At 36.7% G+C, this 72,089-nt stretch overlaps 2 pseudogenes; both read left to right on the top strand.

The window, feature by feature from the left end:
• Window positions 1-27,839: 27,839 nt before the first annotated feature.
• LOC149201146 (mitochondrial fission protein ELM1 pseudogene) lies at window positions 27,840-28,535 on the top strand (annotated as a pseudogene).
• Window positions 28,536-32,570: 4,035 nt separating this feature from the next.
• LOC149201145 (jasmonate-induced oxygenase 1 pseudogene) lies at window positions 32,571-33,966 on the top strand (annotated as a pseudogene).
• Window positions 33,967-72,089: the final 38,123 nt, after the last annotated feature.

Below are 72,089 nucleotides of genomic sequence, written 5' to 3'. Positions count from 1 at the left end.
CTAACTATAAACGAAAAATTTAAAGCATGAAGTAGTCAAGCTTAAACAATTTGACTATTATGGGTTGTCGCATGTATGACAAGTTGCACACAACCATTATTTCAAACAGTGAAGTAAAGAGTAGTGACACTTGGACTTGTACACTTTCATGATTTGTTTTTGTTTGGGGTTCATATTTTTTCATTTTTTTAATATTTTCTTATTCTTTTCTTCCTTTGATATTTCTTTCCAGACATACCCTATTCACATTTTTTTAATTTTAATATGGAAAATATTTGCAAAAAGAAAATGTATGTACAATATTACAAGACTTGACCATAGACTATTCAAATTATGAATCCTATTATTATAGGACTTTAACAACTGGAATTCTACAAAATCTTGCAATACAATTTCACGATTTTTTTTGTTGTTTAAAATATATTTTTGAAATATAAATGGATTCAGCAACTTTGAAAATCCGTAAAGCCCTAGAATTATGTAGATTAAATAATTTAAACTCAAATTTTTGAAAATCTATGTGGAATTTAATTTTAATATTTTTTGTTATTTAAAATACATTTTGAATGCATAAATAGATTTAACAACCTTGAAAATCCAAATACACTTTTGAATACATAAATAGATTTAGCAACCTTGAAAACTCCTAAAACACTAAAACACTAAAATTATACCGATTAAATAATTTAAAAATTTAAAAATTTTGGTATAATTTTCATTAAAATTAATCAAAACAAATAATACTAAAAAAAACTAATTTCTTCGTAAATTAAGCTATATCAAAATAATATTATTTCAAAATTCTAAAAACATTTCAAAAGGCAATTTCTTCTATAAATTCGATTACACCAAAATAATATTAGTTCAAAATTCCAAAACATTTGCAAAGATATGCACGAAAAACAATTACTAATCATAGAACGCCTTTTTGTCTGGCAGAGCCATATCTGTGGTTTCCCGGTCATTACGACACTGTAGCTCCCTTTGTGAGTGAAGCTGGAGACCTCGGTTGCAATCTTCATACAAAATAACTTATTAGTTTGGAAGATTTTAAGTTTGGTCAAAAGAAACTGTTTGATTATATACGCATTTCTAGTATAAATGGAGTTAAAACAGTCTTAAGTGAGGGCTAACAAAAGATTATATTTTCACTTCTTTGCAAGATAATCAAAGCAATTTGATGTTTGAATTTTAAATTTGGATGGATATAGACTATATTTTTAGGATCCTCGATGTGAGGCTTAGTTTTGATTTAGAATTTTCTTTGAATTAACTCTTGAAAGAATGCAAAATTTCCAATTCCTATGTATTATTCCCTTACATGGCATGTGATAAATCAAATAACATGTGATGATATATGGGAGATTCCGATGTGAACTGACTTTCAGGCAATGACCACTGAACGTCATCCAGGAATTATTTGTACCCGGAACGACCAAAAGCCCATGTTACGCACTTACAAATCAGACAATGACCACTCAACATCATCCAGGAAAAGTTATGCCCTCGGGACGACCAAGACCCCATGTTACGAACTTATAAATTTTATTAACTCGAGGAGACCTACCCATGTTATGCACTTACAAATCAGACAATGACCACTCAACATCATCCAGGAAAAATTATGTCCTGGGGACGACCACGAGGACACGTAGTTGTTACTCTTCATGAGGTAAGTCAGTTTTTGGGTGCTTGATTTATCACAGATGTAGTCACAAACAATGTCGATAGTGACTCCAAGACCAAGACCCCATCTTACGAACTTACAAATTTTATTAACTCGAGGACACGTAGTTGTTACTCTTCATGACGTAAGTCAGTTTTTGGGTGCTTGATTTATCACAGATGGAGTCACAAACAAAATTTGAGAACTTCATAACCAAATGTAGCAATTTATACGTGAAGGAGCCGCAGATAGTGACTCGGCCGATTACAATGTCGATTATAAATTTTGCATTATCTACCGTCGATCATGGAACAGTGTTTGGTGTGGTTGTGAATAATATTCTTACACTACCTTTTAATAAAGACTTACATATCAATTTGCGTGGCCGGCTAAGTTTCACTATGCTGACAACATAGTTTGGATTTTCTATAATTTATTTTTACAAATTTGAAATTTAGCCTTTTCAAGAGGCTGGGTGAATATGTCAACGGCATTTTCATTTTTATTACAATATGATAAGTCAATTTCTTTTGATTGGCTTTTATCTTGTACAAAATGTTGTGTCTCAATATGCTTTGTCAATGGTATTAATGGCTTTGGCCCAAAAAGCATTAGATTATTTTTGTATTGAAGCATAATAAGTGCACATTCTCCTAGTGGTTAAACTCCATTTTGCTAAAGTGTAAGTGGTACTGTAAATTGATGTAAAATCTCATTTTTGTTTACAATATTAATTGAATTCTCTTTATTTATATTCTCCCCTGATCAGATATGAGAATTTCTATGCACTTACTAGCTTTTTATCCACCATATTCTTGAACTCTTTAAATTAGTCAAAAAAATCACTCTTCTTTCTTATAAAATAGACCCATGCATACCTGGATTTATCATCAACAAAAATAAGAAAATACCATGCTCCACCAAGAGATCTAGTTTTCATAGGTTCACTTTCATCAGTGTGAATTAATTCAAGTATTTCCCTCTTTATTTTATATTTATGTATACGAAATTCCTTCCTATGTTGCTTTCCAGGTACACATGTTTCACATTCAATATGATCATTCATCATAAAATGAAGTCCTTCAACCATTGTCTTCTTTTGAAGTAACATTAAATCGTTCTGAGTTAGATGTCTATACCTATGATGTCATAATTCTACTGTTGACCTTGCTATAGATACCAACGCTTGATGACTTGTCCCTGTCACATCCGACTTATACAAGCCTCCAACTTTGGTACCCGTGGAAATAACCTTGTAGTGATCTTGAATATCTTTCACAACACAATGTGATTTAACAAATTCCAACTTCAAATCTTGGTCAGCAACAGCAGAAACATAAATTAAATTATTTTTGGTACCAGTAACGTACATCACATTATGGATATGTTTCTCTTGTCTATTAGCCAAATTCACACCTATTACTCCATAACCATGAACTTTAAGTGATTTGTTATCTCTTACATAAAAATATGTTCCATCAAAGTTCTCATAATATTCATCAAGCCAATCTTTATTACAAGCCATATGGAGTGATGCACCAAAATCAATGAACCAAGCATTCACATCGTCGGTTTCCATAGATAATGCAACATCAGAAACAATCAATTTAAGATTTTTAAATCCTTCGCTGATGGACATGTATTTGTTTACAAAATTTTCATTATTCCTTCGATTTTTGTGTGTGGACTCATTATATTCTCTTTTATAACAATCCTTAGATTGACGAAAAGGCTTTCCACAGTAATAAGAATCGTCATTTATGTTTGTTTGGTGTGTTTTATATTTTTTGGACCGTATAGGAGGTGGGCGGAACTACCTATTATTTTTTTTATGGGTTTCACACATAGTTTTGGGCATGATGGATTTTTTTCCATGGTATTTTGTAGATCCAGTCAAGGGAACCATGACTATCTTCTAATCCATGGTAAATAGATTGGGGTTTATGAATGTTTTGGAATGTATATATATGTGCTATAACATTCAAATTAACATAATGAAAAATCAATATGGTAGTCCCGATTTTGGGATTCAGGGGAAAATCTCTTTGTATATCTGTTTTATGTTTTATGCTTTGGCCATTGTTTATTTTATACTTTTAGAATTCATACGTAGGTGATTTCTGTACAAGGGTAAAACCTAAATTTGGTATACGAGTTGTTTCAACTTCAACGGGGCACCTTTGCTACTGAGGGGTTTTACTTGGGCCTATGGTAGACTGTTTTCAGTGGAGATCTATGGGATCAATTCTTGCGGTGAACTAATATAGCGAGAAGGGGAAAGATAGAGACAAAGAAATTTAATGTTTTGAGTTTTGAGTTTTGGAAACTCAAGATAAAGGATCTTCCATGGATAAAGATTAGTGGATCATGGTAGATCTATGTACTAAACCATCAGCAATGTTAAATGAAGACTAGGGAAAGTTGGATCAGAAGGAAAATAGCATAATATGGTTGTGTATCTCAGATTCAATATTATTGAATGTATCGTGGGAAGATACGATGAAGTATTTGTGGGACAAGCTAGGGACCTTGTACCAATCTAATTCTTTGGTGAACAAATTGTTCCTACGGAAAAAGTTGTATAACATGAGGATGAAGGATGAAGACTCAGTGACAAAGTGTTTGAACACCTTTAATACTGTGGTAAGTAAGTTGTTATCTATTCATGTTAAAATATTAGATGAAGATAAGTGTATTAGTTTGTTGTTTTCTCTATTAGATTCGTGGGATAGTTTGGTTGTGCAATAGGTAGGAATACAACTACTTTGAAGTGCGATGAAATAGTCTCATCCTTGCTGTCGAAGGAGATGAATTGGAAGCATATGGAGGGAAATAATGGAGATGCCTTGTTGGTACAAGGATGACCCCAAAACAGAAAAAAAAAAAGTCCTCGAGTTGGAGATCTAAATCTCTATAAAAGTTGTAAAGGTGTGCTGGAAATGCGGAAAGGAAGGGAACTTAAAAAATGATTGTAGATATAAAGCTCCTGAGAAAGAAAAGGCATCTGATGACACTCCTTCCACATAGGCGAAAACCACCTCATATGATGGTGGGGATGCATACTTGGCTTCTTCTTCATGTACACATGTACGTCATGAGGCATGCTTGATTGATTCAGTTGCATCCTTTCACTTCACTCCCCATAGTGGGTGGTTCTATGAGTATGAGATATATGATGGTGGTGATGTATTCTTATGGGATGAAAGGAAGGCTAGAATCATTAAACAAAGAAAATTCAAGCTGAAGCTACAAGGTGGAAAGATTAAAAAAATTCGAGGTGCTCTCCATATTCCTACGTTGACAAGAAACCTGATTTTTGTAATTAACATGGATGATGCAAGTGTAAAAATAAAGTGAGAAATGTACCTGCAAGATGGTTCGGGGAGAACTAGTATTGATGCAGGGATTTTGGATTGGAACTTTGTACAAGCTTCTAGGTAGCACTGCTATTGATGAGTGAAACAGTTTTGTGGTTCTTGAAAGTGGAGCAAAAAATCTAGTGGTCTATGGTGAAAATACCATGCTATGGCAACAAAGGCTTAGACACATTCTAGAGAAGGGCCTTTGAATACTACATGGTAATGGTATGATAGAACTTATGTATAATTTCTCTCTATATTTTGATTTCTGTGAACATTGTGTATATGGGAAGCAAAATTGGGTGAGTTTCCCCTCTAGTGCTAAAAGAGTCAAAGGGCTATTAAAGCTTGTGAATAATGATGTGTTTGGACCTCTGTTAGTTCTTTCACTAGGTAATTATGTGTACTATGTATGATTTATAGATGAATTCTCAAGGAATGCATGGATATATTTTCTTATGAAGAAATGTGAAGTTGTTGACAAGTTTAAAGAAGTTAAGGCTCTAGTGGAAAAATAGACAATTAAGAAGATAAAATTGCTGAGGATAGATAATGGTGGAGAGTTTTGCAAGAATGAATTTGAAGAGTTCTATAAGAATTGTTGTATAGCACGAAATAAGACTACTCTATACACACCTCAGCAAAACAAAGTTGTAGAAAAAATGAATAGGACATTGATGGAATAAGAAAGAAACATTCTTAGTGGTGTCAGTTTAGGACAGGAATTCGGAGCAGATGCAATGGAGACTGCATGTTACCTGGTCAAAAAATCACCTTCATCACCATTGGAGGATAAGAATCCACATGGGATATGGACTAGTAGGAAACCCTCTCTTTCACATCTGATGGTATTTGGCTGTGATGCATATGTACATGTTCCAAAGGAGAAAAGAACCATGTTGGATAGTAAATCTGAAAGGTGCATCTTTATTGAGTATACTGATGGTTTAAAAGGTTATAAGCTTAGGAACCCATAAAAAAGGAACATTGTGTACCACTAAGATGTGATGTTTCAAGAGGTGAAATATGCTATTAAACTCTAAATCCTACCAAAGAAACCTGAAAAGATAGAGTTTGAGCTAAAGGAGGAAGAATCAGACTCTATGGCAGAAGAGGAAGCAAAAGATGAAGAGCCGCAAACTTCATATGTGAGAAGACCAGTTCGAGAAAGAAGGCAACCAGAAAGGTATAGTCCATCTGCTTTCTCTTCAAATTTTTCTTTATCTATTACTGATGATGATCCTAAAACTATCAATGAGGTAATAGATTCAAAAAACTCTAGAAAGAGGCCATGGTTGATGAAATGACATATTTAGACAAAAATGAGGCTTGGGATCTGGTGGAGTTACCAGTTGGAAGGAAAGCCATTGGAAGAAAATGAGTGTTTAAGATGAAGATGAAAGAAGAATGTAAGGTGGAGCAATACAAAATTTAGTTGCTAGCAAAAGGTTTTTGCCAGGTGCCAGGAATTGATTTTGGTGATATTTTTTCCCTATTGCTAGGGTATCTTCTATTAGATTACTTTTATGAGTTGTTGTTGCTTTTGATTTTGAGGTAGAATAGAAGGATGTGAAAACAACATTTCTTCATGGGCATCTGGAAGGAGGGATCTACATGAAGTGATCTAAAGGCTTTTTAGTGAAGGGTAAAAAAGAACTAGTATGCAGGTTAAAAGAGTCCCTGTATGGGTTAAAGCAATCACCAAGGATGTGGTATTAGAATTTTGATACATTTATACGGGGACGTGGCTTCACAAGAAGCAAAGAATATCACTATGTATATTTTAAATTAATTGGTCATTGTGTGATTTATTTAGTCTCGTATGTGGATGATATGTTGCTAATTAAAAATGACAAAGAAATTATCCATGATTTGAAGACCCAATTATCCTCCAAATTCGGCATGAAGGATCTTAGTGTTGCAAATTATATTTTGGGCATGGAAATTAAACAAGATCAGGCAAAGAGGAAGCTCTAGTTAAACCAAAGGAATTATGTTGAGACAATACTACAAAGGTTTAACATGCAGGATAGTAAACTGGTGAAGGTTCCTATTCCCGTAGGTGCAAATTTGTCTACACAACATTATCCCAATACACAAGAAGAGGACGAGGACATGCCTCCTTTTCCATACGCAAGTGGAGTCGATAGCCTAATGTATGCAATGGTTTGTACTAAACCAGAAATTGCACATGCAATGGGAGTATTGATCATGTTTATTTCAAAACTAGGGAAGGAGAATTGGACAACAGTGAAGCAAGTTTTTCAAGTATTTGCATGGAACTAGTGATTATGGTTTGTGCTACCAAGGAAGACCAAGATTGTACAAAGTTTTGGACAACCATGGCTTTATTGATCCATACTAGGCTAGAGATATGGATGGAAGAAGATCTACTAGTGTGTATGTGTTTAACCTATTTGAAGGTGCATTCAGTTGGATGAGAAAGAGACATTTTGTAGTGGAACTTTCAACTACAGAGGAAGAATACATGGAATCCACTCATGCAAGTAGGGAAGCATTTTGGTTCGAGAGATTGTGTTCAAGTATGGGGTTAGTACAACAAGCTATAAGGATAGAATGTAATAGCAAATGTGAAAATTTCTTGGCAAATAACCCTGGTTATCATTGAAAGACAACGCACATTGATGTTCAGTATCACTTTGTGAGGGATATGATTGAGGACGAAAAGGTGTTGCTGGTAAAGGTGAACACTTTGAAGAATGTTGCAGATGCATTGATGATGTCTATGAACACTGAGAAATTTTCTTCATGTAGAGAAGCACTGGGCATTGCAAGACTAGACCAATGAGTAAGCTCTCTTGTGACCCCCTTTGTGAAATGAAAACAAGAAGTGGGAGAATGTTGGGTGTGTGTTATATTCTTTCCATGACTAGCCTCACGTGTGAAGTAGTGGGTTAGAGAGGGGGCAACAACACCCCCTTCGTTACGTAGGGTGTAGTTGGGGGGTCACAGAGGGGGCCGATAGCGCCCCAGGAATTTATGTTTTGGAGAGTATATTTGGTGGGCAGACCTACCTATGGTTTTTTTCATGGGTTTTGCACATGGTTTGGGCATGATGGTTTTCTATCCTTGGCATTTTGTAGATCCGGTCAAGGGAACCTCAACCAAGGCACATGACTTTATATATGGATAAGACTCCTCAGTCCATGGTCATCAACCACACTCGTTGCAATCTTGTATATCGCACCATCATGTGGAAGGTTGTCCTGCCAACTCAGCTACATGCTACAACCGCAACTCATATCATGCTAATCCACCATGTATCATCATCATTATTTGAAATGCTACTATGATACTCCAAATTAACTCAAGCAAATCTTAATACACGGTCGCACCCCATGTCTCGAACTGGTTGGGTGATCAGTCCAAATTTTGCACTCAACCCATGAGAATGAACCTCCTCATTCCTTCATTGGTCGTTTTTCCAACATTCTGTCACATCCTCAACTCGATCAATAACTCTCCAATCAATCCAATGCTCAATGTGTCATGCTCAATTCCTTGAAGAAACTCCATTTCATTTGCGATATTCTGCACATCAATGCTGTCAAAGTGGAAAGTTTACACCTACCACATCATCTCATCCATGTGTTCCCCATGATCATAGACAAATAGCCTCCATGCTCATAAAAAATGGCTAAGTCCAAACAACTCCACCCATCCCTAAGTGCTCCCACCAAGGCACCTTCATCATTTCCACTCCCTCCAACTCCAAGGTGTCTCATCTCTATCGTATCCATCAAGTCACTCATCACAAACACAACCCATACTATATCCCAAGGTATGCGTCCCATAACAGATCAAATTCAAGTACAACATCTAACCTCAACTCCTCACTGAACCAAATAATCCAAGACCACCATAATATGAAGTCTTGATCAACTCTAACTCTCTCAAGTCAGCATGTCCTCCCATGAACCATCTCCATCAAATAATTTGGTGAGCATACTTGCCTCGTTCCTAAGTGCAATCACAAGCTTCCTCTTCCCTCTTTTTCATATGAATACTCTCACAGGCTTCCCATGTCCTCAAAACACCCATGGCCTTCCTGTCCAAATGTGCACAACATCCCCATCATTCCATCTACAAAATGTCCTCATGTTGCACTTGGGAAGTCCATCTTGTCCAATATCCTTGCCTTGGTACTTCTCCTTTATGCCCATAAGTGACATCTCCATAAGTGAGCTCACTTAATGTCCCTGCACAATGTCTTCCATGCGCCCATCTTTCTAACTTGATGCCCATGACTTCAGCTGCCCAATCTATCTGCTCTAGTGGACCTAATACACCTCATGTCGTCACATCCTTGCTCTCATTCAAGGTAGTGCCCTCAATCAGTATACCCTCATATACATCATAAGTACCTTCCATCGTCACTGTCCCCCCACTGAAGGTCTGCCCAAGACTGCCTCTTGGTCTCAACCATGAAGAAGTCTACTGATGTATCATGTATATTGTATCCACTATACTCTAGTGTTCTTGGCCTTCAATCTGTCCATGAGTCATGCTGGACACTTAGCTAGTTCTCCATTTGGCTAAGCATGACTCATCCATCACAAATCTCATCATGTTCCAAAGGTCACGTCCATTGATTACCTCCATGTGGTGGTCTACCCATAGGCACACTCAACCGACTTGCCCACAGCTCTACCCCTTTATATTTCACTATGTCATGGGCCGAACCTTCATTTGGTGAGGTGGGCACCCTAGCTTGTCTGCACGCATCCCCTTATCACACCGCCTCGTTGCCCAACACCTGTTGTACTGCTCGGTCACCCAATTCCCGTCACACTCTCCATCGAGTCACCTTTAACCAACTTTCCCATCGTGCACCTTTAACTGAACAAGAGTCGGCTTTAACTAAACTCGTTGACGACACACACCTTTAATCAATGTCTTTGGTTTTTTGAGTGTCTCATCCACAAGTGGTCGTCACAGACGCCTGACCTACTCAAGGCCCCAACAATCTCTCTCCTTCTCTTCCCCTCCCCCTCTCTTCCCTTATCTTTTCTTGATGGCATTGCTTGGATCCTTACTTATGATGAATTTTTGTTGGTTCTCATTAATACTACTAATATTATATAAATTTCACATCTTTAAATATAAAAATACTCTCATTTAAAATTTTATTAAAACATTAATTTAATTTCTATGGGAATAGTTTTAGTACTCATGACTATAGAGGGTTTAGATATATTTCAAAACTAATTATAATATTTTTCCTATGAGCTTCAATTAAAAAATATTATAAAATTAAATTAAATAAAATATTTTTATTGTGAAACAAGTTATGGTTTTTGTGCATGTAGCATTGATAGCCATGCTATTCCCTCCTGGTATTATAACAAAAGCTATTTACAAGTTAATAATATCCATGGTAAAGTGGGGTGAATATTTGATGGTTAAGAATCTTGTCATATTGCTATAAAAAATTTTGATTGTGAAATAGGTTATGATTTTTTGGCATGTGGTATTGATAAGCCATGGTATTGGCCCATGCTATTGTAACAAAGCCTATTCACAAGTTAATAATATCAATTATAAATTGGGTGTGAATATCTATGATTAAGAATCTTCATATATTGTTATAAAATAGCTTGATTGTGAAATAAGTTATATTTTTTGGGCTTCTTGTGTTGATAAGCCATGGTATTAGCCCATGGTATTGTAAGAAAGTTTATTTGCAAATTAATACCATCCATGGAAAAGTGGGGATGAATATCCATGGTTAAGAATATTTTCATATTGTTATAAAATATTTTGATTGTGAAATAAGTAATGTTTTTTTAAGCATGTGGTATTAATAACCCATGGTATTGGCCCATGGTATTGTAACAAAGTCTAATTTTTAGAAGTTAATAATATGCACATTAAAGTGGGGGTGAATATTCGTGGTTAAGAATCTTGTCATATTGTTATATAATATTTTGGTTGTGAAACAAGTTATGGTTTTTGGGCATGCCATATTGATAAGCCATAGTTTTGGCCATGATATTGTAAGAAAGCTTATTCACAAAATAATAACAAAATCAAAATATAACAAATTGAATTCTATTATTTTTATTAATTTAACTATTTATTGTTAATTGAGCCAACGCTTAAATGTTTAAATTCATTCGGATCACCTTTAACTCTTTTTTGTTGAAGATTTATTATGCTTATTGTTCACAAAGGGAAGAATTAACCATCTTTTATACTTTAACATTTATTTTACTTTAATGTTGAGACGATTAATCTCACTATCCCTAGTTTACCAACTAGGTGTGAAGTTGATAGACAGTTAGTCTAGGTCAATTGAATTATAGTTTATAATTGAGTTTTGGTTGAATTGTTAATTATTATAATTCAATTGGGTTCATAGATAATTTTAGTTTAGTCCAGTTCCAGTTCAATTGAGTTATGGTTTATAATGGAATTTTGGTTGAATTATTAATTACTATCCCCCGTGTAAACTGTTTTCATCGCTTTGACTTAATTAAATATGTAATACCTCTATAGAATCATGAAAGAATGCAAAGTTTCCAATTTCCTCAAATAACATGTGATGATATATTCCCATGCCAACTGACTTTCAGGCATTGACCACTCAACGCTATCAATAAATTATGTCTCCAGAACGACCACGAGGCCATATTACGCACTTACAAATACCATTAACTCGAGGACACGTAGTTGTTAGTCTTCATGATGTAAGTCAGTTTTTGGGCGCTTAATTATGATGGCTAGTCGACATTCTCCCCTCTTGATTACAACGTCAACTTTGCCCCATCCTTGTGCTTGAGTTTAACATCTTGTGAACAAATTCCTCACTTGATTCGGAATCATGTACATCTAAGTGTACATATATGTGTATATATACGACCTCTGGGATGGCAAGGGAGAGAATGCGGTAGATATCTATTGTGAGATTACGGACTGCTAGTAATACCTTGGCTATTTATATAGTTCAGTGCTTTGATGAGTTGTGTTTAGGACATTTCCATCAAATGAAGTGGCATGAGACAATACCCAAAGTTCAATGTATTTTAGAGACTGTCATTGAAATCTTGTCATATGTTATAGCATTTCTTAGTTTTGATAAGTTAAAGTAAATTAAACAAAAAAATGAAAATTATTTGCAAAATGTTAAAATAGGATTATCGACAAAAAGAATACTGAATAAAATATGTTAGGAAAATATTTTGATAAATTTATTCATATCAAAGAAAATGTTAAGGTAGATGCCTTAAAAAATGAAGGCGAAATAAAATGTTAGGTTAGACAGAAAAGAAAAAGAAATCAACTCTAAAAGTGTTACAAATCTAAATGCCACTACTTTGTTCTAAATTCAGTTTGAAAAATAATAGTTGTCTACAGTTTCTTTAAATGCCACACTAGGTTATTTTATCCAATTATATAGTTGCATCATAATTGGATTTGTTTTAAATTAATTCTCATAGGTAGAAAATAAATTGGCTCAACATTTTAGTCTAAGCCAATGGAAGAAATAAAGTATAGAGATAAATTGTTTATAAAAAGAAAATATTGGGTTGCTAGTTCAAATGCACTCTGGAAGGATACGTAAAAATATTAGGAATAGAAGGGTAGGTAGAAATGTGAAAGTTTGAGATGCTGAAATGGTTATTTCCTAAGGATCGAAACATTGAAGGCAGCTACGTGTCGCGCAAGTTCCCTGTGTGATACCGTTGTCAGTTGTTGGATGACTGATAATTGTTGATCGTGGGATCAATATCGCATTGCATAATTCATGAGTGAATGAACCTTGGGTGGGAGAAAGTGCGATTTGCGATGTCATTGCTGACTGTTAAATCTAGATAGAGGAGATCAACGGCATAGAGTCAATTACTGTTCAGTTTCTATTCAATTGTTGTTCAGTTGCTATTCAATTGACCTCTTGCGTCATTTTTCGAATAACCAAAGTTTGGAATTTATGTTATTTCATTCATATGCTATCACTTCATTCATTAAAACATCCAGACCCACAGCCGCCATGTCCGCCTATCATATTGCGACCCCACCATTCATTCTCCACTCACATGTTAAACTCCCTCTACCTCACCTCTCATCCTGCACAATCCCTTGCAATCATACAGCCCACACTCCCTTTCAGCCCTCATTTTCCATCCGAAGTTTATAGGCGGGGGAAAGGGGGGAACCGAAATGGGTAGTCTTCAATACCACCTATATAAACCACAAAGGTACCTTTTAATCTTTCAAGACTAAAAATCCCAAAACCAAAAACCACTCTGTCTTACCCCCAAATGCGATATTCTTCATAGCTATCATCACCACCCCAGGTTACGTTCACTTCATATTTCCCATCCAATCATCTGTCGCCTATTTATTGCCCATTCATTTCCCCTCCAACGCATTTATAACCAAATCTCTATTAATTAACCCGTTGGATAATTAATGAACTTTCAAACATTCAACGCCACCTTCCCACTCCATTTTTCTTTTTATAAACACTGTGTCATGCATTTCAAAGGTTACATAATTAACTTCTGTGAATGAGATTATTTTTCAAGCCCACCTGCTCAACAGCTCAACCACTGTTAGGCATTCTAGTAGCCACTTATCCTCCTTGCAAGCACATCTTCCAGGTCCACTTGTCAGTTACTTGTCTCCACTCTAGTAACTCCTTTTACCTTTTTGTCATTTACAGTCCACAGTTTCGTTTGACAAAATTCCTCCCAAGAGAAAAGCAATTGCAGAAGTTTCAATTACTCTAATTCAACCACATGTTGATTTCCACCATACTCCATTAGTTGACAATGATTGCAAAATCATTGAGACTTCTTCTCAATTTGATTTATTTGAAATTTGTTGTTGGTGGGAAGAACAACTATTTGACCAGAGTAATGAAATTGGGCTCTAAGTACCCCAATTACTTCACTACATTTTTCCACAAATACACAGAGCTCTAGAGTTCGTGAGAAAATGCCATGAATACTATGATCCCAGCCAGAGAGCCATTATCTCATCTACTAGAGAAATCCTCTGTCTTATTAATGTTGATTCAATTGATAAAATGTTGCAGGCTGTTGCCAGTACACCGACTCATCTTCTTTCTCATGAAAACCTGATAGAAGCTTATAACAAATTGGAATTTACCAAGAGATCCCAGACCCTGGAACTATTTTTACCAATTGGTAGTTTTCTAGCAAAGAGAAATACCCCTTATGATTCATCTATGTTTCCTGATAGAACTAGGCATATTACTACTATCCTATCCTATTTGCTTGGTTATCACTCTATTCAGTCTGCCAATGAATCCATCCTTGGTTTCTTATCCATATTCTCTTCTTATTCTAACCCTACTGTTATTTATGATTTCAATCATTTCATAGCTGAAACCATACATGAGCAGTTTTTCATATTTAACATTGAAGAAGTATTCAAATATGCTTCAGTACTTGTGTATCCTTTTATATATTTTCAGAGAGACAATTTCCCATTTTCTTTGTAGAAACTTGATGATGAAGGATTGCCATAGTGAGTGATTTTTTGGACTTCAATCGGGATGAAGGAGAAATAAGAATTCACATATAAGTAGCTCATAGAATTGTTTATTCATCTATCCCTCAGCCTTATGAGTAGCACTCCATTACGAAGGATCAGTGAAGAGATTGTCAAAGAACTTTAGTTCATAGATCATGCTGCAATAGGAGATTGGTATTGCTATAAGAACTACGCATAAATTAGGGTTTTTGGCTGTGAGCTTCCATCCTACAAACTGCAAAAGTAACTCCCTTTTAGAATCATTTCGCTAGACTACTTGAGGCAAAAATTGAATGCAGATGAAGTACATTTGTAGTTTCCAAAAAGAAATCGCAATTTAAGCTCAAAGCTCAAGTTGGTCACTTCATTTGCAACACCAGGGCAGCAGGGGAGGAAGTTGATAAGCTACTAAAGGAAATGAAATTTTCTCTTAATTTATCTTGGTCATATGACCCATTGGGAGTCATCTCCAAACTCAGGGTGGAAAATAAGTTCACAACATATCTTCATAGAGTTAGGCCTAAGATAGAACAGTTCAAAAATTAGTTGAAATGGAGAGAGAATACCCTCCACGAGGCTGAGGAGAAGGTAGTCTCAACATCTAATGTGAAAACTCCAATTGCACAGGGAAAGACAGCCGAGAGAGGGAGGGAAGAACAATCTTCACCTGAAACAGAGACAACAAGCCAAGGCTTCAAGGTTTTTCACAGGAAAAAGAAATGAAGAGTCTCTATGAATTTTGATTCACAGTCTGGTGAACAGTCTATACAATCGCCAACTCAATCTACTACTTTTTATGAACAACAGATAGTTCAAACCGCTAGATTCATTCCAGAGAATACAGAAGAAGACATGTTACATGTCTTTAGTGAAATCAAAAGAAAGAATGAAGAATTGAAGTTGAATACTTACACCCAGTTCTCGAAGCATTCTTCCAGCTCTCAACCAAGGCCTCTTTCAGTCTTTGTCTCTGAGAAGGGGAAGATGAAAATGGTTTTCTTGCAGGACCAAGTTCCTCAGCCCAAGACTGTAGCACAATACCAGAAACACACTTCTTTTGAGTTTAATGTTAAGGATGTGCATCCAATTGATCAAATTGAGATGCACAAACAAACTAGATAGATGATTTCTTCAACCTTGACAAACACTTCTATGAGTTTGTCAAAGAAGCAAGTTACATTGGCCAACATTCAATCAAAATTAAAGCTGGAGAAGGTCTCCTCATTAGCAAAAGATTCCAAGATTCAGTCTTTGGAAAATCTAGTGCTCAGGATGGGATATGATCCCTCAAACATAAATGCTACAGAGGAGCTCATTAAGAAAAAGAACACTGAGGTTACAACACTAAAGAAGCAGTTGAAACTACCATCATTTGAGGATCCAATGGCTAGATAAATCGAGGAGACAGAGACCCAAAAGTCAGAGATGATGAAACTCATCATAAAACAAAATTTGCGAATAAAACAAATGGAGGAACAGATGGAGAAATTGGTTAAGGAGAAGGAGGAAGTTATCAATAGCATTCAAACTTCAGTGGATGTACTCTCTCTTGCAGCAGTTCCCATCACTACAGTTTCTACTAGAACCACTACAACGACAACAGGTACAACAGAAGGAGTTGAAAAACTTACTGAAGCTATTCAGAACCTGTCTATCCAGACAGGAGAAATCAATAAACTGAAGGATGAACTCAAAGATTATCATCTTATGAAGTCTATCTCAGACAACTCACACACAACTAAAACAAACAAACTCAAAGGCCAAGTGGAAATGTTGAAGAAAGAACTCATAGATTCTTTCATAGGAAACAAGTTGGGTTTAGCAAAAGAAATTCTATGGGAAGAAATCACAGAGGCAATCAAGGAGATTTGGCCCTCCATTAAGATAATATTCAATCAAAAATATCTCTTGGAGAAAGCTTAGGAAGCAGTGGAATCCATAACTAGGCAGCTGGAGGATATGCCAAAGAATGCCTCTGATATAACCGAATTTCTGAATTCCAAGGATGACTATGTGCTTGAGGAGTTAAGGATAAGTGACAAAACTACAACAATATTAGAAGTAAAGAAGATTATCACTAAGAAATCTCAACACTCAGCTACAAGAAAAGTGCAACAATGTTAACAACATGGTTCAAAGATTCTTTAACAAAATTGAACCTTTGATGAGCAAAGATTTACCTTCTATGATGGTTATTAATGACAAATTGATGCCAATTGAGGATTATGTCAAAAATATAACTGAGGTGGGCACCCATGCATCTTCAGTAGCTAATATCAAAGGATCAGCAACACCAGCTCTCATAGTAAAAACACTCAGGGATTTTTTCTTCATCCTGGATGAAATTAAGTAGATATTTTTGGTAAATCCACTTTTGCTAAATAAACTGAAATGGATGAAATCTACAAGAGGATAACAAAGATTTCTATTCCCAGATAAGAAACACAGGTAAGAATTAATAGATTTACTTGATTAAGGATTATTGAACAGCGTTTAGTTTTTAAGGGAATAGTCATCTAGCTTTGACCACTTTTTAACTTTTTTAGTAATAGTCATCAAACAACGCATCACCAAAGCAGTGCCAGATCATTAGACAATTTTATTTCTGATTGTGTAAATAATATATTTTTGTAAAAGTAGTTTAGGATATTTTTCATCCTACTGTTGTATAAATAACTCTCTTCATGAGTTATTAAGGGTTGCACCCTTGAAGAAGCATTTCTACACATCTGTGGCAATTAATCTTTCTAGATCATTAATATGAAGCAAAGGATTCTAAATTCTATTTTGCACAGTTTGTGTTTTCTGTAAGTGTTTCCAGTGTCATGGATTATGTTTTTCTTCATATACTTGTGTCTTGCAGAGATAGCTAGATAAGAGTAATTGAATTTCAATTTATTCCTGTAAGATTTCTGAAGTGATTATCTATAAAGAGAATGAATTAATAGAGTGTTTGTTTAATTAATTCTCTCAAAATTAATAAATCATTAACATCCTTTGTAAGCTCGTGTATTTTCTCAAACCTGTAAACATAGTTTAAAGGTTTTCATACTTATGATTATCTAGCTTTCAATTTGAAAACTGTGGCAATCATATTACTTTTATGTTTATGCTCATCATCATAAAATCTATTTCACTATGTAAATATTTATAGGAGCCCTCTACTAAGATATTGATATTATTCAAGAGATTAGGCACATTAGTTCTATATCTATTTCATCCATTGTTCTCCCAAATTAAAATAAAACCCCAAAACAATTATCTTAGATGCTCTGCCATAATAGCTAACCATTATTATCTCAGAGGTACAACATCATCTAGATACATCAGGCCTAATTATGAGAGGCCCACAAAGCTACGACTATTAGAGATACCATTCATAGACCTCACTGGTTTCTACAACGTATACACGCAATTTTTTACAAGGGTAAAGTCTAAATCTGGTATCAGAGTTGTTTCAACTTCAAAGGGTCGTCTTTGTTGCTAAGGGGTTTTGCCCGAGCACATGGGAGATCTACAGAATCAATTCTTGCGGTGAAAGGATATGGGAATCATTGGAAAGATAAAGACCAAGAAATTTAATGGTCATATTTTTGAGTTGTGGAGACTCAAGATGGAGGATCTGCTGGTGGATAAAGATCAGTCGATCGTGGTAGATCTAGGTACTAAATAGTCGACAATGTCAAATGAAGACTAAGGAAAGTTGGAATAGAAGGAAAAGAGAATAATATGGTAGTGTAACTCAAATTCAATATTATTTAATGTATCAGGGGAAGGTACGATGAAGGCTTTATGGGACAAGTTAAGGACATTGTACTAATCTAAGTCTCTGGTGAACAAATTGTTCCTATGGAAAAAAAATGTAAAACTTGAGGATGAAGGATGAATATTCATTTAAAAAGCATCTAAACGCCTTTAATAATATGGTATGTAAACTGTTATCTATTGATATTAAAAATTTAGATGAAGATAAGTGTATCATTTTGATGATCAAGAATGGTGGGTTCTCGAGTATCTAAGGTTTTAGAGGGATCATCCTATGTCATCGCCGCCCCCAGAGATCAGCTATGTTTCGGATTTGCTTGGCGCCTGGCTGCTGGGATTTTAGAACTTGATTCATCTTTTTGGTTTTTGCTCGGTTCCTTTGCTGGAAAGGAGCCTCATGAATCGAATCAAAGTATTCAGGGGTAGGAGGAATTTTCTCCCTTTCTGGCTCAGGTCGGTTTTCTCACAGCGGATCTAGGCTCCATTCCTCAAATCCCTGGGCGATTTGCTTCAAATAAACCTGTCCCTAACCTGCTTTGGGTATCTACGTTATCATGCGCAGATGTTCTGACCTGGCTAGGTAGCAATGTTTGCACCATTTGGAAAGAGATGAGGCTAACGTTTCCTCTGCCCCGTTTCGGTCTGCTAAGGGAAGCCCGAATCGCCACTCTATGGCATTCTTTTACAGGTTTGGTTGACGCTCAAGTATGGGGCGAGAGATTGGGACCGGGTTTCGTGCCGACTGAGGCTCCCCTGTTCACATCCGGGAAGATGTGGGTGGCTGACACCTCGGCGGAGAAGACATTTATGCCCTGGACAACCCTCTCAGATACGAAGTTGGATGACTCAGATCTGACAAGAATCGAGCCACCCCAGATTGCCAGGTCTGGTTTCCAAGTCTTTGTAAATACGCCAAAAGGAAACACAATCGTGATCTTGACTTATGACAACGATAGGGTTTTAGATCTGAAGAACAATATCGCTGATCAGACTGGCTACCCAGCTGAGGAACAACACCATTTAAAAGAGGGTAGATCGCTACAGGAATGCAGAACCATGCAAGAATACAACATCAAGCAAGGCTCTACAATCATTCTCAATATGAGATTACGAGGAGGAGACGAAAACGCTAGAACTAGCTCGCAAAGCAAAGGGTCTTTTAAGGAAGCAGTGAAGGGCAAAGGGAAAAACCCCACAGCTGTCACTGAACCTCCAGGGCAGTACATTGTAGATCAAATGCCGGAGAGCCCATCTATCTCCATCGAAATACCAAAGGTAAATAATATATATTCAGATCTACAAAAAAAATGTAGTTATTTGTAGATTAAATGGCTTTTGGCCTAGAACTAATGCATTGTATCAATGGATCCACTGGGTTTGGACAAAAATTGCCAAATCTACCTATACCCTAAGGGGTTTTTTATAGTATGTTTTGACACAGAAGGAGAAAAGGAAACAATTCTCAACTAAGGGCCATGGTTCTGGGGCAGTGTTGGACTTTTTATTACCCCTTGGTTTCTTGATTTTGATGCCAACAGCATGGTGGTATCAGGGATGCCAGTATGGGTTAGGATGCATAATCTTCCTTTACATTTTTGGCATTCAAAAGTTCTAATAGCAATTGGAAATACCTTAGGGAGAATGTTAAAGATAGACAGAGAGAGACATATAAAAGGAATATTTACTTTTGCCAGAATATGTGTCAAGGTAGACCTCAGCCGAGGACTACCTGAGAGCATCATCCTGAATTTCAATAATACAGAGTGGAAACAACCTTTGGACTATGAGAATACAACTTTCAGATGCCGGGGATGTCAACAAACAGGTCATCTGTACAATGCATGTCCAAGCCTCAACAAGAGCAAGCAACAACAAAGGATGCTGAAAGGATGGCAAAACATAGACGCTGCATATAAGAAGGCAACTACAACAAAGAAAGAAGAACAAAATACAGCAAAGGATAAAGATCAAGACAATAAGTATAAGGAGATTCATGAGGAAAAGGAACAAGAGCTCCAGCTGGAAATAAGTGGTAATAAAAGAAGTCACAGTCCTGAAGGATCGGATTCAGATAAGGAGCAACCAATGAGTACAATGGAAAACCATCTTGCCGTTATTAACTCCACTCCCAACATGGATGGCTGGCGAAAAGTGGAGAATAAGAAGGGCAGGAAGTCTTGGGCCAGTTGGGTTTCTTTTTTGGGCTGCACTCCAGAAAATAGGAGCAGCTCTTTCTTTTTCTGCTTTTATGCAGGGATGTATATTGCGGGTTGTATGATCTACTTTCACACAGCCAAATTGAACGCTTAATGCATATACTATGTAACTTTTTATTTTAATAAAAAGTTCGATTTTTTTCTTTGGAAAAAAAAGTGTATCATTTTGATGTATTCTCTACTAGATTCTTGGGATAGTTTGGTTGTTGCAATAGGTAGGAATACAACTACCTTGAATTGCGATGAAATATTCTCATCCTTGCTGTCGAAGGATATGAGATAGAAATACATGGACGGACAGAATGGAGATGTCTTGTCCCTAAAAGGATGACCCCAGAACATAAACAAAAATAAGTCCTCGAGTGGGAGATATAAATCTAGGGGGATATCTAAATCTTCAGGAAAACTTGTAAAGGTGTGCTGGAAATGTGGAAAGGAAGGGAACTTCAAAAAGGATTGTAGATCTAAAGGTCCTTCAAAAGGAAAGGGCTTTGATAAATCTCTTTCTAGAGAGGTGAGAACCACCTCAGATGAAGGTGGGGATGTGTACTTGGATTCTTATTCAAGTACACATGTAGATCACGAGGCATGGTTGATTGACTCAGGTGCATCCTTTCACTTCACTCCCCATAGGGGCTGGTTCTACGAGTATGAGAAATATGATGGTGGTGATGTCTTCTTAGGGGATGACAGGAAGGCTAGAATCGTCAAACATAGAAAATTCAAGTGGAAGCTGTAAGGTGGAAGGATTAGAAAACTTCTAAGTGTTCTGCATATTCCTAAGTTGGCACAAAACCTGATTTTTGTAAGAAAGATGGACGAAGCAGGTATAAAAATAGTATTCGAGAGAGATACTTGCAAGATGGTTTGGGGAGAACTAGTATTGATGCGGGGAGTTCAGATTGAAAATTTTTACAAGCTTCTAGGTAACACTATTATCAATGGGTGAAATGGTTCTGTGGTTCCTCAAAGTGGAGTAGAAGATCTAGTGGTTTATGGAGAAAAGATCATGCTATGGCATAAAAGTCGTGGACATATTTGAGAGAAGGGCCTTGGAGTACTACATTGTAATGGTATGGTAGAAGTTATGTCTAATTTCTCTATGGATATTTATTTCTCTGAACATTGTGTATATGGGAAGCAGAATCAGTTGAGTTTCCCCTCTACTGATAAGAGGGCAGAAGGGATATTAGAGCTTGTGCATAGTGATGTGTTTGGACCTGTGTTAGTTCCATCACTAGGAAATACTATGTACTATGTATCATTTATATATGACTTCTCAAGGAATGCATGGATATATTTTCTTAGAAAGAAATGTGAATTCTTTGACAGGTTTAAAGAATTTAAGGCTCTCGTGGAGAACTATACAGTTAAGAAGATAAAAGTGTTGAAGATAGATAATGGTGGAGAGTTTTGCAAGAATGAATTTGGAGAGTTCTTTAAGAAGTGTGATGTAGCCTGACAGAAGACTACTCCATACAAATCTCAACAAAATGGAGTTGTAGAAAGAATGAACAGGAAGTTTATGAAATAAGAAAGAAGCATTCTGAGTGGTGTCAGGTTAGGATAGGAATTCTGGGCAGAGGTGGTGGAGAATTCATATTACCTGGTCAATAAATTAGCTTCATCACCATTGGAGGATAAGAATCCACATGAGGTTTGGACTAGTAAGAAACCCTCTCTTTCACATCTGAGGGTATTTGGCTGTGATGCATATGTACATGTTCCAAAGGAGAAAAGAACCAAGTTGGATAGTAAATTTGAAGGGTGCATATTTATTGGGTATAAGGATGGTTTAAAAGGTGATAAGCTTTGGAACCCATAAACAAGGAAGGTTGTATATAGCCGATATGTGGTGTTTAGAAAGATAAAATATTCTATTAAACATGAAGTCCTACTAAAGGAACCTAAAAAGATAGAGTTTGAGCTAAAGGAGGAAGAATCAGACTCTACAACAGAAGTGGAATCAAAATATGAAGAGTCGCAAACTCCAGCTGTGAGAAGATTAGTTCGAGAAAGAAGGCAACCAGAAAGCTATAGTCCATCTGCTTTATGTTCAATTTTTTCTTTATCTATTATTGATGATGATCTTAGAACTATCAGGGAGGTAGTAGATTCAAAGGATGGAAAACTCTGGAAAGAGGCCATGGTTGATGGAATGGCATCTTTGAACAAAAATGAGGCATGAGATCTAGTGGAGTTGTCGGTTGGAAAAAAATCCATTGGAAGAAAATGGGTGTTTAAGAAGAAGATGAATGCGAAAGGGAAGCTAGAGCAATGCAAAGCTTGGTTGCCAACAAAAGGTTATTCCTAGGTGCCAGGAATTGATTTCGGTGATATTTTTTCTCCTATTCCCAAGGGAGCTTCTATTAGATTACTTTTATCTATTGTTGTTGCTTTTGATTTTGAGTTAGAATAGAAGGATATGAAGACAACATTTCTTCATGAGGATCTGGAAGAAGAGATATACAAGAAGTGATTGAAGACTTTGTGGTGAATGGTAAGAAAGAACTGCTATGCAAGTTTAAAAAGTCTTTGTATGGGTTAAAACAATCACCAAGGATGTGGTATTAGAAATTTGATACATTTATATGGGGACTTGGCTTCACTAGAAGCAAAGCATGTCATTATGTGTATTTTAAGTTATTTGGTGAGTGTGTTATTTATCTGGTCTTGTATGTGGATGATTGTTGTTGATTAGAAATGAAAAAGAAATTATCCAGGATTTGAAGACTCAATTATCCTCCAAATTCGATATGAAGGATCTCGGTGTTGCAAATTACATTTTGGGCATGGAAATTAAATAAGATCGGGCAAAGAGAAAGCTCCACTTAAACCAGATGAAGTATGTTGAGACAATACTGCAGAGGTTTAATATGAATGATAGTAAATTGGTGAAGGTTCCTATTCATGTAGGTGTAAATTTATCTGTTGAACTGTGTCCAAATACATAATAAGAGGAATAGGACATATGTTGTGTCTCATACACAAGTGCAGTTGGTAGCCTGATGTATGCAATGTTTTGTACTAAACCAGACATTACACATGTAGTGGGAGTATTGATCAGGTTTATATCAAAACTCGGGAAAGAGCATTGGACAACAATGAAGCAGGTTTTTTAGGTATTTACGTGGAACTAGTGATTATGGTTTTTGCTACCAAGGAAGATAAGGATTGGACAAAGTTTTGGACAGTCATGGCTTTGTTAATGCAGACTGGGCTAGAGATATGGATGGAAGAAGTTATACCAATGGCTATGTGTTTAACCTATTTGGAGGTGCAGTTAGTTGGATGAGCAAGAGAGAGTTTGTAGTGACAATTTCAACTACAGAGGAGTAATACATGTAATCCACTCACGTAAGCAGAGAAGAATTTTGGTTAGAGAGATTGTGTTCAAGTATGGGGTTAGTACAACTAGTTATAAGGATAGAATGTGATAGAAAAAGTGAAATTTTCTGAGTAAATACCATGCTTATCATTGAAAGACAAATCACATTGATGTTCAGTATCACTTTGTGAGGGATATGATTGAGGACAAAAACGTGTTGCTGGTAAAAGTGGACACTTTGAAGAATGTTGTAGATGCATTGATGAAATCTATGAGCGCTGAGATTTTTTCTTGGTGTAGAGAATCAATGGGAATTGCAAGGCTAAACTAATACTAATCTCTCCTATGAACCCCGTTATGGAATCAAAACAAGAAGTTGGAGAATGTTGGGTGTGTGTTATATTCTTTCACAACTAGCCTCACATGCGAAGTGGGGGGTTAGAGGGGGGTCAACAACACCCCTTTAATTATGTAAGGCATAGTGGGGAGTCACAGGGGGAGCGATAGTGCCCTGGGAATTTTTGTTTTGAAAGCATATTAGGTGGGCAGACCTACTATGGTTTTGTGTATGGGTTTTGCATATGGTTTTGGGAATAATGGTTTTCCTCCCATGGTATTTTTTAGATCCGGTCAAGGGAACTATGGTTATGTTATAATACATGGTTAATGGAATGGGGTTTATGAATTCTTTGACGTGTATATATATATGCTTTAACATTGAAAGGAATACAATGAAAATTCAATTTGGTAGTATTGGTTTTGGGACCGAGGGGAAAATCTCTGTGTATATTTGCTTTGTGGTTAATGCTCTCGCCATTGTTTACATTCTATTGTTGGAATTCGTATGCAAGTAATTTCTGTATAGGGTTAAAACCTTCACTAATATCATGAGTTTGAAATTTAAATTGCCCCATACCATTAGACACCAACAACTCCCTCTGAGTTACTTCATTGTGAAGACTTCAATTCACTGTCCCTCAAAGTAGCTCATATGTGCTACCATAAAACATGTCTACCATACTTGGCAATGGTGATAAGAAATTTCTGGTAAATATATTTGTTTACATCTTATTCCTATCCATTTTTTATGCAAAGACTTGCTAAAATTATGGTGGGAAATAAGTTATTTAATTTCTTGAAAACTTAAGAATAAAAAATCACTACACAAATATCTAAAAATAATGCATAAATATTACAACCACATCCATAAATTATGGAATAAAATATGTGCAGGAGTTATCTATATGAAATTATGTTATGTAAAGGATGCAATAAAACTTCAAATTATGGTCTAATAAATTGTTTTTTAATAATATTGAAAAATAAATATTTATTTTTCAAAGGTAAACATTATAAGTTGCGTTGGTCAATATTAAACTAATAGTGATCAACAAACAAATCTATTTCTAGAGTCATGCCACAATATAATATCAACCACCCACTATTAATATTGAGTATTTTTTAGGGTTTTGAATCTATTCATGTTTTCAAAATAACATTCTAAACAATAAGAAATCATAATCCAACCCTAAATTGTTTCGTTAGATTTTAAAAGAATAACCATTTTATCTATCACAATGAGAAAAAAAATTTACATTATTTTTCGCTATAAAAACTACATATAAGTTATGTTATTTAATATTGACATTGAAATATTTTATTTATGGTTGATGGTATGATATTTTTTGTTATTGATATTTTCTTGTTTTTAAATATCCCATGTACACTTAATTTAGAACCAACCCAGATATATTTTAACTCACATCTATCAAACGCCTAGAGGGATCCAATCTCTCGAGGCACAAACTTCCTATTTGAGTGAAAAATTAAGGAAAGGTTTGCACCTCTAGAGATTTGATCCATCACGGTGCTTGATAGATTCAAGTTAATATTGATCTAGGTTGGTTATATAATACTATAAAATATCTATATTTGTATCTGTGTGTCTCTTTCTTATTCCCTCTCTCTATCTCACCCCCAAAACATATACACTCTATCTCCATATTTATCTCTCTCACTCCCTCTGTCTTCCTCTCTACCTCTCACTATTCCCTTCCACCCTCCTCTATCTCTCACTCTCTCTCAATCGGTCCCTTGTTACTCCCTCTCTCTCTGTACCTTTTGTTAAACACACACATGGCAAAGACAAATAGGAAAGATAAGCAAGAGTGTTCACTTATTATTAACAAATGATATACATAGTACATGGTGTGACCCTTGGATTCATATTCCAAGTGGTCTCTTGGACTCCTTTTGGTTTTTCAACTTCGACACCAACCCTTAGAGGATTAGGTGTCCAACATTCCCCCCCTTAATTTGAAGGGTTATGTATGAGTCCAAGAATAGAGTTGTAATACAAAACATGCAAAAATGCATAGAATCACTAGGCTAAATGTGCTCTCTGAAATGTTGGTACAAAGGGCATGGTTTAAGGATGACCAGCAACACTAGAACGCTTAGTTCAGTTCCCAGAACTCTTCCAAGTCTGGCATGAAGCTCAAGGCTTCTACTAGAGGAAGTGCTCCTGATGTTTTGAAGAGGGAAACCTTCAACCATGAAAGGGAGGTCTCACCCCACATAAAATGGATAACCTCAACCTGAAAAGGGAGGTCTCAACCTGTGATGGTTTAAGGATGAAAAACATCTCTGGAATGCTTAATGAAATTCTTGGAACTCTTCCAAAGCTAGCAAGAAGCTGAAGTCTTCTGCTAGAGGAAGTGTCACCAATTCTTTGAAGAGGTGTCACAAACTGAAGGCATGCTCAGGGGCATATTTGTCTTTGGCTACAACTCTGAATCTGGTATGGTAGGTTGTGGCTCAAGCTGGCTTGATGTGGCTTTGAAGTTTGTAGATGACCATCATTTCCCCCCCTGTCAGATACAAGGTGAGATGATGGAGAAAACTCAACTACAAGATTGTTCAATACTCTAGAACAAGTTTTGACATATGACTGGAATATCTTCTAGGCTATTGATGCCCATTACCAAGAAGCAATCCATCCAAGATGAATCTTTGTTCTTGTAGGAGGTTTGTTTTTTAAGAATTTGTTTGAAGAATGACTGGTTTTATGACAATGCTTACATGGATGAAGATCGAAACAATGATTTTTCAGATGGCCAACTCAGTCATAGTGTTGACATTTCCCAATCTATTGTTGTTGTTGTGGAAGAGGAGAAGAATCTGGAATAGCTCCAGGTGAACTATCGTAAAGTAATCTAACATTCTGAAACTAGATGGGCTTTGAATAATATGGAATATGAAAGGAAACCTCCTTGTCATATCCAAGACCTATTTTGCGCTTATTATGGACAAGCTCTTCCCAAGGTTTGATGATGGGCTTGGGAAGTGCAAACTGAACTTCTACATCTACATGTACAACTGCTGCTTCATTGGGTACTAAATCTGTATGAACTTCAACAATATTGACTTGTTGCTGATGGGTATCTGTCTCAATGTTCTGAACAAAAATAGGTTGAGAATGATGACTCGACTGTTGTAATTCTTCCCGTTGTAGTTGAGATTCAATCTGTAAAAAATCAATTTGTTCTTGTGCATATTGTAGACAAGTCTGAATTTATGAGTGAGAGCCTTTGCTAATTTGGAATGTGTCATTTGAAGTAGATTGTATCAGAGTTTTCAAGAACTCTAATACTTCACCAATTTGGGTCATTTTCTCCAATGTCAAATTTACACTTTAAAATTTGTTTACAACTATGAACCAATGTCATTGCAAAATATTCTCTACAAATGTGCAACAAACAACTAGTGTTGAATATCCCTTTAATGCAGACAATACTATTGATTTCTCAAGTCTATTTTATCCATAAAGAGAACAACATTGGTGAAACAATATAGCTCAAAGTTTACCCATATAATTCAACTCATCTTCAATGCAAAAATATAGACCAAGAAACATGGTGAGCTCGATCAACATACAATATATTTGATGTTGAAAAGCATAAGTTTCAATGCAGAGAGTAATAATGGCTCGTGAAATTACAGAGAAAGAGGGACCATTACTGGTTGTTGCATCTAGTCGGGACACAGTTTCAATTGCGAGTACAATAAAAAGACTTACTCCCCAAAATACATTTGTAATACAGATACAACACCCGAGGTGTCAGCTCAATCAATTTGACTTGGTGGTAACCCTTCACCATGATTTTCATGCTTTGACTCCTTCTAGACGGCAAAAAGTTCCTCGTTTTCTATGGAATTGGATAACTCCTAGAGAACCACCAGATAGAAAAGTGGTGCTTACACTTGGAGATTTGCACCCGGCTGATTTTGCCACATTACGAATGGTTACTGCACAGTGGCATGATGAATTAGCACCACTTCTAAAGCCATTGCTTGTTGTGAATATAGGGGGACCTAGAAGACATTGTAAATATGGCACAGACCTTGTTGTGAAGCTAATAGATGCTCTATATAAGGTTCTTGGTAAATGTGAGACTGCACGCATTTATTTCTAGAGAAGAACGCCTCTTCAGGTGTGTAACATAATGTGGAAAGAATTTGCTAGTCATTGAAAGGTCTATATTTGTGATGGCCACGATCCAAACCCACAGATAGAGCACCTTCCATGGGCTAATGCCTTTGTAGTCACAGCATATTCGATGAGTATAGTAAGTGAAGCATGTAGTACTAGGAAGCTAGTGTATGTCATTGGAGCATAACGCCAATATACCACTTTTGCAAACACTTTCCACATGGTTTTAGGCCATGCAAAGCAAATTCAACTTGTTTTGGTCGCTCAATAAAGTTTAACGCAACAGTAGTCAATAAAATTTAATGTAACAACAACCTTGTCATAGCATTAATACAGGTTTTGAACCAACAATACTCACAACATCAATGCTAATCCATATCCATCATAAATTCAACGCAGAGAGATGAAACATATACCCAATGCATTGAGAGATATTTGCTGCCAAAACAGATTTAATTCGAACCATTCTATGTAGAGCTTTGAAACAACATCCAATACTTCTCTTCAAAAACTCAACACTCCATTTCCAGTCAATGACACTCCCTTTCTCATTGAGAGCTCCATTCCAACGTAGTCAAATATCATGATCAACAATTAATATATTCTAGTGACATGACCAAAGATTTAATGTTTTGATTCATTGACTTTCACAAGAACTGCTTCAATTCATTTCCCAGGACTTCTAATAAAATCACAGAAAATGCACCAGGAGTATGGACTTGGAATCAATGCATAGCTAAAATGCAGAGGTAATGTTTGAACTAGGAATGGAGAAAGAGCGCACAGCTTCCGTTGGTTTGCAGAAATAGGTCTGAGTGGAAGCATGAAATTGACAGACAGTGTTAGAGTGTTTCATTGGTAGAGAAGGATAGGTCTCGCAATATTCCTCTTCGCGGTCGAAGGGGCAGGTCTGCTCACAACAGAGGAATGGCAGAGCTGATAGAGGTAACAACTTTTATTGTAACAAATGCTCATAAAGGTATAATCAGGAGGAGAGAATTGGTTTACAAAGGCCACAAAAATAGGTTGCTCACACTTGAGCAGGGCAGGAGATCGCCTGCTCTGATACCATGTTAAACACACACATGTCAAAGACAAATATGAAAGATAAGTAGGAGAGTTCACTTATTATTAACAACTGATATACATTTATTGTACATGGTGTGACCCTTGGATTCAGATTCCAAGTGGTCTCTTGGACTCCTTTTCGTTGTTCAGCTTCCACGCCAACTCTTAGAGGATTAGGTGTCTAACACCTTTCTCGCTCTGTGTCTTTCTTCTTCCTTCCCTTTCTCTCCTTCTCTCTCTCCCTTTCTCTCCCACCTCGCTCTATCTCTCCCACCCATCATTCTCTCTCTCTCTCTCTCTCTCTCTCTCTCTCTCTCTCTCTCCTTGTCCCCTCCATCTTTGTGCCTCCCTCTCTTTCTCTTGCTCTTCTCTCCCCACATCTTCTCTATCATCCCTCTTCTCCTCTCTTCCTCTCCGTCTCTCCATCTCTCCCTTCTTACTCCCTCTCTTTCCACCTTTCTCTCCCTATGTCTTTGTTCTTTCCTCACTCTTTCTACGCCATCCTATGTCTTCTTTCCTCTATCTCCCACCTCCCTCTCTCGTCTCCCCCCATCATTCTCTCTCTATTTCTCTCTCTCCACCCTCCAAGCTTTTCACTATCTTCCTCCCTCCCTCTCTCTTCCCTTCACTTTTCTTGTTGTCATGCCTAGATCCTTAGTTAACATGGATCTATGTTGGTTCTTACTAATACTATTTGAATTATATAAATTTCACATCTTTAAATATAAAGTTATTATCATTTTTAGTTTTATTCAAACCTTAATTTAATTTCTATGGGAATATTTTTAGTAGTCATGAAGATAGAGGGTTTATATACATCTAAAAATTAATTATAACCTTTTTCCTATTAGATTCAGTTAAAAAAAGTTTTTGAGACATATTTTTTGGTGATAATCACATCAAAATTATTTTTTCGACACGTTTCGAACCAACCAGTGTGGTTCATCGTCACCAAAAGATGAAGAATCAGATCCGTTAAATAGTGAGACAGATCGCTCCAACATCTAAAAAGAAAAGATTAATTTTGAATAGACAAAAAAATTAGGGGAAAAGTATTTACTTTCAATTTAAATAAATAACTAAAAAATAAACATGTTTCAAAAACTTGATATGGATCACACAAGCCTAAATTCTATAAAAAATGATATAAAATTAAATTAAAATAGAACAATTTTTATTGTAAAATTTTTTGGGCATGTGTTATTGATAAGCCATGGTTTTGTAACAAAGCCTATTTACAAGTTACTAATATCCATGGTAAAGTGGGGGTGAATATCGATGGTTAAGAATCTTGTTATATCGTTATAAAATATTTTGATTGTGAAATAGGTTATGATTGTTTAGAATGTGGTATTGATATGCCATGATATTAGCCCATGCTAGTGTAGCAAAGTCTATTCACAAGTTCATAATATCAATGACAAAGTGGTGGTGAATATCCATGATTATGAATCTTGTCATATTGAATAAAATATTTTGATTGTGAAATAAGTTATGTTTTTTGGGCTTGTGGTATTGTTAAGCCATGGTATTGTAATGAAATCTATTTACAAGTTAACAATATCCATGGTACAGTGGGGATGAATATCTATGGTTAAGAATATTTTCATATTGTTATAAAATAGTTTGATTGTAAAATAAGTTATTTTTTTTGGCATGGGTTATTGATAAGTATTGGCCCATGGTATTGTAACAAAGCCAAATTTCTACAAGTTACTATAAAGTGAGGGTGAATATCCATTAACAATCTTGTCATATCGTTATAAAACATTTTGGTTTTGAAATAAGTTATGGTTTTTGAGCTTACCATATTAATAAGACATAGTATTGGCTCATGGTAATGTAACAAAACTTATTCATAAGTTAATAACAAAATCAAAATATAACAAATTGAATTGTATTATTTTTATTTTATTATTAATTTAACCAACTTATCACTCACCAACCACTTCTGATTTATTATTATTTAATTAAACCAACATTTAGAATAGTTTACATACTTGTATTACATCTACACATCTACTCTGAGTACCTCTCACAATCACAAGTTAATAACAAAATCAAAAAATAACAAATTGAATTTTATTATTTTTGTTATTTTAACATTTTTTATTAATTGAACCAACATTTACTTACCCCAATCACTTTTAACTTATTATTATTATTATTATTTTATGAAATCGGCTCTGCTGTCACGCAACCTTCTAACAGTTACAAATAACAGAAAGCCTTTTCTTTTGTTTTTTTTTGGCCCGCCGGAGCCTTATCTATATCTATGGTTTCCCCGTCGTAACGACAATGTAGCTCCCGTTGAACGTGAAGCTGGAGACATCGGTTGCAATCTGCGTGCGAAGTCACTTATTAATTTCGAAAATTTCAGGTTGTTCAAATGGAACTGGTTTGATTATATACGCATTTTTTAATGTATAGACAAAGTTGAAGCAGTCTTAAGTTAGGGATGATAAAAGATTATATTTTTGCTTAATCGCAAGTGAATCAACGAAATTTCACATGTAAAGAAAGTGGAGGGAATTTTTTTATTTGGATATATAAAGACTGTATTTTTAGGATCATCGATGTGAGGCTTAGCTTTCATCGCTTTGACTTAATTAAATATGTATTACCTCTATAGAATCATGAAAGAATGCAAAGTTTCCGATTTCCATGTATTATTTCCTTACATGGCATGTGATACCTCAAATAACATGTGATGATATATGGGAGATTCCCATGCAAACTGACTTTCAGGCACTGACCACTCAACGCTATCAATAACTTATGTCTCCAGAACGACCACGAGGCCATGTTACACACTTAGAAATTCTATTATCTCGAGGGCACGTAGTCGTTACTATTCAAGAGGTAAGTCAGATTTTGAGTGGCTGATTATGATGCCTAGTCGACATTCTCCCCTTTTGGTACAACGTCACGTTTTCCCATCCTTTTTCTTGAGTTTAATAATCCCCCGGTTTGGTTGTATTATTTTAACATCTTGTGCTCAAATTCCTCGCTTCGGGCATATATACGACCTCTGAGATGGCAAGGGAGAGAATGCGGTAGATATCTATTTGTGAGATTACAGACTGCTAGCAGTCCCTTGGCTATATATATTGTTCAGCACTTTGATCAGTTGTGTTCTGGACATTGCCATCCAATGGAGTGGCCTGAGACAATAACCAGAGTCCAATGTATTTCGGAGAGCGGCATTGAATGCTTGCCATCCAGATACATCAGGCCTGATCACGAGAGGCCCCCGAAGTTGCGGCTGTTAGCAGAGGAGATACCCATCATAGACCTCGCTGGTCTCTACGACGAACGTCGGAATAAGACCATGGAAGACATATCAGATGCATGTAGAGAGTGGGGATTCTTTCAAGTTATTAACCATGGAGTTTCTGCGAAACTTCTCATGTCCGTACGTGAGGTGTCGAGAGAGTTCTTTTGTCTGCCGTTGGAGGAGAAGCAGAAACACGCCAACGATCCTGGGACTTACGTTGGATATGGTAGTCGAACTGGTGTGCAGAAAGGTGCGATTCTCGACTGGGGGGATTACTATTATCACAACTACTTGCCTCTCTCCATACGAGAGGAGGACAGATGGCCATCCAAACCGGATGAATACAGGTGATGCAGGAACTCCCTTTCCATTCAACGTTGCATTTTTATTCTTCGTTTACACTCAAAATTCCACTTGCATGCATCTATATGGAGTCAATGGAGCATCATTTACGAGTTTCATTACGGAATCTATATAGTTTTTTATTTTTATCCTAATTCTGAGAGTGGAAGTGATGTTTATCGGTTGGGTTGCAAGATAAAACAAGAAGTGCTCCTTTTCTCTTGTTTGTGTAGCTACTCTGGAAATTTCATTATTGCTTCTTTGTGTCGACATCACAGGAGTATAATGAAGGAGTACTGCGAAGGAACGCTGCAACTCTGTAACACCTTGCTGTCTGTGTTTTGGGAAAACCTGGGCCTGCCTCCGGACCATCCAAATGAAGCTTTTGGAGGCGAGGAGGGCATTGGGATTTCTGTTCGAGTCAACTATTATCCTGTATGCCCACAACCAGAATTGACTTATGGGCTGTCCCCTCACTCCGATCCTGGAGGAATAACCGTTCTGCTTCAGGATGATGTCGTGGGTCTCCAAGTTCGCAAAGGCGACTATTGGGTGGCTGTGCGCCCTGTCGTTGATGCTTTGACGATAAACCTAGGCGACCAGATGGAGGTCAGTATTTCGATCACTTTTTTCATTCACCCGTCAAAATCCGCCGATTGTCATAGTTCTTTCTATTTCCTTCTTCGCGCAGATATTGGCAAACGGAATTTACAAAAGTGTGGAACACAGCTGCCTTGTGAACTCGAAAAAGGAACGAATGTCGATCGCGGTTTTCTGTAACCCTAATGGAGACAAGGAAGTCGGGCCTCTAAAGGAGCTGATTGATGATTCCAACCCGCCGAGATACCGAAAGATGAAGTTCAATGACTACAGGATGTTCATTCGAACAAGTGGGCCTAAAGGAAAGAGTTACCTGAAGTCGAACATATAATTTCGATGAAGCAGCCGAATTATAAGTTCTTGTACTGGTGCATATGCAAGACAAACATCCTGTGACATGCATATCTGTAATCCAAACATAGAATAATCACGCACAAATAGGTTGAATGTGTTTACATAAATTCAATCAGTTTGTGCATAGTCTTAGCCTTTAGGAGACAAGTATTGCTCAAATACATAATACCCGCGGATTGCCCGCATAAAATAAGCGTTTCCCACTTTGTATTTGGAAATTCTATATACATCTTATGAATTGTTTAATCTAGTCTGTTATCTAAAGATGCAGTTACATATACCGATGCAAGTTTTATTGTGATTTGGATGTATGTATATTTCAGCGTAAAATAATATTTGTGACCGGGTCTTCTTGGAGACACACGTGAAGTACCCGCTTTGGCATTTAAATCCGAATCCTTGTTCACATATCATAATTTAGGAATACACGAAGCATAAGTATCCAAATAATGGAGACAACAAAAATATAATCCAATATAATGGAGATAACAAAAATATAGGCTTGCCCAGCAGGCTTGGGACTATCAACGCTGAAGGCCTGAGGCAATAATATTGATATCACAATCGCTTTTAAAACATTTCCCGCAAAGTTTTCCTCTACTTACAGTGATTTAATCGATTGCTTTACATAATGGGTTTTCAAATATTGGAAGATGATAAGAAGAGGGAACATTTTGTGTTGGAGATCAGATGCACAGCAATTAACTAAAATACTCAGCAAATAAATCAAGCACATAAACATAGAGGAATTTAACGTGGTTCACCCAACCAATCTGGGCTACGTCCACCAAACATAGGCATCGGCAATTCTTATTAATCAAACAGGAGATTACATAAATCAAATCCTCACAAACTCTCACACTACTACCAAACCATCCGTATGGATACTTGTTATATAGCAAGGAGAATCTAACTGCCTCATAAATCCTCTCAACTCAAATTTAGGATGCATTAACTCCCTCCCAACAAACTGGAGCTAATCTAGGAACTAATTCCTATTGTTGTCATCTACTGAGATTTTGCCTATTTTATTCAAAACAGAAAATCTCAACAATCTCCACCTTGACAACAATTAGCCTGATGCCCTCTTTGTTTATTATTTTATCTTTTCTGCAAGCCAAGAGAAGCCAAACACCAGCGTAGCTTCTCCAGCAAAACTGGTTTCGTGAACATGTCTGCACAGTTTTCCTTCATATGCACCTTTTCAAGAGAGACTCCCCTTTCAGTGATAACCTGTCTTACAAAATGATACTTAATTGGAATATGCTTTGATTTACTATGATAGGCCGGATTCTTAGCCAAATGTATTGCACTTTGACTATCACAAAGTAACCCGATGTTGTCCTGTAACCTACCAAACTCACCAAGCAAACCTTTCAACCAAACCGCCTCTTTGCAAGCATGCAAAGCAGCAATGTATTCTGCTTCAGTAGTGGATAAAGTGACAATGTTCTGTAGCTTTGACATCCAACTTATAGCTCCACCTGCAAGAGTAAAGACATACCCTGAAGTTGACCTTCTCTTATCCAAATCACCTGCAAAATCGGAATCAACATATCCGCAAACAAATTCACTATTCTTATTGTAAGTGATACAATAACTACTTGTGCCTCTCAGATACCGAAGCACCCATTTCACTGCTGACTAGTGTTCTTTACCCGGATTTGCCATGTACCTGCTGACAACCCCAACTGCATGTGAAATATCTGGTCGCGTACACACCATCGCATACATTAAACACCCTACTACATTAGCATATGGAATTCGAGACATATAATCATTTTCTTCATCTGAATTAGGACATAAACTCGAAGAAAGCTTGAAATGGGAAGCGAGAGGGACTCACACAGGCTTCACGTTATTCATACCAAACCTCAAAAGTATTTTCTCAATATACTTTTGTTGTGATAGCCATAACTTGCCATTGCTCTTGTCTCTGAAAATCTCCATGCCCAAAATCTGTCTTGCTGCTCCTAGATCTTTCATATCAAACGTCCTTGCCATCTGAGCCTTCAACCTGTTGATTTCTTCTATGCTTTTGCTTGCTAAAAGCATATCGTCAACATACAATACTAAGATAATGAATATGCCATTTTTCAATTGCTTAAAATAAACACAATGATCATATTCACTTCTAACATATTTCTGACTCAACATGAAAGAATCAAACTTCTTATACCACTGCCGAGGCGACTACTTCAGGCTATATAATGACTTCTTGAGCCTGCAAACAAATTTCTCATTGCGATGCTGAACAAACCCTTCCAGTTGTTCCATATTTATTTCCTCATCTAAGTCTCCATGTAGAAATGCAGTCTTAACATCTAATTGTTGCAACTCTAAATCAAGCAAAGCCACTAATGCTAACACAATTATAATTGAAACAATTTTAACCACTGGTGAAAAAATCTCATGAAAGTCAATACCGCTTTCTGAGAAAACCCTTTTGCAACCAGCCGCACTTTGTACCTGTCTTCCATATCATTCACACCCCATTTCAACTTGAAAACCCATTTACACCCCACAATTTTCCTGCCTTTCGGAAGCTCAACCAGATCCCATGTGCCGTTCTTACCCAAAGCCATCATTTCGTCCTTCATGGCTGCTTTCCACTTATCATTTTTCGAACCTTCTATTGCTTCCTGATAGCACAGAGGTTCATCGTCATTAGCAGTAAATGCAACTGAAGTAACATAATCGTCATACCTTCTCGGTGGTCGTTTGATTCTTGTCGACCTCCTTAATGATGTTTCTGGCGCTTCCTCGATTGGCTGACTACCATCTGTAGGAACTTCTTGATGACCAGTATCTGAAACCTGTTCATGATCTATACCTGAACCCTATTCATGTTCTGATTCTGAAACTTGTTCATGACTAGTATCTGAACTATGGTCATCATGACTATCATTAGAAATGCTATCAAACTGAATGTGCTGAAAATCAGATACATCATCCTGTTTCAATCTACTATCTACATCTAACTGTACAAGAGAGGATTTATTAAACTTGACATCTCTGTTGATGATGATTTTGCTGGTAGTAGGATCCCACAATCTATATCCCTTTGTTCCAACACCATACCCAACAAAGATATACCTTTTCGACTTTGGATCTAATTTAGTTCGCTGATCTTTAGGCACTAGAGCATATGCGTCACAACCAAACGCTCTAAGTTTAGAATAGTCACAAGGGTGTCCTTTCCATACCTCTCGCGGAATCTTGCAGCCTATCGCCGTTGATGGAGATCGGTTTATCACATAACAAGCTGTTGCCACTGCTTCCGTCCACAACTCCTTTTGCAACCCGGCGTTACTCAACATACTCCTTGCTCTCTCTAGAAGAGTCCTGTTCATGCGTTCAGCAACTCCATTCTGCTGAGGAGTATAAACCGTGGTCTTATGTCTCTCGATCCCTGCATCCTTGCAATAGCTGTCAAACTCCTTGGAAGTAAACTCACCACCATTGTCAGTTCTTATACATTTTATTGTCCTACCAGTGCTGTTTTCTACCAATGCTCTAAACTGCTTGAAAACTAAAAAAACATCAGACTTCCTTTTCAACATGTAGACCCACACTTTCCTAGAAAAGTCATCAATGAATGATACAAAATAAGACGAACCACCATATGAAGTTGTAGGAGCTAGACCCCAAACATCTGAATGGATATAATCAAGTATGCATTTACTAGTATGTTTGCCTGTTTTAAACTTTTGTTTACTTTGTTTTCCAAACAGACAATGCTTACAGAAATCTAACTTTCTAGACTTTAGATTTGGAAGTAACTTGCGATTAGCCAAAATTTTTAACCCTCTTTCACTCATATGCCCCAATCTTTGATGCCATAAGTGAATGGAACTACTGTCATGCTCAGACACCGTAGACACATAATCTGACCCTATACTTCCTTCTAACTGAAATAGATTTCCTACCTTCTTAGCTTTCATAACTAGTAAAATACCTTTGTAAATTTTCATTACTCCACCTTGAATTACAGTTTTATATCCATTTGAATCAAGTGCTCCTAATGAAATCAAAATTTTCCTTAAATATGGTACATGCTTCACATCAGTTAATATTTTTGTTGTCCCATCAAACATTTGCAGTTGTATACTCCCAATTCCCACAATATTACATGTTACATCATTACCCATGTACACAACACCATCATCAATTGATTTATATGTCTTAAACCATTCTTTATGGATACACATGTGGTTTGATGCACCGGAATCTAGTAACCAATTTTGACCATGATTTGACACATTAACTGATAATACTTCATCACTCATACCTGAACCAGATGTCGAACCTGTATCTGTCGTATTTGCCTCCTTCTTTTCTGTCGAAGAATCTGCTTTAGAAGTTTGTTGTTGTTGCTTTCAACAGTCCTTCTTTAAATGCCCTGATTTGCCACAAAACCAACACTTTAGCTTACTCTTCTTCCCTTTTGACTTTGAACGTGAGTCGCTCGGTCTCTTGGAGTGTCTTTCTTTCGAACGACCTCTAACCATCATAGCTTCTGATGTAGAGGTTTCCGAATGTGACCTTCTCCTTGTTTCTTCTGATAATAAGGATGCAACTACATCATCAAACTCAATAGTTTCTGATGAACTAAGACTTATAGAAGTAACAAAATGATCCCATGATTCGGGCAACGAGCACAATAAAGTAATAGCTTTATCCTCGGATTGAATATTTACCTCTATACTTTGTAATTGCACAAGAAGAGTATTAAAAGCATTTAAATGATCAGCAATCGATGTACCTTCCTTCATTCGCAAACTGTACAACTGTTGCTTCAGGAGAATCATATTGGTTAAGGATTTGGTCATGTACAGTTTCTCCAGTTTCGTCCACAAACCAGCAGCTGTTGTCTCCGACATGATATTAAACAGGACATCATCAGCTAGACACAATCGAATAGCACTTATCGCTCTTTCATCCATCTCGGCCCATTCATTATCTGTGATGTTGTAAGGTTGTTTGGATTTTCCCAACAATGCCTTTGCCACACCATGTTGGACAAGCAAATCATACATCTTAACCTTCCAGATCTTGAAATTATTTTTGCCATTAAACTTCTCAATTTCAAACCGGGCACTCTGAGTTTTCGCCATCTTGTATCAACCAAAAAAAAAAATAATCTCCAAAACCAACTGTTAAAGACCAGAAATTAAAAAAAACTGTGTATATCTTGATTTTAAGCAACACTCCAAATTTGTGCTCCAACTAAACAATGTCCAGATTTATCTCTGATCTTTAAATAACAGAAGTTATTCTTTAAAAAAACACTGGCTATGCCTTACTGCCCTTTAAGCTCTAGTTCACGACAGATTTCGTGTTAACATTACTGTCACTTTCCATTCTTTTCATCTTAGTAAATAAAATTTGGACCGCAGATCTTAATATTAACGATATTACAAACTTTATTTCTGTTATACAAGTTTTGTTTTGTTATTCAATATCAAGTCGCATCTCCAAAAAATACACGATTTTACATAACAAACCATGGCATAGTTGTAATATCAACACAGCAATACGCACCAGCGTTGATTATATACAATGTTTACCTCCACGCTGCAATGGTTACCGTATCAGCCAGTCTTTAATCCACCACGCACAACAGTCGTTTTACAGTCATGGCATGATTAAAAAAAGAGCACATTAGTTCATTAATGCAATAGGCAACATTTTTTCAATGCATTCTGGTGGGCAACGTTCACCTCCACGCAATTTGAACAGCAGTGTGTACCATTCAACACACCAGCAACCAGCACTCCACGCGGCTGTTGGTAAACGACTCCACGCAGGTCTCCACTAGCAACAATAGTCAATAGCACCTCCACGCATCCGGAAATCAACTGCTCCAGTAAACCACGTAGCAAAGGGACATATAAGCACCAGCGCTCTAAACTGCCTGCTAACAATCAGTTTGCTCCACCTCCAGTACGCAAATCAGTTTGCTCCACCTCCAGTACGCAAATCCAACGCAACTAACAATCACACATCAGAGTTTTAGTTGCTCCAAATTGCCACGCAGGTGCAGCAATACAACAGTCTCTTATATTCCTCAGCGCTGTCTTATCTCATGTAAACCTCCACGCAGGTGGACAGCAATAGCAGTCCAACAAATGATCCACCACGCACGCACGCAGAGAATCCTCTCAGCACCAGCACCTCCATGCCTTTGCGCTCCACCTCCAGCACGTGCTCCACCTCCAACTACTCTGATACCACTTGTTGGAGATCATATGCACAGCAATTAACTAAAATACTCAACAAATAAATCAAGCACATAAACACAGAGGAATTTAACGTGGTTCACCCAACCAATCTGGGCTACGTCCACCAAACATAGGCATCGGCAATTCTTATTAATCAAACAGGAGATTACATAAATCAAATCCTCACAAACTCTCACATTACTACCAAACCATCCGTACGGATACCTGTTATATAGCAAGGAGAATCTAACTGCCTTATAAATCCTCTCAACTCAAATGTAGGATGCACTAACTCCCTCCCAACAAATTGGAGCTAATCTAGGAACTAATTCCTATTGTTGTCATTTATTGAGATTTTTCCTATTTTATTCAAAACAGAAAATCTCAACAGTTTGTTGGTTTAAAAAAAAAAAACTATGATCACCTTTCTTTTAAATATATAAGAAATATTAAAATTATATAAGTAAAATCACTGTCTAAGTATGATATATTTTAGAATTTTGATTAAATAGGTGAAATTTTTTGGGTAAAATATTTATTTTAAATGTTTTAAATGAGTTTTTGATTTCATATATGTATTTAGATTGTGGAGAATTTAAAACTTAATGTGGTAAGTCTAACAAATCTCTCTCACTGTTATATATTTTCGAGTTTTTTTTAAAAAAAAGTAAATTTTTTGGGGTCCAATATTCATTTTAGATGTTTTAAATTAGATTGTGGAGAATATAAAATTCAATCTGGGAAGTCACCAAATCTCCGTCAGAAAATATAACAAATCCCTACCAAATAACACGAGAAAATATACCTGAAACCCTTCCAATGCCTAACTTGAACATAGAAATTATAAATAAAACATTTGAAAACTATTTATAAATTAACATTTACCTAATACATATTTTTTTCCCTTTTGAACAAATCACACATAGTAATCAAAATTATTAATCTAATAGATTTAAACCAACCTTGTCTTAGTTCTTCTAGTGTAAGATCAATTTATGCTAGCATATTTCTTATATCTAGTTATGTCCGTATGAAATTATTTTTTTAATCATTTATGGTTGTTATGAAATGAATTTCGAATAAAATAGTTTTTTGGATTTATTATCAAAAAGTAAAAAAATTATTTATCTATATTAATTAATAACTTAATCATATGTATTGGGTTTTCGATAGACAGGGTGCTCTTTTAAGGCACTCCTTGATGTGAAGTCACTGCTTTAATTGCTCTCCCTATTGGGGTGATGTATTCTTGCCAAGCTTAACAAAAAAAAAAAACTTAATCACATGAAAAATTAAACATTGTTTTTTTTCTTGTTGCAAATCAATTAAATACAATTGAAAGAAAAAAATATTTCTTAAAAGCAATTATTTATAATTATTGTTAAAAATGGAAATATCAATAATCTTTTCTACTTCAACTTTTAACTCAAAATGATAAATTTAAATTTAATTTACACAAGGATTTCTTTTTCTATAAAGAAGGAATTGTATTTTTCAAAAGTATTACTTTCTATTATTAGTATTAAAATTTACCTATCAGAAAATTAACAATATTTTCTTAAAAAAATTATAATATATATCTATATCTATATATATATATATATATACAAGTTAATTAGGGTAACATTATCTAATTCTATGTGTTAAAAATGGAAGACAACGATATTATTCAATAAATTGAGCAACTCTCAGGTGAGGGCTTCACCTGGGGACTACCTCTGGCACAATTCTCTACATGCTCGTCATTACAAATCATGAATATAGAGTTTACACAAATATAGAGAAGTTAGAAAAACTACCTAAGAAGTATGAACTAAATACTAATGTGAGGCATATGCATAACCAAGGAACCGACTCTCTCCTAAAATACATTTCTCCATTATCTTCAACACTCCCCCTTAACGGAGAAAGGGTTCACAAGAACCCCTAACATCTCCCTAAATAAATCAAACTTAATTCCTCCAAGAGGCTTAGTAAAAATATTTGTAGCATTGTCACAAGTATTATAATATTCAATATGGATTTCCTTTGACTGAACCTTCTCCTTAACAAAGTGAAAATGTGTATCAATATGCTTTGTGCTTTTATGAAACACTTGAGTATTTGCAAGTTTGATTGAGCTCTGGTTATCACATCTTTCAATAATTGCACATTTTTGTTCTTCTCCAGAATCCTGAAGAAATCTCCTTGACCAATCTACCTCACATGTTGCTGCACTCATTGCTTGATACTCCGCTTCTGCTGAAGACAAGGATACAATGTTCTCCTTCTTTCCACTCCATGCAATGACCCCAGACTGAATGTTGAATGCATAGCCTATTATGGATCGTCGGTCATCTAGATTTCTGGCCCAGTCTAATTCTGAAATACCTTTCAATCTAACATCAAATGAATCAGTATATTTAATACCAAAGTCTAAGGTTCCTTGAAGATACCTTAAGACGCCTTTTGCTGCAGCCCAATGATTCTCAAGAGGCGTTGACATGAATTCGCTCAATACACTGACTGCAAAAGCCAAATTTGGCCTAGGTGTAGTTAAGTAAATTAAACTCCCAACCAACTGTCTATACAGTCTTGCATCAACCTCCTTTGAACCATAATTATTCTGAGGTTTGGTATTCTTTTATAAAGGCACTGATGTTGCTTTCCACTGATCCATTCTAAACTTTTTCAACAGACTCCTCACATACTTTCCCTGAGACATAAAAGTCTCGCCATAATCCCTCCAGACTTCAAGACCCAAACAATAGTGTAACTCTCCGATTTCTTTCATCTCAAAAAGTTGTGGCATCGACTCTTTGATTTCTTTAATTAGTCCATTAGCATTTCTTGTAATGATAAGATCCTCTACATATAAAGAAATCAAAACAATTTTCCCCTTTTCATCAAACACAGTATATAGATTAGGGTCATTCTTGCTTCTTTTATAACTATGTTGTAGGAAAAATTACTAGATTTTATCATACCACGACCTCGGAGCCTGTTTTAGTCCATACAATGCTTTCTTCAATCTACAGATTAAATGTTCCTCCCCCTGTTTAACAAACCCTTCAGGTTGCATTAAATACACTTCTTCTTTTAATTCCCCATTTAAGAATGCAGACCTCACATTTGGTAGCTAAAGAAATTAATATTTTGATTGTGTTTAATAAGGCTACATGGGTGAAGGTTTCCTCATAGTGTATGCCTTCTTTTTGCAAGTACCCCTTTGCAACTAGCCTAACTTTATATTTGTCTATACTCTCATCTTCTTTAAATTTAGGCTTGTATAACCATTTGCAACATATGGTTTGTTTCCCTTTAGGTCGTTCAATTAGATCCCAAGTTTTGTTTTTAAGAATTGAATCATATTCCTCTTGCATGGCTTCCCTCCATTCACTATATTGACTTGCTTATTTATAATTAGAGGGTTCGACAACATTTAACATACTAGTTATAAGAGCATGATCCCTATATCTTGTTGGCAACTGAATTTGCCTACCTGATCTCCTAAGTGGTGGACTGGCTTCAAATCTGTTCTGATCATCCCTTGGTGGACTTGGCCTACTACTTGCATATGTACCATCCACTTCTTCCTTTTCTGTTGTTGTTGTTGTTGTTGATGATGATGATGATGATGTTTCTCCTTCTCATGGTTGTCCCTATCATCACTTCCATATTCCACCAGAAAAGGTATGTGCCAATCTTCATTGCTTCTTTCATGGTTTCCATCATCAACCTACTCATGGAATACCACATCTCTACTTGCAAACACTTTATGAGTAGAGGGATTAAACAAATTATAAGCTTTAAACTCTGTGTAGTACCGAACAAAAATGCATTTAATGGCCTTTGAATTTAGTTTCTTCCTATCCTCTTTTGGAACATGAGAAAAAGCTTTGGAGCCAAAAAATCTTAAATGATTAATTGCAGTCTTAAAGCCTAATAAAGCTTCGAATTGAGTTTTAAAATCAAGGTTTTTTGTTGGACTCCTATTATTCAAATATATTGTGGTATTTATTGGTTCTGCCCAAAATCCATCAGATAGATTCTGACCTTTTAACATGCTTCGAGCACACTCCACAAGGGTTATGTTCTTCATCTCTGCAACCCCATCCTATTGAGGAGTGTCGGGAATTTTTAACTGATGAACTATACCATGGTACTTTCAATATTTAATGAAACCACCCTTCTTGTATTCTCCCCCTTGATTTGAGCGAAGAATTTTGATGAATTTTCCAGTCTGTTTTTCAATCATGTTTCCGAACTGTTTAAAATATTTAGAAGTATGATTCTTCTTTCTGAGCAAAAATACCCAAGTAAATCTCATGCAATCATCAACAAACAATAAGAAATAATAGGCACATCCTAATGACCTTGTTTGCATTAGCCCACACAAATCAGCGTGCACAATTTCTAGTATATCTCTCTTCTTTCTATTTAAATTTGTAGGAAACTCATCTCTATGCATCTTCCCAAGAGAACATGCTTCAAAATCAACATGAATATTCTTTAAAACAAGAAGACCATTGACCCTACCTCATTTCTGAAGTAGCGGCAGGTCATTTAAATTGAGATGACCGAATCTTTGATGCCATAAGTCTTCTACACTCATAACTAATGAGGTCAAAGCTTGGTGTGGTGCACTTCTTACATTTAGCTTATACAATCTGCCACTCAAATACCTGATGCAATTGGCTTTGTATGATCCAACAGATCTTTAATAACACAATAAGACTTAAAAAAATTTACCTTAAGGTTCCGATCTGTTATCATAGAAACATAGAACAAGTTATTTTTTATTCAAATTACATACATTACATTTTGAATATGTTTAATATTTCCATTAGACAAAATGACATGAACATTACCATACCCTTTGATCTAGTACCCTCTATCATTGCCAAGATAGATATTTGCACCACTGCAGGTTTCTTTAAAATTCTCAAACCAATCTCTCTTACCTGTCATGTGAGTGGAAGCTCTTGATTCCACAAACCAGGTTTCTGCCTCATCATCAAACTTCTTCTTCTAACAGTTTTCAGCTATGTTACCAACTCTACCACAATAAAAACATTTGGGTCCTGAATCACTTTTGTTTGAGGACATATCTTGAGGTGGTTTTCTCTGTGGTGTACTTTCGCCTTTCTATCCTACATTTTCCTTCCCTCTGAAGGGCTTCTTCTTCGCCATTAGAGAAAGATCTGAACTCTGGGGTTTCAGGGTCATCCGCCTCTCTTCCTCTTGCATCATGATTCCTGTCAATTATTCCAAATTGGGGGTTTTCTCTCTCGCATTTGAACTCGTGATAAACATTTGATAGTCATTAGTCATACCATTCATGGTAATTGTGACTAGATCAGTGTTTGACACTCTCTCCTATGTCGCCCATTTTATCTTTGAGCTCCTTGATTCGATAAATGAACGCAACCACTCATTCAATCTCCTCCATTTTAATGGTGAGAATCTTGTTTTTCAAAATCAATAAGTGATTTGTGTTTTTGATCTCGTACAAGTCCTTGAGGGTTTTCTAGATGTCATTTGTTGATTTGCATTCACGAATGTGAGGGATAATACAGTTCTTCACTAAAAATTTTAACAATACTTTTTCTTTTTTCTCGCTCTTTTCCCAGTCCTGGATTGTTGCTAGTGTTACGCCTGTAGCTACGGTCAGTTTCAACTCATCACCGGTTGCAATTGCCCACGCATTTTTCCCCTCCAACAGGGTCTGCAACTTAAATTTCCAATTCGAGTAATTTGATTTATCGAGCTTACTGCTCTCATTCATATATGCCTCTGCCATCTGGTTATTCATCTTGACAGGTATCCCTCAAGAAATATAAAATTTGACCTCCAAAACTTTAAAAGACAGATCTATCTCCACATCCAAGGAGAAATCAAAAAACAATAGGTGCTCTGTTAATAAATAACAATTCCTTTAATTTGAGGCAGAAAACCAAGATCCCTCTTTGTTTTGTTTTTAAGAAACCCTCATTTATTTAGAAAATGACTCCCTTTTTTCATGTATAAAAACTTTATCACATGCAACAAACAATTTTTAAAAAATAATTATTATAACCCCAAAAATAAAAATAAAAATGCGGCATTCGAAATTCACTCGAACAACAAGGCAAATTAAGTATAGTCTACCTTTCACTTTCAGCCTTCCTTTGTTCAAAAATAGATCAACAAAAACAATGATCACATACCAACAATACCTTGCTCTTGGCCTCACGCACAAAGGAATGACCGACAAAGATTGCACGATCTTCCTAAACGATCTTCTTTAGCCGTGGCTCAACTTAGCTCAGCAGATGTATGATTGGGTTTTTGGCTCTTTTCCTCACTACATCAGAAGTTGGAAGTTCATAATTTATCAGGAATATGAAGAAAACCATAGCCTTGAGAACTAAGAGCAAGTTCTAGCCGAACTACATTCAACAATGCTTTTGCTTCAGTTTCAATAATTTCGAGATTACAGAGATCGTCGCAGTACTCCCTCTCTACTTGATGACCTAAAATAATTTCATGTTCTTTCTTCTGTGACAAAACTATCAAATACTTCTCTTCACCCTCTCCCTGCTGTGAGAAAATCTGAGCTTGCCAATTCCTCCCACCATGACAAACTCCTTTAACTGCTGCACCTCCATACAGATCAACCACGATACACAAGGAGAACACGATTGATTCGCTTGTAGCCTCACGGTCTCTGCCTTCGTTGCTCCACCACTCGGCCTCCTAGTAGCCTCCACAACAAGTAGATGGATCAAGCAGATGGATTCATCACACTGCCTTTGAGTCAAGCTGCCACCGCTACACACATGACTTTTAACTCAGTCGCTGTAGGTCCAAGGTTATTGTGGCACCATCCAACAAATCTGACCCCTATGCAGCCAGAATTTGATCCCCATGCAGCCAAATATTCGATCAAACTGCAAAAATTCGGTCAAATGAAGAAATGAATTTTTCGATGCAAATCGGTGATGATGGCCCATGCTACAAGAAATCGTGTTAAGTGGAGGTCAAACAATGCTTTTTTTGCTCAAGGAACGATGCTTGTCAATAGAGAAGAGCGCGCTTCTTGAGAAAAAATGCGCATTGATCAAACAACGGAAATGTTCTCTGCCACCACCACTAAGGCCACACTACAACCATGATGCACTCTCAGTCACTGAAGCATTATCACTTTCCGTCACTGAACCTTGAAGCTGTGATACCATGTTAGAAATGGAAGACAAGGATATTTTTCAATAAACTGAGCAACACCCAAGTGAGGGCTTCCCCTGGAGACTTCCTCTCGCAGAATGCTATACATGCTCATCATTACAAATCATGAATATATAGCCTACACACATGTAGGGAAGTTGTAATAGCTAGCTAAGAAGTAGGAACTAAATCCTAATCTGAGGCATACACATAACTAATGAACCGAGTTTCTCCTAAAATACATTTCTCCATTATCTTCAACAACATGGTAGCATTCCTATAATGAGTTATGGAGTTCCTATAAGAAAAATATAATGCATACATGATCCGGATTTAAACTGGAATGCAACAAATTACAGAGATAACCATAAATACAGAGATGCAGCGGAAATAATACTTCATTCAATTACAAACAAAAATGGAAATAAACAAGCTAGGGCGATGGTAGCTTATCTCTTAGAAGAGATTTTGCGGCCACATGCCTCTGAACTGTGTTACAATGAGGCTCGAAGGCCTATTTATTGTTAAGAAACAATGGAAAACCCTAAACATCCAAAAACCTAACCCTAGAAGATGAAACACCAAATTGTGTGCCTGGTTTGGGTAAATTGGTACATCAACTTCCTGGGGTCGTAACTTTGGCATACAATCTCCGTTTGACACGCACAATATCTCGTTAGAAATATCTATCTGAGAACTACAAATTTGGGAAGAGAAACATTAGGCCATGGACCCATGTTGCTCCCAGATTTTGCAAAAAATGTCGTTTAGGGCCTCAAAATGGCTCCAAATGTTCACGACCTGAAAAAGTACTAAAAATAGTAAATTGTGCTAAAATTACAGAAACTGAAAAACTAAAAGAGATAGTTGTGGGGGTCCCAGTGGGATAGGTGGGCGGCCACCAAAATCCACTTGGATCATTCCTCCCCCCTTAGGAAGCAATCATCCCCATTGCATTGAGTTCCTCCATCTGCTAAACTTCATCCCTGGTGAGCTATTTTTCAATCTTGGATGTGTCTAGTAATGGTGGGAAGCATGGTCGAGGGTGGTACACATTGAACACTTGGTGCAGGCGAAGGAATGAGTGAATGCTATGCTCTAAAGCATTGTTTCCAACAACCTTGGTAATGGTGTAAGGACCATGTTAGAGTGGTCTAAGCTTTTGATGGGTTCTGGTAAGGTGTTCTTTCCGCTGAGGCGACCAGACTTTGTTGCCCACCTAAAACTTGCGTGGTACCCATGTGGGTGAGGAGAAGTTGTTCCCATGTTCTGTCATGACCGTATCTCTTTGCTGCTACTGCTATGTGGAGGAACCCTTCGCTGCGGTCATGGATGTGGTGACCATCTTCACCTTACTTTGGGAGTGAACCAGACAAAAAATAAATTTCCTAGTCTATGAGATGATCTGACTGCCTTTCTTAGCAACGATCAAAGAATTGGTGGTAGGTGGGGCTACCTCCGGTATCCTATATAATGAATTACCCAAAGAAACAACAACAACGCGAGGCCTTGACTCATACATAGCATGTCGCCTCCATAAGTATGGTTGGCCTAATAATACGTCACAAACATCTAGAGGTGTAATATCACACAGTACCTTATCTGTGAAGGGTTTGATGTTGTAGGGAAGGCAACACTGCTGGAAAACTTGAAAATATCGTCCTTGGTGAAGCAACCTAATATTATATGGCTGCAGGTGTGGTGTAGTCGATAGGCCCAATTGCTTCACAACCTCTGCTGAAATGAGGTTCTTTTGGCTACCACTATCGACAATGAATTGCAACGGCAAACCCTTCATCCACATCTATAAGTGGAAAATATGCTCCCCCTCCTCTGGATATTCAGGGTCATTCTTCTGGATCTTGGCAGTGGCAACAGTGGTGCTAGGCTCCGCGTCAATTATCTGCTTCCCTTTTCCATTCCCTTGTCAGGTTCTGACTCAGGGTCGGAACTTGTATTGCATTCTGAAGCCTTCAACTCGGCCACCAACGACTGCTTGGTCCGACACTCACTTGTGTTGTGAGTGGGGATCATATGGAACTCACACCACTTTCATGTGTCCTTCTTTGACTTTGTGGTGTTGTTATTTTCTTGCGGCTTCAACGGGTTGCCTTGGGTCACCCCGCTTTCACTTTGTCCTTTGGTCTTTGGATTTGCAGATCCAAAGTCTCGCTTCTTCTGTTTAAACTTCTGCTTGATTTTGATAGCGTATCGTTATGCCGTGCCGAGTGAGGAGATGTTCAAGAATTCCATCTCTTCCTAGATGTTTCTACATAGGTAGCCATGGTATTTGAGTACCAAATGTAGCTCAGAATCATTCATACCCAATTGTATGTGAAGGGTATGAAAAATCTTTGTGAACTCCAGCACATCTTGCTCCCTTCCCTACCATAGCGTGGTCCACTTTATGTATTTGTCCTCATAGCTTTTCATAGGGTAGTACTTCTCCTTGATGGCACCCTGGAATGAATTTCAAGTGGGTGCAGCTGAAAATAGTGAGTCTGTACTTTCATCCTTCTGCTCGCAGTAGGTTTCCCACCAGTCCTTGACGTGCGACGCTGCTTTGAGAAGAGCGAAAATAATCTATTCCCAATTGGAAAAATTATGAACAGAAAAATACCCTTCTAGCAGATTTATCCATTTATCTATGGCATCTGCATCTATCTCACCCTCAAATATGGGGATTTCAAAATTAACTTGTACCTTAAAGGGTGTGGCATTTCTAGAGTAGCCGTTGGAAGTCGATGCATCGCCTCTGGGTAGCCGCTGAAGGATCTGGGTAAAGCTGTCTATCATCACATTCCTTTGTCACTCGAGGGCTTCTTCGAGAAAGATTTTGATAGGATCTCCTACCCCCTCATATTTATTTTCATCCGCCATGGGAAGCCGTTGGGATTTATGAGGCTGGTCTTGCAAAGGTTCGACCAGTTCAAGCCCTAACTCCTTATATCCTGACCTCGTTGGGGACATGCAAAGAAAAACAAATAAAAAGCAAACCACTCTGATACCACTGATCCGGATTTAAACAGGAATGCAACAGATTATAGAGATAACCATAAATACAAAGATGCAGCGGAAATACTATTTCATCATTACTATAAAATACTGAAACATGCTTACAAACAGAAATGGAAATAAAGCAGCAAGGGTGATGGTAGCTTATCTTTGAGAAGAGATGTGGTGGCTACATGCCTATGAACTGTGTTACAATGAGGCTCAAAGGCCTATTTATTGTTGAGAAACAATGGAAAACCCTAAACATCCAAAACCCTAACCCTAAAAGATGAAATGCCAAATTGTGGGCCCCATTTTGGTAAATTGGTACATCAACTTCCTAGGGTCGTAACTTTGGCATACAATCTTCGTTTGACGCGTACAATATCTCGTTGGAAAGATATATCCGAGAACTAGAAATTTGGGAAGAGAAACATCGATCCATGGACACATATTGCTCCCAGATTTCCCAAACAACATCGTTTATGGCCTAAAAATGGCTTCAGAAGTTCACGACCTGAAAAACTGCTAAAAATAGTAAATTGTGCTACAATTATGAAAACTGAAAAACTTAAAGAGATATTTGTGGGGGTCCATGTGGGATAGGTGGGTGCCCACCAACATCCACTTGGATCAATACATCTATATTAATAAAATATTTTTTAGTAAATTTGTGTGTCTATTTTAAAATAAGGCTTCTATAATTTTTGTGCCATTGAAATTTAATAAAACTATAAATTTTTGGAAATCTCCACCAATAGGGGCATGAGATTAAATTATCAAAATTATAATGGACATTAAAAAAAATTTCCTTGGTACTTTATTTCAATAATAACAAATATATTTTAAATAACAATATGTCTCCCCCACATTTATAATTTTAAATTTTAACTTAGGTTTTGGTTACGCTATTCATTTTCCATTATTTGTTTCCCATGTCAAAGATAAAGGCAAGGTTCTGAGCCCCTTGGTAGCCTTCTCTAGAATGGAAATCTTGAGGGTGAACAATGTATTTTTTTTCTTAGGACCTTCAGAGTCTCCAAGACTACCACACTTAAATTTTCTCAATCTATAGTTAGAAGGGAGAAGCTAGTTTATGAATTTTTAACCTGGGTAGCCAGATAGCCATTATAAATAGTTCAATGCTTCCTAATTCTGCCTTGAAATTTCATTCTCTACTAGGATTAGCATATCTAAGTTGTGATTGCATTGGACATGATCGATATCCCATGGAAACCTCATCAAACCGTTGGAGATGACAATTTAGTATATATTTATTTATGTGTATCTTCTGAAGAATGATGATTGAAGATATTTTCCTTTATGAAATATTTGAATGTAAAAACATGCCTATGCAATATATGTATGCGTAGAAATCAAATTCCTCTACTCTCATCCTACAGGTCTATAGTTTTAATTAGATACTTATTTATGTACGGTTTTACCTAATGGTATTAGAAAATACAAAGTTGACACAATGGAACATATTCTTAATTCAAGCCTAAGCCTGCATACTGACTCACTGCACATACATCACAATATGTCCCATTATATAATGATGGGATCACAAGACTCTATGGGCATAACAACATGGAAGGTAGAGTCTATGACTCATATACAACTCACTTATGCTAGAAATCAATGACTTCTAGAACATCTCGTAACTCACATACATCTAAGAAGACAACTCAACAAATCTATCACATTACTAGACACTTCCATTTCAACATTATTCTAACATCCCCACTTAATGGAGAAATGGATTTTCAACAATGCATAACAATGCCTGCTGGTCTGAGTCTCAGCTAGGCTTACAAATATGACTTCATTTTAACTTTCTTTGCATCAAAATATTGATGAAATTCCTTCTTGGACTTGTTGCTCCAAACTCTGACACTTTCAACCTATTTAGTCTTCTTCTTACTTCAGATCATGAAGTATGGATATTGCTTCTTATTCTAACTAGGATGATACTAATCCATGTCAATTCCTTTCTCAACAAATTCATATTCATCATCACTAGTTTCCTGTTGACTTGGTTGTTGCCTCATCAATCCATAAAAATGTTTTATTTCCTCTGGGCTCCAATATATTAAAATACCAGGAAATTCTTCAAATGTGTCCTCCACTGGTTCCAATTGCATATCATATGAATCATTCATTGATTTACCATTGTGCTCATTTTCAAGAACCTTCACTATTCCTTCAAAAGGTCTCTCAACCCATTCTTCAATAAAATTTATCTCGACATCATAATCAGTTTTGGCATCTTCAGATTTTCTTGTCCTTTTAATTGTAGCTACAATTTCCTCTTCATATTCTTCCACTTTATCAACAGCAAACAATAGTTTATCAATCAATACTTTTCAAATATAACCTACAATTCATTTTCGTAAAACAAACATCCATCATCAAATTTTGCAATTTCCTCTTTAACATTAGCAAGCATTGTTGTTGAGTTCACCACCTCTACTTCAAAGAGGCTATTCACTTTCTTCAACTCATCTGCTACTGCTAAGTCATCCAAAACGTTTCTCTTAGCAATCTCAGAATTTTTCCGTAGATCTGCTACCAAAGCTCTGTCTTCATCTTTGTAAGATTTCTCACCCCATTTCATATTGTACTTCATTTCAAGAATATCCCAAAATTTTTTTTCGTTATCTATTTCACCATATTCATGAAAAATACTAGATAAGGTATTATCGTCCAGTGCCGATATAATAAGAAACAATGCTACTCCACCTCTACTCTTACCTTGATAGTTTACAGAAATTTCTTGAACAAATTCCCATAAATCTAATGAATCAAGTAGACCCTCCATTTTAATTGCCCAGAGTTCAAAATTTTTACCTGAGAAAGATTGCAAAACTGGCATTAATTGTTTTAGTAACCTGTTGGCCTCTCGTCCAACCTATCTGTTGTTGCAAATGAATGGGCCCATTTGGTTTTTCACTTTGAACTGGGTTTTCTTCCTATAAGCTAGGAAGTGAACCTCATCAGAGTTGATGATTTGGTATTTAAGAGAAAATATCCGCATAGGGGGGTATTTGGGCAACTTATAAGGGGCTAGCTCACATCCATAAATTTTGATCTCAGTGTGGTTTTGGTACAGATACCAATCTCCCACCTTGCTGTTCTTTGCCAATTGTAGTACTCTCTTGATCTCTAGGCTAATTCTAGGTTGAATCTTAGAAGTCAGCGTGTTCATCACAGGGTATACAACAGAGTTTATGAAGTCTCTATAGGTGAATGCTGTGGAAAACTTGTGGACCAAGGGTGTCCAGTATATGACTAACCTCTCCTTTCCCTTGGTGTCCAATTTCTGGATCTTCACAGGGAACTTATCTGTCTAGTAATACAAGAACATATAAAACAACACTGAAGAGTATTTGGAAACTCTTTCAGTGGGGAGTTTGGTGAATTTCTCATGCATTATGTCTACAATGAACTGAGCATAATCATACATATAACAGGAGGCTTCCTTGGAGTGAAAATGGGCAGGAAGGCCATGATGACCTCATCCACATGCTCATCTGATGTGTATCCTAGGATGCATGAGAGCATGGTGATTATGCTCTTGCCAGTCTCTGAAAAAATGGCCGCAGCATAGGGAGGAGTGTTTGTAGGAGCATGGCATTCAACAACAATGAAATTCTAGAAAATTTTCTTGATTTTGATCGGGTCTAGTGTGATGTATAGGTCCAACAGGTTTCCAATGGATAGAGGGGTTAGATTTGGGCCAGATTGGATTTAAAGCATCTGCGGTATTGACTCAGGTGTAATGGTGAACAATAACTCATGGTTTGGGGAAAAAATAGCCCTTTGGTTAGGGATATAATAGGCATGACAAAAATGTACAATGTCTGGGAATGTGTGAGCTTCTGGGAATATATACTTGGGCAAATTGGATTTCCAAAGGTCGATGTCATCAACATGGTTTAGGAACCTATCCTTACTCCAACAATGGATTTTCAGAAGGTGGTCTGGAGTAGCAGTGTCTTTAATTTCGAAATCCATGTCTGCTAAGGCCAAATGGTTAATGTCCAAATGAGGGGTTGACACAGGTCTGACATCCAGAGAGGTTTGGGCAGCCATATTTAGGATAAATGTGGGAATCAGGCTTATACAGGCTGAAGTCGTGAGGTTTTGAAAACTCAGGTGCAGTGATAGGGTAATGGCAGTTTGCGCAATAGGGGTTTGGGTATTTAGCGGGAAATACTCTCAATTCAAGGAAAATTAATTAGATTCAATTAATTTAATATTGGAATTAACTATACATTCTTGAATTTTAGAGGGATGTTTCTAGTTTGTTATCAATATACATGGAATTTAAGGTTCATATTGCAAATTGGTGTGGTAATGTGGCTTCAGGTATGCTATGGATGGCTGAATTGGGTGTCCGGGGCATACTTGAAAGGTACTCAGCGACTGACTTTAGTTGCAGAAATTAGAGTTTGCGCAGGGAGGCTTGGAAGCTTTTGCAGAGCAAATTGAGAAAAAAGGGTAAAAATGGGGGTTTGCGGCCTTTTAACCAGTAGTGGTTAGAAATTGGCGCCGAAAAACATAATGAATAGTGATGGCTTTCGCTTACGCGGGGAAGCGGTTTAGGGGTCCATCGCATTTGTTTTGGCCATCGGGTGATATTTCCTGAGAGCATGCGAGTTCACAAAGTGCTACCACCTAACCAAAAGGGGCCTAGGAAATACCACTCATATCGCGCACTCTCGGGCATGTAAAGTTTGGGAGGTGAATGGACGTGATATGGATGCATGCCATCAGATCTAGGGGTGGTAGATTAAATGACTTTCGCACGATCAAGTTGCACGACAAGAAATCAAGGTGGAAATTAGCGTGGCCTAGGGGTTAATTACAATTGATTTGTAATTAATTTATAAGTAATGATGGGATTAGGAATATAATGACTGGGGTTTATGTAGCGAGGTTAGTTACCACACCAGGGTGGTAGGTTAAACAAGTTTTGTCAGGAAAAACATATTTGTGGAGTTAATTAATAATGCGGGGAAGAGGCGGGGGGTGGGTAAAACTTATGATAAAGGGTTTTTTGGGAAATTAATCAAGGGAAAAGTGATGCTTTTAAAGGGGAAAAGGGGCTTCACACTAGGGAAAAAGGGTTTTGGGTATGGGAATGAATTTAGAAGGTAATTTCCTAGGAAATGTGTGAAACCAAGTAGCAAGGGTGAAAGTGAAGGGAAAAGGTGTCTTCATAGGCAATGAAGGGGTAAAAGGTGGAATTAGTAAGTATTTAGTGGGGCGTGAAATGAAATGAAGGGGAAGTTAACCAAATCAACTTATGAGCATCCTTTTACTTTCATAACTGCTCCTAGACACTAAAACACATGATTAAACATGATAGATGTTCTTATGCTTCAATCAACTTTGTACTTTCTGTAACCTTTCTTCTACTTACCATTTTACTTACCCTAACATTTTTTTCCTTCATTTTGTTGGGTGCATTTAAGCTAGCAGACCCTTTTTTTCATTTTTCTTTTGAAAGGTAAACTCTCTACCTCTACCATTATATCTTCCAATGGCTCAAATTAAGCTTGTGAGCACATTTTACTTCTCTACATATCTGTTGTTCGGCAAAGATTAAACAGTTTGGCCAGATCCTTATTCTCTAACTATAAACGGGAAATTTAAAGCATGAAGTAGTCAAGCTTAAACAGTTTGACTATCATGGGTTGTCGCATGTATGACAAGCTGCACACAACCATTATTTCAAACAGTGAAGTAAAGAGTAGTGGCACTTGGACTTGCACATTTTCATGATTTGTTTTTGTTTGGGGTTCATATTTTTTCATTTTTTTAATCTTTTCTTATTCTTTTTCTCCTTTGATATTTCTTTTAGGACATACCTATTCACATTTTTTAAATTTTAATATGGAAAATATTTGCAAAATCAAAATGTATGTACAATATTACAAGACTTGACCATAGACTATTCAAATTATGAATCATATTATTATAACACTCTAACAATCGGAATTCTGCAAAATCTTGCAATACAATTTCACGATTTTTTGTTGTTTAAAATATATTTTTGAAATATAAATGGATTCAGCAACTTTGAAAATCCCTAAAGCCCTAGAATTATGTAGATTAAATAATTTAAACTCAAATTTTTAAAAATCTATGTGGAATTTAATTTTAATATTTTTTGTTATTTAAAATACATTTTGAATGCATAAATAGATTTAACAACCTTGAAAATCCAAATACACTTTTGAATACATAAATAAATTTAGCAACCTTGAAAACTCCTAAAACACTAAAACACTAAAATTATATCGATTAAATAATTTAAACTCATGTTTTTAAAAATTTCAGTATAATTTTCATTAAAATTAATCAAAACAAATAACACTGAAAAAACTAATTTCTTCGATAAATTAAGCTATATCAAAATAATATTATTTCAAAATTCTAAAAACATTTCGAAAGGCAATTTATTCTATAAATTCGATTACACCAAAATAATATTAGTTCAAAATTCCAAAACATTTGCAAAGGTATGCACGAAAAACATTTACTAATCATAGAACGCCTTTTTGTCTGGTAGAGCCATATCTGTTGTTTCCCGGTCGTTACGACATTGTAGCTCCCTTTGTGAGTGACGCTGGAGACCTCGGTTGCAATCTGCGTACAAAATAACTTATTTGTTTGGAAGATTTTAAGTTTGGTCAAAAGGAACTGTTTGATTATCTACGCATTTCTAGTATAAATGGAGTTAAAATAGCTTTAAATTAGGGCTAACAAAAGATTATATTTTCACTTATTTGCAAGATAATCAAGGCAATTCCACGTTTAGAGGAAGTGGAGGGAATTTTAAATTTGGATGGATAAAGACTATATTTTTAGGATCATCGATGTGAGGCTTAGTTTTGATTTAGAATTTGCTTTGAACTAACGATCTTGAAAGAATGCAAAATTTCCAATTCCTATGTATTATTCCCTTACATGGCATGTGTGTTGGAATTTCTAGTATTTCTAATAATTCTGAACAAAACTGGAAAAACATAACAATACTCTATTTTAACACAGCGGAAATAAAAATCGTTTGCGGAATACGATGTTTCAGCAACGCAGAAACTGGTGTTTCAGCAACGCAGTTTCGTCAGTTGCTGTTTGCGGTGTAACAACATCGGTGTTTCAGCAACGCTGAAACTCGTGTAACAGCAACACGCTGTTTTAATGTCAAGTTTATTTTCTGCTTACAGTGTAACATCAATGTGCAACGGTGTAACAGCAACGTAAAAAAAAACTTGTATTTATAAACAGTAAACCAACTGATACAAATTCGTCTTCCTCACATAGAGGGATTTTCACAAAAGATTATGCTGAAAAGCATCTTCCTCTTGACAGAGGGATTACATCAGGAACGCTTCAGTTCCACAAAACAGTTTCTCACTATCTCAGAGAATTACAGCTTCAGCCACACAGTCTGTTGCTGAAACACACAGACAGTTGCTGTTACAGCCTGTAGAATGCATTGCTGCTCCAAAACACAATGACTCTGTTTTCTTGCTGTTTTTTCTGCTCTGCCTGCTTCTCTGTCTTTTTCTACATTCTTCTAACTTAAAACAGAACTGTTGTTCATTACATTTATATGTTAAAACATATTTGACTTTAAACAATAAAATAATACAAATATCTTCTAAAGCTTATCTGCGTATTGAATGCAGCAAGCGGTGATGCCTTTTGAAGAAATTAAGTCAGCTACTGCAGGGGAATTTAATGCTAAGAATTTAATGCACATTAATGTGGAAAATATCAAGCATGACTTTGAGGCATCCAACAGTCTTGAATATCTACAGCAAATCAGATTTTTGTCCAGCTGTTTATGTTGCAGTTGGAATTAAATTCCAACACTCCCCCTTAATTTCAACTGCTGGGTTTTTTCTGCATACCCAGGCATTTCCTGAAATGATCAAAACTTTTCTTTCCCAAAGGTTTTGTCAAGATGTCAGCGAACTGATCCTCTGTTCTGCAGTGCTGCAAAACAATCTCACCATTGTTAACCAATTCACGTATGAAGTGAAATTTGGTGTCTATGTGCTTTGTTCTTTTATGAAAAACAGAGTTTTTAGACAATGTTATTGCTGAGCTATTGTCAGAGTAAATAGTTGTGCCTTTTTCTTGTTCATGACACAAATCTCTGAGAACTCTTCTCAGCCACACTGCTTGGCATGCTGCTACTGTTACTGCCACATACTCTGCTTCTGCTGTTGACAAAGACACAACTAGTTGCTTCTTGGAAGCCCATGAGATGACTCCCGAACCCATATGAAACACATACCCCGATGTGCTTTTCCTATCATCAACACTTCCATCCCAATCACTGTCAGTGTAACCTGTCAACATGAAACTTTCAGAAGAGGAGTATAAAATACCAAACCCCTTCGTTCCATTCACATACCTCAGAATCCTCTTGGCTGCCTGCCAATGAGTCTCTTTCGGTCTTTCCATAAATCTAGAGATTAAACTCACAGCGTGCATAATGTCTGGCCTAGTTGCAGTCAAGTACATAAGGCTGCCAACTATGCTCTTGTACAATTTTGGATCAAAATCCTTGCTGCTGTCTTCTTTGGTCAATTTCAACCCCATTATAGTTGGAGTCACAGCTGCCTTGTTGTTCTGCATGTTAAATCTCTTCAACACTACTTCTACATATTTAACTTGAGAAATGAAAACACCATTTTCACTTTGGTCTACTTCAATTCCAAGAAAATATCTTAAGAAGCCCAAGTCAGTCATTTCAAATTCACTTTTCATGACTGCTTTAAAATCAGCAATGAGAGAAGCATCATTGCTAGTAAAAATCAAATCATCTACATATAAAACAACAATAATAATCTTACCGTCATTCTGTTTTATGTAGAGTGTGGGTTCACCATCACACTTATCAAACCCATTCTCAATCAGATAAGAATCAATTCTACTGTACCATGCTCTTGGAGCTTGCTTCAGCCCATAAAGAGCCTTCTTCAGTTTGCAGACTTTATGCTCTTGGCCTTCAACTTCATAGCCTGGAGGTTGTTCAACATAAACCTCTTCTTTTAACACTCCATTCAGGAATGCAGATTTAACACCCATCTGATAAATCTTCCATTTGTGTTGTGCTGCAATAGACAACATTGTTCTGACTATTTCCATCCTTGCTACTGGTGCAAAGGTTTCATCATAGTCTTTGCCTTGTTGCTGCTTGTACCCTTTCACAATAAGTCTTGCTTTATGCCTGTCAATCTTGCCTTCAGCATTGCTTTTGGTCTTATAGATCCACTTAACTCCAATGGCATCTTTTCCTTAAGGGAGGTCGACTAACTCCCATGTTTTACTTTTCTCAATTGCACCAATTTCTTCATTCATTGCTTCAATCCATTTATCTTCATTTACAACATCTTCAAAATGAAATGGGTCATCAACATGACAATACAAAGCGAATAATGAATTCAGACCGGTATTGTTACTTACCTCTCCTTGTTCATAAATCTCATTCAGATTTCTGATCTTGGTCTTCTTGGTGTGCTTGGAGTTCCATCTGAACTTGAGGGTATTTCATATCCTTGTGGTGTGCTTGGAGAAGCACTTCCTTGACTTCTTAAGGCTGTTCGAATTCCAGCTTGTGGTGTGGTTTGTTGTACTTGTTGTGGTGGAGGAGGAGCCACCAAGGAAGGATTATTTGTTGTTGTCCCTTCCTCTTCTTCTTCGTGAGACACAATTGTCTTCACATTCACTGTCTTCTCTAAGCTTCCATCCCAAGCTTCATCTTCAATGAACTGCACATCTCTGCTTACTATCAATTTCTTGGTGGATGGATTATAGAGTTTGTATGCTTTTGACTCATCACAATAGCCAATAAAGACACACTTCTCCCCCTTACTATCAAGATTTTTCCTTAGCTGATACGGTACATGTGCATATGCTACAGAACCGAATACTCTCATCTGAGTAACAGTTTGCTTTTGACCACTCCATGCTTCTTCTGGTATTTTGTTCATGATAGCTTTAGTTGGGCATATATTCAAGATGTAAACTGCGCAAATGACAGCTTCTACCCAATACTCATGCGGCAAGTGTTTTTCCTTTAGCATACTTCTGACCATGTCAAGAATGGTCCTATTCTTTCTTTCGGCAACACCGTTTTGCTGAGGTGTATACCTCGTGCTGAACTACTTTTGTATGCCATTCTCTCTGCAGGGACGTAGAAAGTCTTTGGAGATGTACTCTCCTCCTCTATCTGTTCTGAGCACTTTGATATAATGCCCACACTACTTCTCAACAAGAGTTTTGAAGTGGCGGAATTTCTCAAACACTTCACTCTTCTGTTTCAGAATATACACCCATGTCTTTCTGGTGTAATCATCAATGAAAGTTAAAACATATTTATTTACAGCAAATGATGGTATTTACATCGGTCCACACACATCAGAGTGAACAATTTCCAAGGGTGCTTTTGCCCTTATACTCTTTCCTGCTGGAAAGCTTTCTTTGTGTTGCTTGCCCAAGATGCAGCCTTCACAAAGGCTGTCCGGTTTCTCGATCAACGACAATCCCTTTACCATTCCCTTTCTGTGCAACAAATTCAGGCCTCCGAAATTGAGATGTCAAAATCTCAAGTGCCACAACCAATTCACATCTTTCACTTGTTCTTGAAAGACTTCTTGTGTTACGGCCGCAATAGTTCTTCCTTCCTTCAAATCTACCCTGAGTTTGAGAGGAAACATTCTATTGCTGGTCATCTGCACCTGTGCAATGATCTTCTTACTTGGAGGTACGTCTTTGATTCTACACGTATCATCTTTGAAGAACACATTGTAACCTTTGTCAATGAGCTGTCCAACGCTCAAAAGATTACATTTCAGACCAGGTACATAGTATACCTCTGGCGCAATCATTTGTTCTCCATTTCTTGCTCAGATACTGACTCTGCCCTTACCCTTGACAGATATCTTATTATCAGTCCCTGTTGTTACCTCAGATTTCACTTTTTCATCCAGATTGGCAAACATTGCAATATTTCCAGTCATGTGATTACTACAACCTGAGTCTAAGAACCAAAAATCTTCTTGTTTGTCTTGTGCAATGTTACATGTTAACAACACATTCTTTGGATTCTTATCTTCTTCATTTGCAAAATTAGCATTCTGCCTATTATTCATGTCATTTTGTTTTTTCTTACATTCATTGGCATATTGCCCATATTTCTTACAATAATGACATTGGACTTGGGATTTGTCATACTTTTGTCCATGAGCTTGCTGTTTGCTTGAACCTTCATGTTGGTTCTGATTGCAGCTCCTTCCGCTTGTGCTTGCAGGATAATTTCTGCCTCTATTTTGGCTTCTTCCATGACCTCTGTTATTTACTCTGCCTTGACCTTTTCTTTGGCCAAAAGACATCTGAGTCTTGAATGCTTGCTCAAAAGAAGAATCTGTTCCTCTACTCAGTCTGTGTTCATGAGACAAAAGAGAAGCACTCATCTCATCTACCATGAACTGTGAGAGATCTTTTGTTTCTTCTATTGCTACCACAATAGATTCAAACCTTGAGGGTAAAATTCTCAAGATCTTCTCTACAATCCTTCTTTCTTCAAGAATCTCACCATGAGATCTCATTTGGGTTATCAACCCAATAACTTGAGTGAAGAATGAATCTATTGTATCAGATTCCTTCATGCTGAGATTTTCAAAGTCTCTCCTCAACATCTGCAATTTTGCAGTATTCACCTTCTCCATGCCTTGATAGGTAGTTTTGAGAATATCCCATGCCTCCTTAGATTTTGTTGCTGCTGAAATCCGTGGAAAAACACTTTCATGTACTGATTGGAAGAGGAAAAATAGGGCTTTGGCATCCTTCTTCCTGTCGCTCTTCAACTGGTCTCTTTCTGCTACTGTCAAAGCAGCCAACGCTGTTGCATCTGCAGGTTCAGCATAGCCAGTTTCAACCAGCTCCCATATTCCTTGAGAAGCAAACATTTCTTTCATTGTTATGGACCAATAACTGTGATTTTTCCCATTAAACTATGGCAGTTGAGAATTTGTCAAACCTGTTCCAGCATCTGCCATCTTAACTTTTTATAGATAAAGAAGAGATATTGAATGTATAAATAAAAACAAGCAAAAACTTTCTCTGCTGGAGAAAATCTGCTCAATAAGCTTCTTACAGCTCCTACAGTGAAAAAACGAACTCTGTTTTTGGCTCAATGAGTGCGTAGACCAGCTCTGATACCATGTTGGAATTTCTGGAATTTCTGATAATTCTGAACAAAACTGGAAAAACAGAACAATATTCTGTTTTAACACAGCTGAAATAAAAATCGTTTGCGGAATACGGTGTTTCAGCAACGCAGTTTCGTCAGTTGCTGTTTACGGTGTAACAGCATCGGTGTTTCAGCAACGCTGAAACTCGTGTAACAGCAACACGTTATTTTGACGTCAAGTTTATTTTCTGCTTATGGTGTAACAGCAACGTGCAACAGTGTGACAACAACGTAAAAAAAAACTTGTATTTATAAATAGTAAACCAACTGATACAAATTCATCTTCCTCACATAGAGGGATTTTCACACAAGATTATGTTGAAAAGCATCTTCCTCTTGACAGAGGGATTGCAGTAGGAACGCTTCAGTTCCACAAACCAATTTCTCACTATCTCATAGAATTACAGCTTCCACCACACAGTCTGTTACTGAAATACACAGACAGTTGTTGTTACAGCCTGTAGAATGCATTGCTGCTCCAAAACATAGCGACTTTGTATTCTTGCTGTTTTTTCTGCTCTGCCTGCTTCTCTATCTTTTTCTACATTCTTCTAACTTAAAATAGAACTGTTGTTCATTACATTTATATGTTAAAACATATTTGGCTTTAAACAATAAAATAATACAAATATCTTCTAAAGCTTATCTGCGTATTGAATGCAGCAAGCAGTGATGCCTTTTGAAGAAATTAAGTCGGCTGCTGCAGGGGAATTTAATGCTGAGAATTTAATGCAAATTAATGTGGAAAATATCAAGCATGACTTTGAGGCATCCAACAGTCTGGAATATCTACAGCAAATCAGATTTCTGTCCAGCTATTTATCTTGCAGTTGGAATTAAATTCCAACAATGTGATACATCAAATAACATGTGATGATATAAGGGAGATTCCGATGTGAACTGACTTTCAGGCAATGACCACTCAACATCATCCAGGAATTATTTGTACCCGGAATGACCAAAAACCCATGTTACGCACTTACAAATCAGACAATGACCACTCAACATCATCCAGGAGAAATTATGCCCTGGGGAGGACCACGAGGACACGTAGTTGTTACTCTTCATGAGGTAAGTCAGTTTTTGGGTGCTTGATTTATCACACATAGAGACACAAACAAAATTTGAGAACTTCATAACCAAATGTAGCAATTTGTACGTGAAGGAGCCACAGATAGTGACTCGGCCGATTACATTGTTTATTATAAATTATGAATTATCTACCGTCGATCATGGAACAGTGCTTGGTTTGGTTGTGATTAATATTCTTACACTACTTTTTAATAAAGACTTACATATTAATTTGCGTGCCCGTCTAAGTTTCGACAATGCTAACAACAAAATTTGGATTTATTACACTTTACTTTTACAAATTTCAAATTTAGCTTTTCCAAGAGATTTGGTGAATATGTCAACAGTGTTTTCATTTTTATTACAATATGATAAGTCAATTTCTTTTGATTGGCTTTTATCTTGTACAAAATGTTGTGTCTCAATATGCTTTGTCAATAGTATTAATGGCTTCGGCCCAAAAACCATTAGATTATTTTTGTCTTGAAGCATACTAAGTGCATATTCTCCTAGTGGTATAACTCCATTTTGCTAAAGTGTAAGTGGTACTATAAATTGATGTAAAATCTCATTTTTTTTACAATATTAATTGAATTCATTTTTATTACAATATGATAAGTCAATTTCTTTTGATTGGCTTTTATCTTGTACAAAATGTTGTGTCTCAATATGCTTTGTCAATAGTATTAATGGCTTCGGCCCAAAAACCATTAGATTATTTTTGTCTTGAAGCATACTAAGTGCATATTCTCCTAGTGGTATAGCTCCATTTTGCTAAAGTGTAAGTGGTACTGTAAATTGATGTAAAATCTCATTTTTTTTACAATATTAATTGAATTCTCTTTATTTATATTCTTCCCTGATCAGATATGAGAATTTTGATGCACTTACTAGTTTTTTATCCACCATACTCTTGAACAGTTTAAATTAGTCAAAAAAATCACTCTTCTTTCTGATGAAATAGACCCATGTATACCTAGATTTATCATCAACAAAAATAAGAAAATACCATGCTCCACCAAGAGATCTAGCTTTCGTAGGTTCACACTCATCAATATGAATTAATTCAAGTATTTCCCCCCATATTTTATCTTTATGTATAGGAAATTCATTCCTATGTTGCTTTCCAAATACACATGTTTCACATTTAATATGATCATTCATCATAAAATGAAGTCCTTCAACCATTGTGTTCTTTTGAGGTAACATTAAATCATTGTGAGTTAGATGTCTATACCTATGATGTCATAATTCTACTGTTGACCTAGCTATAGACACCAACGCTTGATTACTTGTCCCCGTCACATCCAACTTATACAAGCCTCCAACTTTGGTACCCGTGGAAATAACCTTGTAGTGATCTTGAATATCTTTCACAACACAATGTGATTTAACAAATTCCAACTTCAAATCTTGGTCAGCAACAGCAGAAACATAAATTAAATTATTTCTGATACCAGGAACATACATCACATTATGGATTTGTTTCTTCTGTCTATTAGCCAAATTCACACCTATTACTCCATAGCCATGAACTTTAAGTGATTTGTTATCTCTTAGATAAAAATATTTTCGATCAAAGTTCTCATAATATTCATCAAGCCAATCTTTATTACAAGCCATATGGAGTGATGCACCAAAATCAATGAACCAAACATTCACATCATCAGTTTCCACAGATAATGCAACATCATAAACAATCAATGTAAGATTTTTAAATCCATCATTGATGGAGGTGTATTTGTTTACAGAATTTTCATTATTCCTTCGATTTATGTGTGTGGACTCATTATATTTTCTTTTATAACAATCCTTAGATTGATGAAAAGGTTTTCCATATTAATAACAATCATCGTTTCTGTTTGTTTGGCATGTTTTATATTTTTTGGATCGTACAGTAGGTGGGATGAACCACCTATGATTTTTTCATGGGTTTCACACATGGTTTTGGGCATGATGGTTTTCTGTCCATAGTATTTTGTTGATCCGGTCAAGGGAACTATGACTATCTTCTAATCCAGGGTAAATGGATTGGGGTTTATGAATGTTTTGGCATGTATATATATGTGCTATAACATTCAAATTAATATAATGAAAAATCAATATGGTAGTCTCAATTTTGACATCCAGGGGAAAATCTCTCTGTATATCTGTTTTATGTTTTATGCTTTGGCCATTATTTATTTTATATTTTTAGAATTTGTATGTAGGTAATTTATATACAGGGGTAAAACCTAAATTTGGTATCAGAGTTGTTTCAACTTCAAAGGGGTGCCTTTGCTGCTGAGGGGTTTTTCTCAGGCCTATGGTAGACCCTTTTCAGTGGGAGATCTATGCGATCGATTCTTGCAGTGAATGAACATAGCGAGAAGGGGAAAGATAAAGACCAAGAAATTTAATGTTTAGAGTTTTGAGTTTTGGAAACTCAATATGAAGGATCTTCCATGGATAAAGATTAGTGGATCGTGGTAGATATATGTACTAAACCGTTGAGAATGTTAGATGAAGATTGGGGAAAGTTGGATCAAAAGGAAAATAGCATAATATGGTTGTGTATCTCTGATTCAGTATTATTGAATGTATCGGGGGAAGATACGATGAATTATTTTTGGAACAAGTTAGGGACTTTGTACCAATCTAAGTCTCTGGTGAATAAATTGTTCCTATGGAAAAAGTTGTATAACTTGAGGATGAAGGATCAAGACTTGGTGACAAACCATCTGAATGCCTTTAATACTGTTGTAAGTAAGTTGTTATCTATTAATGTTAAAATTTTAGGTGAAGATAAGTGTATCAGTTTGTTGTGTTCTCTACTAGATTTGTGGGATAGCTTGGTTGTGTAATAGGTAGGAATACAACTACTTTGAAATGCGATGAAATAGTCTCATCCTTGCTGTCGAAGGAGATGAATGAGAAACATATGGAGGGACATAATGGATATGCCTTCTTTGTACAAGGATGACCCCAAAATAGAAACAAAAATAAATCATCGAGTGGGAGATCTAAATCTTTAGAAAAGTTGTAAAGGTATGCTGGAAATGTGAAAAGGAAGGGAACTTAAAAAATGATTGTAGATCTAAAGCTCCTAAGAAAGGAAACGGATTTGATGACGCTACTTCCACATAGGCGAAAACCACCTCATACGAAGGTGGGGATGCATACTTGGCTTCTTATTCAAGTACACATGTAGATCATGAGGAATGCTTGATTGGCTCAGTTACATCCTTTCACTTCACTCCCCATAGTGGGTGGTTTTATGAGTATGAGATATATGATGGTCGTGATGTATTCTTAGGGGATGAAAGGAAGGCTATAATCATCAAACATAAAAAATTCAAGTTGAAGGTACAAGGTGGAAAGATTAAAAAAATTCCAAGTGTTCTCCATATTTCTACATTGACAAGAAACTTGATTTCTGTAATCAAGATGGATGATGCAGGTGTAAAAATAATGTTCGAGAAAGGTACCTGCAAGATGGTTCAGGGACAATTGGTATTGACGCGGGTTGTTTGGATTGGAACTTTGTACAAGCTTCTGGGTAGCACTGTTATTGATGAGTGAAACAATTTTGTGGTTCTTGAAAGTGGAGCAAAAAATCTAGTGGTCTATGGAGAACATTGTGTTTATGGGAAGCAAAATTGGGTGAGTTTCCCCTCTAGTGCTAAGAGGGCGAAAGGGCTATTAGAGCTTGTGAATAATGATGTGTTTGGACCTGTGTTAGTTCTTTCACTAGGTAATTATGTGTACTATGTATGATTTATAGGTGACTTCTCAAAGAATACATGGATATATTTTCTCAGGAAGAAATGTGAAGTCGTTGACAGGTTTAAAGAAGTTAAGGCTCTCATGGAAAAATAGAAAATTAAGAAGATAGAAGTGCTGAGGATAGATAATAGTGGAGAGTTTTGCAAAAATGAAGTTGAAGAGTTCTGTAAGAATTGTTGTATAGCACGACAGAAGACTACTCTATACACACCTCAACAAAACAAAGTTGTAGGAAAAATGAATAGGATATTGATGGAATAATAAAGAAACATTCTCAGTGGTGTCAGTTTAGGACAGAAATTTGGGGCAGATGCAGTGGAGACTACATGTTCCCTGGTCAAAAAATCACCTTCATCACCATTGGAGGATAAGAATCCACATAAGGTATGGACTAGTAAGAAACCCTCTCTTTCACATCTGAGGGTATTTGGTTGTGATGCATATGTACATGTTCCAAAGGAGAAAAGAAGCACGTTGGATAGTAAATCTGAAAGGTGCATCTTTATTGAGTATACTGATGGTTTAAAAGGTTATAAGCTTTAGAACCCATAAAAAAGGAACGGTGTGTACTACCAAGATGTGGTGTTTAGAGAGGTGAAATATGTTATTAAACATGAAGTCCTACCAAAGGAACCTAAAAAGATAGAGTTTGAGCTAAAGGAGGAAGAATAAAAATATATGGCAGAAAAGGAACCAAAAGATGAAGAGCCATAAACTTCATATGTTAGAAGATCAGTGCAAAAAAGAAGGAAACCAAAAAGGTACGATCCATCTTCTTTTTGTTCAAGTTTTTCTTTATTTATTACTGATGATGATCCTAAAACTATTAGTGAGTTAATAGATTCAAAGGATGGAAAACTCTAGAAAGAGGCCATGGTTGATGAAATGACATATTTGGACAAAAATTAGGGTTGGGATCTGGTGGAGTTGCCTGTTGGAAGGAAAGTCATTGGAAGAAAATGGGTGTTTAAAACGAAAATGAATGAAGAAGGTAAAGTGGAACAGTAAAAAATTCGGTTGCTAGCAAAAGGTTATTCCCAGGTGCCAGGAATTGATTTTGGTGATATTTTTTCTCGTATTGCCAGGGTAGCTTCTATTAGATAATTTTTATCTATTGTTTTTGCTTTTGATTTTGAGGTAGAACAGAAGGATGTGAAAACAACATTTCTTCATCGGCATCTGGAAGGAGAGATCTACATGAAGTGATCTGAAGGCTTTTTGGTGAAGGGTAAGAAAGAACTGGTATGAAAGTTAAAAAATTCTTTGTATGGGTTAAAAAAATCATCAAGGATGTGGTATTAGAATTTTGATACATTTATACGGGGACTCAGCTTCACTAGAAGCAAAGAATATCACTATGTGTATTTTAAATTAATTGGTCACCATGTGATTTATCTAGTCTTATATATGGATGATATGTTGCTGATTACAAATGACAAAGAAATTATCCATGATTTGAAGACCCAATTGTCCTCCAAATTTGACATGAAAGATCTCGGTGTTGCAAATTATATTTTGGGCACGGAAATTAAACAAGATCGGGCAAAGAGGAAACTCTAGTTAAACCAGAGGAATTATCTTGAGACAATACTGCAGAGGTTTAACATGCAGGATAGTAAACTAGTGAAGGTTCCTATTCCGGTAGGTGTAAATCTGTCTACACAACATTATCCCAATACACAAGAAGAGGAAGAGGACATGTCTCGTCTTCCATACGCAAGTGGAGTTGATAGCCTGATGTATGCAATGGTTTGTACTAAACCAGACATTGCACATGTAGTGGGAGTACTGATCAGGTTTATGTCAAAACTATGGAAGGAGAATTGGACAACAGTGAAGTGGGTTTTTCAGGTATTTGCATGGAACTAGTGATTATGGTTTGTGCTACCAATGAATACAGGATTTGACAGAGTTTTGAACAGCCATGGATTTATTGATCCATACTAAGCTAGAGATATGGATGGAAGAAGATCTACCAGTGTGTATGTGTTTAACCTATTTGGAGGTGCATTTAGCTGGATGAGAAAGAGACATTTTGTAGTGGCACTTTCAACTGCAGAGGGAGAATACATGGAATCCACTCATGCAAGTAGGGAAGCATTTTGGTTCAAGAGATTGTGTTCAAGTATGGGGTTAATACAACAAGCTATAAGGATAGAATGTAACAACCAAAGTGAAAATTTCTTGGAAAATAACCCTGTTTATCATTGAAAGACAAAGAACATGGATGTTCAATATCACTTTGCGAGGGATATGATTGAGGACAAAAAGGTGTTGCTGGTAAAGGTGGACACTTTGAAGAATGTTGCAAATGCATTGATGAAATCTATGAGCACTCAGAAGTTTTCTTCATGTAGAGAAGAAATGGGCATTGCAAGACTAGACCAATGAGTAAGCTCTCTTGTGACCCCCTTTGTGAAAAGAAAACAAGAAGTGGGAGAATGTTGGGTGTGTGTTATATTCTTTCCATCACTAGCCTCACCTGCAAAGTAGCGGGTTAGAGGGGGATGACAACACCCCCTTGGTTACGTGGGGTGTAGTTGGGGGGTCATAGAGGGGAGCCATAGTGCTGCAGGAATATTTTTTTTGGAGAGTATATTAGGTGGGTGGACCTGCCTATGGTTTTTTTCGTGGGTTTTGCACATGGTTTGGGCATGATGGTTTTCTGTCCATGGCATTTTGTAGATCCAGTCAAGGGAACTATGGTTATGTTCTCATACATGGTTAATGGAATGGAGTTTATGAATGCTTCGACATGTGTATATATGTGTTGTAACATTGAAAGGAATATAATGAAAAATCAATTTCATGGTCGTGGTTTTTGGAGCTATGAGAAAATCTTTGTGTATATGTGTTTTATGTTTTATGCTCTCATCATTGTTTATTTTTTGTTTTTAGAATTTGTATGCAGGTAATTTCTATATAGGGTTAAAACCTCCACTCTTATAATGATTTCAGAATTTAGGTTTTCCCATACCTTTAGACACCCACAAATCCCTCTAAGTTGCTTCATTGTGCACACTTTGATTCATTGTCCCTCAAAGTAGCACGTATATGCTATGATACCATGCTGAATTTCCACGATCTTGGGTCTAAGAAATAATCTTAAAATATCTGATGATACCAAACCAAGTATCTCAATGATACTACTTTGTGCAACAAAATATAAACGACAGTATGTCACACATGCACATAATATATAGAACTTTTTACATTTTTCAACCCAACTTAGTTATATTAAAAACATATAATACAACAGTCTAGGGCTATCATACCAAGGATAATGGCCCTCATACATCTACTAGTATAGGAGACAAAACTAGGCCTTAGTGTTAGTCCATCGACAATCAATCTTCCCTCGAAAAGATACTTTGACCATCTGGTTGTAGTGCACTCTCTTAGCTCCTCTCGATCATACCATATACCTAGCCATCATGCGGCTTCCGATTTCCAGCTTCTCCCTCAATCGATGCTCCAATTCCATCTCATAATTGAATCTCAGCTATCAAATCTGGTCTCTATTTGTGCCTTCATCCATCAAGGCCACAACACATTGAGACTCTCGTCAAGTTGTTCACAACTCCACTTGTGAAAAAAATCTCAACTTCCCATTACTACTCCTGACCTACTCAGGGACTTCAACCCACTATGGTCTTCCCGCACTGCTCCGATGAAGACCAAAATAAGGCCCAAAGGGCTGCCACCTATGGTTGCAAGATGTCTATCTCCCACAATGAACACAAGCTAGGAGGACTACCCATAATTGTTTGTAGAAGTCCTTCTCCACACACAAGTCATAGGCTCCAGAAACTTATTTCTCTCGTTCATCAACCCTTCATCTCAATAACTACCTCTCTTGCACCTAGCTTTTTCCACAAAGTTTTTCTCACTGGGCTCCAACTTGGACACTATCACACTATCCTCCAACAAACAATAAGAGCCCAATCTCACCCACACTTGGTCTTTTCTCATGTTGCCCTCCAATAGTCCATGAGATACCAAGTCAACGTTGTAGCATCTGCACCTAGTTAGGGCATCCCCACACTTGGGAGACCGTTACACATGGTTGCCATAAACTCCACCAATCCACCCTTTTCTTCTGCTATAGAGGAGCTATTGCACAAATATGGGGAGATCAATATGTCCTCACCTAGGACACCATCAACTCATCAACAATGGACCAGCTAGAACTCTCCTTGTTGTTGTCTTCCTTCCTCTCATTTGATGTGCATGCAATCACCTTGGCTACTTGGTCGACTTCCCAACAGTCCTTTTTAGTTCCTCCAAATAGCTCCTAAGGTCTCCTACAACTACCCATCAAACTGATCAAAGTTGCTTCTGAATCACTATGGAAATTTTCATTGGTTTAGGGAATCTAACCATGAGGTTTGCCTCTCCTCTTTGACCTCCATAGGCTGCCCTATAAATGATCAAAGGCTGATCCTCAAACTAAGATCTAACACACATATAAATGGTGTTACAATATTGTTGTACTGATGTCCTTGGTTATGGCATTTGCATGTAGCAACAACCCTTGAAAAACCAATCTAACAACCTAACTTTTGTTGCAACCTAGGCAAG

The sequence above is a fragment of the Pinus tabuliformis genome, chromosome 2_1, assembly GCF_031772625.1.
Source record: "Pinus tabuliformis cultivar Carrire ecotype Pingquan chromosome 2_1, CPIR1, whole genome shotgun sequence".
Classification (NCBI taxonomy): Eukaryota; Viridiplantae; Streptophyta; class Pinopsida; order Pinales; family Pinaceae; genus Pinus; species Pinus tabuliformis.
Note: the sequence above shows the minus strand (reverse complement) of the source record. Positions and strands in the feature narration are given on the sequence as shown.